We start from the raw sequence: 72,089 nt of genomic DNA on the forward strand, positions 1-72,089 counted from the left end.
TAAGTCCCTTCCTTAAAACAAAAACAAAACAAAACAAAAACAAAAACAAAAACAAACAAAAATAAAAATTGAAAAACCGGGTTCCATCCGGTTTTGTCCAACCGGCCGTTCACCGGGTTTGGCGGGTTTGACCGGCTCAAGATTCGGTCAACATTAATTCTAAAACCCGGATCGGGCTATGTTCTGCCTCGATTTCCGGTCCTGATCGGCCGGTCCTGGGTCCATCAAAAACATGGGTAGATATCAATTTGATATTCACATCATCCCCGAGAAAGTTATTTGGAAAACATATTATATAAATATAAATATAGCATTATTTATATATAAATCCTAGCTCTCTTGAAAAAGACAAACTCTTTCTCTTAGTCCAAAAATTCACAGTGGAATTTTATTGGGTTTATCTATATTGATGGAATATTATTTATACACACCAAATATCAACATTAAAACTTTTTTGTACACTTGGGTTGTAGCTTCAACAAATTAAATTGACTCTAAATCAAATTCCACTCCTATAATGACATAAATAAAAATCATCTATTTTTTAATTAATCTAAAATTTAGACTAAAATAGACGGTGATATGACATGGCATAAACTGATAATATTTTCCTATATCAGTATTTCATTTTTAAAATAACTTATGAAATATTAATATGATGCAATTAAATTGTCAAATAAAAATAAAATAAAAATATTAGAATGATAATTAGCATTTTAGAATATAAAGACTAAAATAAACAACGCAATATAAAGATTGGATCCAAAATACACTTAAATTTCACTTACCATATATAGAAGAAGGAAAATAATTATTTAACCATGATCCATCTCAAAACTAATCTAAATATATGCTTATGAAATTATACATGCATGTTCAAATTACATAGAAGCACACTACCACATTACCTCCTTAGAGAAACAACACTATTCCTCTTGATATCTCTCTCCTTCTCCTTCTCCTTCTCCTTCTCATTGTTACTGATCTTCAAGCATGAAGACAAGGAACCCTTGATATTATCATCTTTAATCATCTTGGTATCATCTTTTTCATCATAATGCTTGTTTTGTTCTGGTCCAGTGGATGCATCAGAAGCCATAGAATCATCATCATCATCATCATCATCATCATCCCCACCACCACCACTATAACTACCATTTTTATCACCTTCATCTTCACTCTCATTGGAATCATCTTCATCATCATCACTCATATGGGGAAGAATGTATTTGGTCCAACCAGACTCACTACTGCTACATTCTTCACCATCTTCAATCACTTGTGAAAGATCCATATTTAAATATACATGGAACAAAAGGAAGGAAATAACTTCAGTTCAATGGCAAGACTTAAAAAGCTAGCAGCAGTGGAAAGGAATGTAAGGAACTCGTTTGGTGTAAAGGAGCTTTTATATTAATTCTATATTGTTATATTATACTCATTTTTAGTACTTGTTGCATGTTGCAAAACACTAGGTTCATACAATAATTGAAGGCATGGAATCTATTTATGTTTTCTTAGGTTTCACACATAAAGATGATAAGTTACACTGCAGCACATGGAAATTAGGGTTTGGGGGATGAGCCGCTTCCCACTACTAGTGGACTGAAGTGATTGCCTTAAATCTCGGTTATTCTGTCATTGAATTCTCATATTAAAATTTTTTCTCTTTTGAGTTTTGATTGATGGTTTTCATGCTGAATAGATTTTCTAGGTCATTTAATTATGAGGGTCTTTCCTGTCATGGGTTATATAATTTTTATGATTTTAAACAAGGCATTTATGTTTAAATAAAACTAGGTATTATGAGTTTTATGGCAAAGAGTACAACACCACCTTCAAATAGAAGAGCTGGTATTTCATTATTTTTCTAATTAAAAAGTCTAGAGTTTAAATTTACCACGCACATTTAATTTTTTTTTTTTTATTTATGCAAAGTTTATGGTCACCAATAGTGCAATAGTTGGATTGGAGTGAGTTAATGTTTCATACCAAAGGTCAAAATTTTGTTTTTTCTAAAAATAAATGGTGATACATTATCCATATTGTCAGAGTTTATGGCAGAGTTACAATACATGTTTAAATATATATGTAAAAATCAAATAAAACCAAATTGCACTATTTTTTTAATAAAAGAAAGACACCTTTTCTCATAATAATTTTTTATAATAGATACTCTTGCACTTTGGCATAAATCTATGGATGCCCCCTTTATTGAAGCACAAGGGAAACATAATCAATGAACCTAAGACCCATCCTCCAACTCTAGCATAATCATCCACCAAGTTTATCCTAGATAAAAATATATAACTTGTTTCATATGATGCAAAAGTCAAGAATGGCAAATAAGTGGAGATTAAAGTGGCTCAATACTCACCATTCATAATCATATTTAAATGCGAAAGTAAAAATATATAAATAAACATCCCTAGAAAAGGAGGACAATATCTTAAAGGAAATCTACATTCTTTTTAGTTGGAAGGAAATCATAGGATATTTAGAAGAAATCTACATCTTTTTCTTTTTGAGTATTAATGATTGTCTATTAAAAGCCATTTTTTTGATGGATTATTATCTCAAAACATCAAAAAAACAAATAAATTTAGTTGATCTTTATAAGGAAAAACATATCATTATTATTTAGCATCATATTCATTTACACTAAGATAGGTCATTATTAAGCTTGTTTAGGAGAACTTAAACTTGAATTCGGAGCCCGTAATAAGTGGACAAATAATTAATAGTATCAAAGCTAGCATTATTATGAAATGAGCCTTTTGTTACAATGATTCGCATCTTAAAAAGTTAGAAATTTTATCATGAATATTGTTCATGATGAAAAGAGTGCCTATTGGTGGCTATTGGCAATTCCATGTGGCCGGGAATTTTTTTGTCAATAATAAACCATCTTTAATCACTCTATTGAAATGACTGAAATGGTTTGTTATTACTAATTTATTGTCATGAATATTGTTAAAAAAATCTGTTATTGCAAAATTAAATAACTATTCATGATGAAAGTCTAACAAGGAAAGATATCATTGAGTATGGAAGTGTTGGGTTTCAGCCTATTTGTGGGTTGAGAATAAGTTGCGCTTTGGCCCAATATCCTAATGAAAAAATGAAAAAAAAAACTACATTAATAGTAGAAGTCACTTTAAGGAAAAGTGGGCATTTTGCTAAGCTAAGGAAAATCAAGTGAGAAAGAGGGTTGTGGTAGAAGGTTTAGGACATTGAGAGAGTGACAGAGACAAGAAACCAAGTAGAAGATGAAAAAGAAAGGGAGTTAGGGCTTAAGCAAGTAAGATAATTGGATTGTAAATTGGTGCCGGATCTTGCCCAAATTTTGGGTAGTGAATCCTTGTGGGTGGCTCTCCAAACCTACTGATTTGATCTTTCCTTAATCTTTTCTTGATATTTATATTATCTATCATAGAGTTGATAAGGTCTATGTGTTGTTTGTGAGCATCTTGTTGATGTGCATCTTGCCTCTTTGTTGTAATCCTCTAGTTGTATCCAGAGAGAAAACCCTATTGTATTCCATTGTTAATGTAGTGAAGTATTTCTAAGTGGCTCTAAGGAATCTCATGATTTTTCTCTCAATTCGAAGGGTTTCCACTCTAAATTAGGTGTCTTGCATGGTTGTATGCGCATTTGTCGTCTTTAGAATTCATTATCTTATTGTAGAGCACAAAGAGAGATTATTTTCACATTTGTAAGTGCTGCATTGTTACTAGGAAGTCATCCCCCCGCATAGGAGGCTGAGGCTGCACAAACTTGATAGAAGGATGTGCGGTTGCACAGATTCGGTAGAGAGTTGTGCAGGCAGTTCGAACTCGCATAAAGGCCGCACATGAACAATAAATTACTATAGTTGGTGAGATGATGCTTTTGCTATAGTAATCTTTGTTGGCGAAAAGTCATGCGAGCTAGTGTCATGCTCACAAAAGAGACCGCATGCGCTAGAGCGAGAAGGGTGTCTTGGGTTAATGTGTGCCCCGGAGAGGGTCGCATATGTGAATAATAACATTGCTACTGATACGATGAAATGGAATCTTTGCTATAGTGTTTCTGCTGAAAATTTCTACTATTGCATTGATGGGAACCTCGACAAGAAGGATCATTGAAAATTAATAACTTTCTTTTGGATAAAATTTCATCATTTATAAAGGCATGAAATTTTGATAAGGAAAAGTTTATTTTTATGGCCAAAATAACACATTATTAAATTCACAATTCGATCATAAAGTATTGTTTTCCCATTGTTCAAGACCAAAGTACTATTTATAGTACTGTTTAAATAGACCCCCGGTGGATCCCTGTGAGAGGAGTCGTATCCTCATTTCCATGATTGTACGATAGAGGGATTTATTAACTCGGATTAGTTTTTGTAAAATCCTCTGGGCATGCAAGCATGTGGAGGACTTTCGTTGCCCCATATGATGCTTGACCAAATTCATAAGTTCTTTTTTGTTGATAAGCCATTGTAACTGGTGTATTTTTATACATGTCTGTTCTTTGACAAACTCTTAAATATAGAGCGCTTGTTGCCTATTGATAAGTGCTTGAGTAGACATATTTCTCTATATGTTTTACACTAATTGAGAATCATTTTTATCATGGTTTATGTCTCATAAAGTGTATTTGGTGTTCTTTTGTGCAAATAGGTTGTGGAAGTCTTGAAAGATGAAAAGAAAGCAAAGATAGGTTATGGAGGCACCTTTTGGGAGTTTTTGTGCAACATAAGGATCAAGACACAAGAGGAGCTCATGTACACCATTGTGTGTGTGCCAACTTTCAAGAGAATTAAAGCCAAATTGTGAGTTGGAAGGGCACAAAGACAGTCACACTCCTATGTCGCTACTTGTGCAAAGAGTTTAAGAATCTTCCCAACGATAATTAGACGACGAGAAGCCTCATAACCTATCACATGGGCGTGTGCCCATCCATGTGGCCTCAAGAGAAGAGTGTTGGAACATTGATTATGAAGAATACTGTAGAAAAATACCGTAACATATCACTGTAAAAAAATATTGTTAACGCGATTGTGTGAAATTTCCATGCGATCATGTTGCCGATTTTCCAGGCCACACGGTCATGTGGGAGGCTCACATAGTCGCGTGGAAGCACGTAATAGACGAGGTTTTTGACTATAAATAGCCCTTTTGCACTATTTTTTGGAGACTTTTTGCTAGCATTTGAAAGGCAAAGCGGTTAGGGAGGGAAAGAACATCAATAATGGACAATCAATCACCAATATGATCAATTGATAAAAATACAAGTTCAATTTTCTCATGATCAAATAATTGCCAAAGAATCACATTCATATGTACCGACCCACAATGAACATGAAAATATACTTCTACCACCACGTGCCTTGTGTGTCAAGATATGGTCCAATTATTACATTCAGGGTTTTGATATGATCTATATTTCCCAACATAATGTCTCTACTCTCAAATATCAACATTAACTTTTTCAATTATAACTTCATTACACAGGTTTTCAAAAATTGATTTCTTTCTCATGGACTATATCATTATTCATGAACATGACCCTTTTTCATACACCATTCCTCCAACATTTTTATTCATCCCAAAAAGAGCCAATCATCCCAACTAATACAAGAGGTCTACTTAGTCCTTTTTACAAAGATCACAATAAATCTAACTCCCAAAGATCTTGAATTGCTAAAATCAAATTAACATCACTTATGAAGTTCACTATACTACACATAATAATTCTTCAAAGGAATTTCCATTGCATTAAAATAGGCACATCACAACTAGGCATTTCCATTCAATAATAATTTTAGTCATCAACACACATCCTCTCACAATTGTAGAATCTAACTATATTCAAACTTTGCATACTCCATTTGCAATATCATACCTCAAAACTTTAGAAAAATTAATATATCAAATTCATTGAATTGCTCTTAATCCACACATTACTAAATAAGTTGAAACTTCAACCTCATAAGGATCACCCGAAGTATGCTTCAATTAAACCAATGATCCATCATCATTAACTTCACGATTCATAGCCTTGTTTTCAAATTATTATTATGACAATACAACCCAATTGAAACATACATTATGGAATGTATCATAATTGATTCAATTTAACACAATCATTAAAATTTTTGATAATTTCTCAATCATCCATAGAGAGTATACACTTTATTATTTTACATCTACTCATTCAGACCCAATCACACCAAGTTGCACGTACAATGACTTAAAACAACATATCCCAGGCTAAGAGATGAGAGGAGGATGATAACTACAGTACCGCAGAAAATATAGAAACTTTCAATAGAAAGCACAACAAGAATACAACAATAAGAAAATCTTCTGCTTAGACAAGAAAAGAGCAGACTTACAGATTGGAGTAACAGCTTTGCGATGTGTGTGCAAGTGCTGTGCTGGCATAACTGACTAAAAAGAACACCAAGGTAACCTTAAAAAAAAAAAAATTCTATATGCATTAATGCTATATATAGAACTCTATTGGGATTCACTAATTACAAGGATGAAAAATCAAATTTCTGACCCAATCAAGAAACAAACTCTAGGTCTAGGTTATGTTGTCTAAACCTAAACCTCAGGCTCTGATACCCCTAACGTATGTCACGCCCTGACACACAGGTCTCATACGCAACATACCGCCACGATAATTCAAGGGAGGTTAAACACTATCTCAACCCTTGATCATCGTAAGGCTAACCTGCTCTCTGAACAAACTTAACAATAAAGTGAATGTAACAATTCTCTGCACAAGACTAACTTGACAAACTAAGGATAGGGGACATAGTGCTCACACTTCAAAATACAAGATTTTAATACAAACCAAACATTGAGTATGGTTTCTCATGCAACACTTAGACCACAACTAATGCAAGGGTTCTTAAGATACAGAAATGAATACATAAGTTAACAAGTTACTTATATTAAAGGATTCCACACTGTACATGGCAATAACTAAGAACATGCACAATTAACTCAAGTAACTACTCTAAAACCAACTCTTGCCATGCACTCCACGTCCGCATCACTTCACTGAACTGACACCTGGGAAGAGGAAAGAGATGGTGAACAACCACAGTTACTTAGTGAGGGGAAGTTAGCACAACCCCAGCAGAAGACACCAATAACAAAAATAATAACAAATCACCAACATAAATACTTTACCAAAAGGAAAATAATAGTTTAGAACCGAATCACATATGCAAGCAAACATTAACACAGTATAACAAAAAGATAGAGTGAAGAAAACATTGGGTTCAAAATATAAATAATGAGTTGACATCAAATCAATTACCAAACATAAAATATAATAGTCAAAATAGTTTGAAACATAAGTATAACAAGCTAAGTAATGTGAGTTTCAAAATAAATAAATATAATACTTGTGCCATATCAAATTTATGGGAGACTGCCCTCCTAAGAGCGGCAGCTGGGCTTTATCCCTTCACCACAAATTTGAGATGACACAAAATAAGGAACACAACGGAAATAAATCTCAAACCCAGCATAAATCAACACCCAACACTCACCCAGCATAAGGTGGTCTAGAAGCATCCCTAAACCTTCACCGTGGCCGCGGCTAGGTTCGGGGCCGTTAAGGTACTCAGGCCCTTGACGTTGACCCATCGGTTCACCGGTTGGTAACTCTGGCTAACCGATGAATATCCAGCTAGAGTTCTACACTCCCACCTGAACTAGCCCTCGCAGTAATTAGCCAGTTAGCACACCACCTCAATAAGCTAGTCGTGGAGACCTCCTACTACAGTAGGATATCACTATGCAATCACCATAATGAACACAACTCTACTCGGAGTATAATAGCCAGCCATAATAATCAATCAACAACACCTCGACCATTTACAAGAGGAAATGATAAAAGCATAAGCAAAGCTCAAACTTTTTAACACAAATCGATTTACAAATTCCAATACAAGAAACAACATGGAAATCTTTTCCTTTCAACACTTCAAAATGAGTTTCAAGTCTTAGATTTCATGAAATCAATGATTTTCACAACAAATCCCAAGTTTCACACAAACAAGGATTTCGCAAACTCGTTGAAAGATGTCAATCACAAATCCAACATTAACAATTCAAATACCAAATAAGACATTAAAAAACATTAACAATAATAACTATCATTCACCAAAATGCCAAACAAGTAAAAACTAGTAAAGATTTACTTAAACCATGATAGAAACATATATAAATGTATATATAGTTATCGGTATTCTTCTAATAAAGCTATGCTTTACAATCCCATTCACAAAAATGACGATTATCTTCCTTGCAAGCAAATCCTCGGCTAATTCTTTACCTCTAGCCAACGCTTCTTGTTTTTGCCAAGGCATATCAAACAACAATTGTTAATACAAAGACCAAGCAAGAAACCTTAGGTTTCTTCTACCAAACAACCCTAATAAACTCTAGGGCTTGCTCAAACTAACACCTTAGGCTACAAAAGAAGATCTAAGAGTTTTAAGCTTCTCACTAAACCAAGGAAACCAAGAAAACAAGAACTCACCGGAGCTACAATAACCCTAATTTCTATGATGAAGGATCTCCCCCAATCTTTAACAAATCAAGGGAAAAATACAATCATCAACACGTTCTAAACTCAAAAGCAACTAAACACCAAGATTTTCCACCAAGGAAACTTAAAGAAACACCACAAAAAGGGAGGGAAAGAAGAAGAAGAAGAAGAAGAAGAAGAAGAAGAAGAACCCTACCTCCAAGTTTCTTAAAACTCCAAGGAGATCTTCACAAGAGGGGAGAAAGGAGATCCTCAAGCTTCACTAACAAAGAACAAGGAGGAGAACAAGGCTCAAGCTCAAAATTGAGCAAACAAACTAACCCTAGCCTCAACTAACAAACCAAAGAAGAAAGAAGGAGAGAAGAAGAGCTTACCTTGAAGAGGCAATTGATTAATCTTTAAGATCCACAAACAAGCCCAAGAAAACCTCCAAAATCAGCCTTTAGGCTGCCAACAATGGCCAAGGATGAAAGGAGAAGAGAAGGGGAGGGTTAGGGAGAAGAAAGCACAAGAAAAGGCTTCAAAACTGGTTTAAAAAGGGCAAAACCGTGCGTGTGCGGGCTGGTGTGTGGCCCGCATAGTGCTCACACACCCTTTTTCCTGTGATGTGAGCCATAGTGCATGTGCGGCCCACACACCAGGCCGCACACCCTTCTGCTTGGGTGTGCGGCCCCCTATGTGGCCGCACACACCCTTGGAAGGGCTGTGCGGCCTGTGCACAGCCCACACACACTTTAAACCCTCGGAAACACCCTGAAACCCTAGCAAGAAGCCCTATACTAAAAACAAAAAGAATTAAATCGAGATATCAAATGAACTAACAAGGAATGGCCGAAAGAAAAATACCACTCTACTCAAGAAAGTAAAAACCTGAAATACCACATCTGTCTTGGTATTAACATGTCTTTTTGCTTCATCCATTCTCTTTTACTTCTTTACTAAATGTAATTCTATCAACTTGAGGCTAATGGTGTCAAATGAGCCGGCACGGCCTGGGCCCACTACGGCCCACGCACTACTATACGTGCTCGGTTCGGCACGGCCCGCCAACCACCAAGGTCGGCCCAGCACGTGGTCCGATCCGGTTATATTATATTTATATTTTTTATTTTAAACCCCAAAAATATAAAAAAATACCCTAAAATCGCTAAAAAATATAAAAAATATCCTAAAATTCAAAAAGATAGAACTAAAAGCTTTATTGACTAAAAAAACAAAAAGTATACCAAAAAACAAAAAAAAAGAAAGAAAAACTTTGCATTTAGGCATGTCATTTGGCGTATGCAGCGGGCCGAGCCATGCGGCCCAGCGTAAATTCCCAGCCCAAAGACGCGGCCGGGCACACATCTGTAGCACCATGCTTGGGCCAATCGCTGCCTAACTCGCGTCGGGCCGTGCTGGGCCCAGACCGGCATGGCCCATTTGACACCACTACTTGAGGCAAGGACAAAATGGATTGTTAAGCTTCATGAAATAGATTATTCTATCATTTTGTTGGTTCAAAAACTTCATCATATATTTCTCTAAGTTCAATCACTTAGGCGTCATTGATCAAGGCATTATTGTTGTTTAACTTCTTTAACTTTATTACACAAGAGGATTTAATTAATGTTAATATCAATTTGAAACCTTTAATTAATTGTCATGTTAAAAAGATAATTAAACACAATATATTCTTAGCTAGATTATTTGTTCAAACTCATTTTGGCAAAACCATTCACAAAAGTTCCATCCACACACTTTCTTGTCTCTATAAATGTCTGAAACGGATAAGTTCCTTGCATGCTCACTTGTCTAAAGCCAATAAAGATGTTATGGTTGCACATGTGTGCATGTGGATGTATAAAGAGCACATACAATCGAGGAAATTAAGTTGTGAATTGCACTATATATGGTCAAGTTGGCAAAAAGAGGTCATACTTGTGTAAGCCACCAGGTTTAGCTTTCCCTATTATGAGTATTTATATTACCTTATTTCCTCCCTATTAATATAAAATAATTAATAGTACTATTATATGGAATAGTTATATAATAAGTAGGCAATCAACTTCGTATACAACATAACTGAAATTTGTCATTATTCAGATGAGTGATCAAGTACTCCCAATCCTTTTTAATGCCTTGTCCGATACTTTGTCTTCTTTGGATTTGTATCTCTTTTTTAAACACTACAATTTTCTTATGCATTTTTCCTCAAGAAATTTGATTTTTAAAAGATTGCAACAGAGTAAAATGACATTGTTGCCTATTGTTTTTATATAATTTGAATTATGGGAAAGTGAAATGCATTAAATATTAAGGCTAGCTGCGGGCCTGCGGCATACACTATTTGTCTTCCTTTATCATTAGCAACACTTTCTTCTCCTTCTTATATATATATATATATATTTTTTTTTTCTTCTGTATAAATATATATATTTTTAATATTTTGTTTTGTTTCCCTCCTTAGTGATCACATCTCTATCATGCCGGAGAAAAAAAAATAAGAAGAAGATTATGATGATGATAAAAGATGAGAGAAAATGATAGAAGAGGTTGAAGTTAAATTTTTACATACTTGAAATAAGATCTTTCATTACTAGTTAGAGAGCCATTATCTAGTAAGTTAGAAAGCCATTTTAGCAAGTTAGTGCAATTGTCTTATATTCTTTTCTCACAAGCTAGAGCCATTGTCTAGCACAGAACTGCCGCTATCTAGTAGGTTGACACCATTACCTAACAAGTTGGCACCATAACTTAGGAATTCGGTGAGGATAAAACGATTAGCGGGAAAAGAAAATAACTTTTATAATTATATCTTACTCTCTTCTTTCGTCCACTCTAAAGCCTTTCTTCCTTCTCTTTTCCTTCCCTGCCATGGAAAAATTAGTGTGTGTGTGGGGGGGGAGCCTTTCTTCCTTCTCTTTTCCTTCCCTTGCCATGGAAAATTAGTGTGTGTGTGGGGAGGGTGTAGGATGCTCCATCTCCCCTTCTGAATCCTCCTTCACGATCCCCGGGCGCAAGTTGCCTCTCAGCACGCCCGTAATTCTGATTCTTCTCCCCTCCACAACCCACAAATCTTGGCTAAGCTTAAGTAATCCACCTCTGATTTCATCAAGCTAGATGTTGTCGATGTCATCTTTCATGCACGTATGAAATTTTAGAACTCTTTATATGGGAAGTTCTTTGGTAAACCTCCCCCATTCATTTAGGTAAAGTCTTCTCTAGTGTCTAAATGGGAGGAGTATGGTGAAATTCTGATTTTTGACCTCCCGAACGGGTTTCTTTTGATTCAATATCCTTTCTCATCTGTGATGCAATGTTTCCTTACTGATGGCCCATGGTCGATTAATGGCATAATCCTTTAGTTCTCTCCATGGCAGTCGTTATTTGAACTTTCTTTTACCAAACTCACCACAACCGCCATTTGGGCTCAGCTCCATAGCCTTCCAGTTGATTTGTGGGATGGTGAGTCCCTGGAATCAGTAATAACCCATCTCAGTCATCTGCTAAAAATTGATGATCTCATCCTCTCATTAACACGATCCAAATTTGCCCGAGTGTGCATTGAGATTGATCTTTCTAAGCCTCTATGCAAAGGTTTCTGGCTTGGAGATGATTCTCATCATATTTTTGTGGTTGTTCTCTATGAGCATTTGCCTACATTTTGTTATGCTTGTGGTGTCATAAAACATAGTTCTAACTCCTACTCTCGTGTGGTGATGGCCGGGGCAGATTGGACATCTTCATCCCTCCAGGTTTCTCGGGGGTTAGCGGTAGATCCGTGTCATCCTGTGGATGTTGCTACCGGAGACACGAAAATGAACAATCCTCAGAAGCCGGATTTCATAGGTGACCATAATTCTCCGTTAGACTTTGATTTCGGCCCTGGGTGCTAGTTTCTGGCCGGTGCGGCTGTGCCCGTGGTCGTGGGACTATACTTGGTGCTAGTCGCGTGATTGACGACGTGGCAGTCACTAAGAATACTGACCTTAATGGTTCTTGGGATGCGTCTTTTCGTGAGACACGTGGAGCTTTCAGGGGTCGCAATCGTGGTGGTGCCCTTTCTTCTTGTGCTGTACACGCCGAATACATTAACACTGATATGACCCCAATGGACGATTCTCGTGTCATTCAAAATCCTCCTGTTGATTTTCCCTTGTAGAGAATCATTTGGGAAAATGGACTCGTCTAATCTTTCTAATAAAGCTAATAATCCTCTGGAAACGGTCCAAGTTCCAACCTTCTCCACTGTGCTTCTCCCTACTGTTCGCAAGGGAAAAACCCCTCTCCATCCTCACTCTAGGTCACCACCTCCTATCCTTCGCTCTTCCATCTCTATTTTAGCTGCTCAAGCCTCACCTATCCCCTCTAGCTCCGATGAGATGGTGGTGGACGAAGTTTCTGCGACTTTAGGGCAACATATTCCTGAAGATTTCAACAATTAATATGATGATGATTCAGATGACTCGAATGAGGATATAGCTGGCGATGAAGGACCGGATGATTTGATGACCCTTGATCAACTTCAGGATGGGGTCTACCAGGATGCTCTTATTTGAAAGGGTTCTCACGTGATGTTTACTTCTCAGAAGAAGGGAAGAGTTAAGGTTGGTGAGCATAGCTCCTAATCTCCTATTTCTCTTCTATGGTGTTTAGTTATCCTTCTTACCTCCTTTATGGAAGTGTTCTTACTTTTTGTTATTGCTATTATCATTCTCATTTTTATGAATAAAGCTAACATAATCTGTTGGAATTATAGGCGCATCTCGTCTAAGGATACTTCTACTCGTGTTTTGTATCTCATTCAGAAGCATAGACCCATGATCATCTGTTTGGTTGAAACCAGAGCTAATTCTAAGCGTGTTGACAGGTTCAGCGTTAAGACGCCTCGCAACTGGGACTGGGTTGCCCTATTGGCTAATGGGTTCTCTTGGGGATCATCATCATCTGGAATAAAGCTATTGGTTAGGTCTCCCCCATCGGTGTGTCCTGTAGAACTTTGCACTTGGTTATTTCTCCTAACTCTTCTCTTAACTGGCTTATTTCTGTTGTTTATAATTCTAACCACATTCGTGTCTAGTGCTCTCTCTGGCATGAGCTTTCTAAAATGTCTTCTCTTGATCTACCTTGGCTTATGCTCCAGACATTCTTTCCTTAATTAATTCAGCCGATCCAGTTTGCTTTTGGTGTATCTCTCCTTGGATCAACTCTCTCAGATTGTCTCTTGAAGCTGCCCATCATCCCCACATTCATATCATTCCTTGCGATTGGATGATCCCTACTTCCAAGCTTTCCATTATCGGTTGAAACCTGCACACTATAACTTTGTATCACGACGGGTGTGAACTCCCTAATTGGCTCCTAAAAGCTTTTACTGAGTCGAGCTTTGTTTTTTTATTTTTGTCTTTGTTTCTTAGTTCTGGTCTTTCTTTTCGAATTTTTTGTTTTTTCTTGTTTTTTCTTTTAATAAAAGCCTTTGGGCTCCTTAACCCCCCCCCAACAAAAAAAAAACTTAGGAGTCCGGTGAACTCCAGTGGTATCTTGTTAAAAATTATAAATGTAGGGATTTGAACCATAACCAATCGATTACAACTCTAACATCTTAACCATCAAGCTATTCTATTTAGTTTTTCTTTTTCTTTTTTTTAGTTTTAATTTATATATATTTGAACTATAGTTTTGGTTACCACTAAAGCTAGAGCAACAATCAAGTGGGCCACTGCATAGCTAGCTTAGTGAGTAATAGTTCAGCAAATTAACTCTAGTGGTTTCTCGACATAAATAAATAAATAAATAAATAATAAATAATAATTATATAAATAAAAAAGGAAAGAAACTGATCAATTACAACCCCAACACGATAACACTTTAACCATTAAGCTACACTATATAGTTTGTTTAGGCGTGAATTTATATATATTTGAACCTATAATAACTTTAATTACCACTTTTGCTAGGGCAACCATTAGGTTGGCTAGCACAGTGTGTATGACTAGTTTAGTGACTACCAGTTCCGTATAGCACCTAGTAATTTGGTGAATTCTAGTTGTTTCTTAACAAAGAATAATAAGTACGGGGTTTTCTTCCTCAATGCATCTTAATTAATGAAAGAAGAACGAGGATTGTTAAAAACAAAGAGAAATAGGAAAATGTTAAAAATAAAGAGAAATAGGAAAATGAACCATAGAAAGAACATGACTAACAAGAAAAAAAAAGGAGAATGAGAACAATAATAATAAAAAGGATCATTTACGCAGAAAAGAAAAACAAGAAGAAGAAATATAATGAAAGTAAAAAAGAATAGAAGAAGTTGATATGTGAATATTTTTGATATTATAAAAAATTAAAAAATTAATTTAATGTCTAAACCCCCGGTTCCCTCATTGACGTCTTCTCCATCGTCTAGTATGCATTGAATTTATCTAGTTCCACTCACATCCTTGTGTTGCCTCTCATGAATTAATTCTTTACATTAGTGAAACCAAGGGCACATTAAAATAAAATAAATTAGAGATATCAAGAAATAAATCTTTCAAAATCATATTTTAATTTTGCTAATCATACTCCAAATCTATTTAACTATCATTTTTTGCCCGTATTAATCTGAAGAGGTGCCAAATTATGGTTTTAAATAAGTTTACCACCAGAGAAATTAATTGGACTAACATCAATTACAAATTATGTACAAAATTGTTATGTAATTTTAAGGAAAAAATTATTTTTTAAATATACTTATTTAATAATTAATTTTAAACCATTAATATTAATACATATTTATTATTATTTTAAAAGTAAAATATTTGGTATCTTATTATTTATAATTAAGTCAAAATTTTTAGTTAGTCCATAAAATTTTTTTTTCTTTAACTTTAATATTAAAAAAAAAACTTTTAATTGCATATCTTTATCCATACTTTATGTAAATTAGTCATTAAACTGTATATGGTTTAGGTTAAAATGTAATGAGGATATGAGTAGTGGCCTTCTTGAAGCAAAACTTAATTTTATAAGGAGTAATATAAATTAGTGATGAATTGTTATAATGTAGTTGTTTTGTTAGAATGTTCTGTGTCTGAGTGGAGGGAGAATGGAGAGAGTCCGGGGTTGTTTAGTTTATAGATCGGGATGGAAGTAAGAAAGTAAGGAACTCCCACTTCGGTAGAAGTCCCACTTCTACATGGAAGTGTCACTTCCTACTGTTTGGTTGCACACCAAAATCATGCACTTCTGTTCCACTTTCTATGTTTGGTTTATAGGAGTGAAAGCTTGGAACTCTCACTTCAAGACTTTCATGTGTTTGGTTGGCGTGGAAGTAGGTATAAAATCACCACTTTCTCATAGTGGTGTGGTTACCAACCCATACCTGAAATTTTATTAAAAATAAATTTTTTATGTAAATTTCTAAATTGTATAAATAATTTGTTTTCCATTGAAAATTTTACCAAAAACTACATTTGAATATGGTATTCAAATGCAAACAAATATCTGAGTGAACATCAGCACATTGGAATCACTCAAAATTTCATAATTTTTATGAGACATCCAAGTTTTAAAAAGCAACAACCCAAGCACTAATAACTAAACAACAAGAAACTTTGTGTTGAATTTGTAAACATACGCCAGTTTTCAGCACATAAACATAAAATAAAATAAATATATGAAAGACAATTTATAACAAGAATTCTACTCCCATTTGAAACATCAATGAGCCTAGAACATCTAGTGATTCCAATGTGCTGATGTTCACTCGAGCATCCTTTCATTGACCATCAATGAGCCTAGAACATGTTTTATATCCATGTCATAGACAATAAGAAATAATACCAAATGGAGACATATGGCAACATGGCTCAACATTTCTGGCATAACAACAATTATTCCAAAACATGAATAAATTCATCCATTGATTGATTCATCTAGGAACAATTCAAAAATAGGATGCATATAGATTACCGTTGAGTCATTCTAACACAAAATAAGATAAACAACACAAAGGAGTTGATAGTTAAAGTTCATATAGGCATTGTCTATGACAACATCATGCCTAATAGTTCAACATAAATAAAAGCATCCCATATTACACAGCATATCAGGCCATGGGAGAACTAAGGAATCTCTCGATCCAAGCTTTTCTCATATCAAGCTTTTTCTGGGCAAACCTCCAACCTTCCCCCTCATATGCATCAAGGTAGTCAAACACCTCCTCCAATTGATTATCCTCAAATCCCTTAATTTCGAACACCTTGTTGTAGATCATGGATGTCATAAGTGCAGGATTTTCCATAGCTGCTCCCATTCTATCAACTGCATGTATTAAGTCTGCTATAGAAGCACCATCGACTTGAGCATTACCTCTTCTTGCCCCTCGCTGGGTTCTAATGGGAGTTGAAGTTGATAAGATACTATGAATTGGTGGGCTTATGTTTTGGTCACCATTATCTTCATTGTTGACATGTATTTCATTTGGCTCACCTTCTAACTCCATGTCTTCATCTTCCAATCTCTCTTTAATATTTGCAAACATAGAGGTCGCATAGGATCTAGTAGCATTATCATCTCCACAAATAATGCATAACCCATCAAAGTTGTTTAATGGCATGTTAATAAATAGTATTGTTGCTGGATGAGCTTGCAATACTCAAAGTTAACATATATAGTACACTTATTATCAATGTGTGGAAGCATTGAAATTTATTTGTTTTTAAATTACATCTGTGTATGTTTTGTACACTTCTGGGGGGAAGTGTGATTATCTTCTTTGCATTATTCCAACCAGCACCACTTAATCCTTTTGCTTTCTTTATCTCACAGAATCGTGTCTTCAATGTTCTATAGTGATTCTCAACATTGTCAGCTGTATAATCTATCTTAAACATAGCATTGACAACACTTGCAGCATATACAAATGCTGGTTTCTTGAAAGTCTTATCACATGTCATGCCTTTCTTTACCTGTTCAATAAGTACAAGAATTTGAAAATCATCATACTCAGTTTTCCAGAGTTTGTTAGGTGTGCCACATCTGGCATGTGCCCCAGATGAACTACCAATCTCCGTTGTGGCCCATCCATCTTGTTATGAGCTAATAAAATACTACATTATCAATGATGATCATGCATGATATAAAGAACCATAATCACACATGATTATTAAACTGATTAAATAACGATTATTCTCCAAAGTTGACATGAAGAAAATAAACATGAATATCAAACACATCAAATATTGTTTACTCTCCAATACAATAAGCATAGCTATAATCACAAAACAATAGATTGCAATAAACATAGTAATGGCCCAATCTAAGAAGTTGTATAACGCAACCACATCTCATTGGCAATCTTGTCTCTAAATTCAACCCACAATCTATTTTCTTCTTTTAGTTCACTTTGGGAGTGGTTCTGAGATATGATTGGGTCATCTTCAATTTCTAGATCTGGAAGTTGAACGATCTGTTCATTTGGGTCAACACGTAAAATATAATTATGTAGGATGCAAGTAGCTAGTACTAGATTCACTTGAATCTCAAATGGATAGAATGGTTGTGAAGTCAGAATTTTGAAACGGTCCTTAAGTATACCAAAGGCATGCTTGACTCTTGTACGTAAAGATGCGTGTCTTAGATTAAACAATTCTTTAAAATTTGTCGGTGCACGGCCGTTGTGTTCCTTCAAATGATACCCAACTCCATGATAAAGTGCAATAAAACTGGACATTGTGGTGTAGCCAGCATCAACCAAATAATATTTTCCTCCACCAAGCACCTAAATTTTAGAACATTTCTTTATATAATTGTTTCCTTCAAATATTTCATGCATACCTTCCTTAACCCCTCAGGTTGAGTACGTGATATAGTATCTTTCAAAATTGTAAAATCATTTGCTGACCTTCCCACCCTGCTAAGACATAATTAAATTTTAGGTCTGGGTCCACTACAACAAGCACATTTTGGGTTAGTCCTTTACGCCCATGAAAACGTGGTAACTCTTCCTGTGGGACAGATGCCACTATATATGTTCCATCTAATAATCCAATGAAGTCCTGCAATTAGTTGTTTCAGTATAAGTTGAGATAACTACTTTAGTTTTATAAGATTGAAATTTTTAAGAGATGTTCACTTACTTTAAAAAATGGATACCAACTAGGATTGTTCTCTATGTCAAGATGGCAACTATGTCGTGGAGGTTGTACAAAATCATCTATAATGCAACAAACTGCTCATAGAACATCGTTAAAGTATCTACTAATAGTCTCCCCGATCGTAGAAATTCAATTGGCATAATTCTATTTTTTGTGTTGTGCCCAATTATATGCAAAAACATAGCCAATTGTTCTTCTATGGACACATGCCTTGTATCACGTAAGAGGTATTTATCACGCATGATTGATGCAAGATGCATAAAGGGCCCCACATCCATTCTGAGGTAGCTCACACAATAATCTGTCCCGTTCCTTAAAATGCGGTGCATGTGTGGCTTCCTAGTCAAGTCTATAAACACTGAAGGCTCCTTTGACCTGGATGATTTACACATCCCTATCTATTCATTTATAATCCAAACAATAACTACCATCACTATAAATGTGGCAGCATAATATTTTGCCTGTTTGTTTGAGATCCAATTATCCATCTACATAATAGGTAATTTTCTCGTTAAAGTTATGTATAATTGGAAATTGAAGTGCAAACAAGATGATGTAAATGTTCGATAAATCAGTGCTATGCATATTTACCATTTTGTCATTAAAGATATCAAAAGATGGACAAGTGTTTATTATTATTATTATTATTATTATTATTATTATTATTATTATTATTTAAATAATGTTTTAGTTTTACATATTCAATCATTATTCTTTTAGTTTTACATATTTAATCATTATTCAACCATTATTCTTTTAGACAATAGTGTTTTACATATTCAATCATTATTCATTTAGTCAATAATATTTGCATATAATCAATTTTGAATCACATTGTTGTAAGCTTTTATTTTATAATGTTTTCAAATGAGGGACTGAGATATATATATATATATATATATATATATATATATATATATATGAGAACCCATCATCTAGGGGCGCTCCCTAGATTTCAAATCTAGGGATGTCCATAGTAGCTCATCCGATGAAAATCACGGTAGCTCTTATCATTATGAAAACAGTGGAAACCGCGTTCTACGAGTGTTGTATGCAGTGATCATGAAAGCAGGTAAGAAGGTGTACATTGTTTTATATAATCAATCAACCATCGGATGATGATCCAGCGAGCTTAGATTTAAAAAAACATCCCTAGATTTGAAATCTAGGGACGTCCCTAGATGATGTTTTCCCTATATATATATATATATATATATTTGTGCACAATACATATGTTTTTCAGTCATAGCATCATGCCTAATAAAATGACTGAAACATACAACTTAATATCTAATAAAATCAATTGAGAGGAATCAAAAATAAAATTATCTAAAGCATCCTAACAACCATTATCATAACAACTTTAGATCCAATAACATTATTGTTTTTTTTTTTATTTTAAAAAGAACCATCAACAACATCAATATTAATATACGAAATCATCACAACAACTTTAAGTCTAATGAGTTCTGTTGAAACAAATGAAACATATAAAATCTAATGAAATCTATTGAGAGGAATCAAAAATATTGAAAGTATCCAAAGCATCCTGACAACCATTATCATAACAACTTTAATCATTATTGTTTAAAAATATATAGAAACATCAACAACATTAATTTTAATTTACGAAATCATCACAACACCATCTAAAGAGATCTATTGAAACAAATGAAATATATAACTTAAGATTTAATGAGTTCTATTGATAGAATCACAAATGAAATTTCTATGCATCCTAACAACCATTATCATATCCATTTACATTATTTAAAAAAACATCAACAACTTCAACACGAAATCATCACAAACTTTTAGATCTAATGAGATCTAATGAGATCTGATGAGATATATTGAAACAAATGAAATATCCATATAATTAAACAATAATCATAAAAACCCTCACAAAACATGAAATATGTACATGATCTAAAACTTTTGGACATAATTTACCGATTTGAGGTAAAATCGGTAAAACAAAAACCATATCAAAATCTCAACAATATACAAATCAAGTGCCTTCTGATCAGAGAAAGAGAAATCTAGAAGAAAAAAAAATCTAAAGTAATTAAAGGGGGGAAAAATGAAAAGATAACACTTTTGGCTGTGGGTTTTTAGATTTGGGAAAAAAACTCAAGAGAAGGTCAAGCTAACAACACTCCAAATCTATCCACCACCGGATGAAAAGTTCAGTCAAAACCTGATGAACAAGAAAGAAAAACTTTTAACTCTTGCAAGATCTCAAATACAGAAAAAAGAAAACTTTAATGGTGGTTTGAAGGTAGATCTAACCCTTGAGAAACCATGAGAAGATGAGGAGAAAAAGGCAGCAAGAAGGAGACGAAAGAGTATAACGGCAAGATTAGGGTTTTCAGATGGGGAGGGTCATCACAATAACGTATATTATGGAAGTGGGAGTTTGGTGTCACTTTAATAAATATTTAAAAAAATTTAAAAAAATCACGGAAGTTGGACTTCGAAAATTCTTTCTCGGAAGTCAAAACCCATAAGTGACGTTTTTTTAGAAGTAAGACTTCCCACTTCTAATCTCACTACCACCAACCAAACTCATGGAAGTGTCAGGAAGTGAGCCACTTCCATCACTTTTGGGCTCACTTCCATGAACCAAACACACCCTTAGATGTTTGAATAACTGAAGCTGCAGAAGTTAGGTGTTTGAATAACTGAAGTTGAAGAAGTTTTTTGCTATAAAGCCAAATTCCATTAATTATCCTTGGTAGTTAAAACAATTACAAACATAGAGCAAGAGTGTAATGGGAATTACAAAAGGGTGAGGTGTATAGTTCTTAGAGGGGAAATTACATTAATTACCCATACCTTTTGGAAGTTGTTACAATGTTTATTGTGGGATAAACTTGAAATTATGCCCTGATGTGGCTGGGAATTCACAAGAAGCTTATAGAGACGTTGAGCTAGCAAATGAGTCAACAAGAGGTCATAAAAGCAGCTTTGTTTTGAAGAAGAATCCATTTGTTCTTCTTTCTTTATTTCCTTTCCCTATTGTTAAGGTTTGTTGAAGATCTCAACGGTGTTCTTGCCCTTAGATTTCTTGATTTTGTTGTAAAATATTGAACCGAATAAAGCAGTATCATAGCAAAAGAAATAAAAAATAATGCAGAAAAGTAAAGGACACAGATATTATGCGAAAAGCTTCTAAATAATTATGGTAAAAACCATGAACAATGATAGAAGAATTTAATAAGTGTGACAATTTAGGAGTAACAATCTCTCTTATAATAAGAAAAAAACCAGTACTCTCATATACTAGGAGAATATATTAACTCTTAAAATATTCTTCTCACTCTTCTCATTCTTCTTTTCTCTCTCTAATTTCCTCACTCTCACTCTTTCATTCACTTGGTTATGTAAGAATGAGAGCTTCATCCTTCTCTATTTATAATCATGAGAGAGAGAGAGAGAGAGAGAGAGAGAGAGAGAGAGTTCATCCACTGTTTTTGACTTTTAACAAATGGGTACAAACTAATTTGTAATCCATTATTTAAGAAAATAAATTAAGCTAATGGTTTAGAAGAGTGGAGTTGGTAGCCAATGTTTTTGGTGCCTTTGTTTCTGACTAACAGATTTTTGTTGTGATCCTTTGGTGAATCAATAAATTTTACATTCTAAAGTGTGATTTTTAGTAGCTGAATTTCTATGTTGCATCAATTTGGTATCAAAGTCTCACATTCCCCAATTTCATAGAGTTTGTGAGCTATCACAGAGCTTATTCATGGAGACTAGAAATTAGGAGTTGAAGAGAATTGAAGAGAATATGTGGAGCTTCCTTACCCCTTGTTTAGTTCAAAGTGGAGTTAGGGGGAGGAAGTAAAGGGGAGTTAGGAGGGGAGGAGGATGGAGGGTTTGTAAAAATATAATGTTTGGTTCATTGGAGGGGTAAGGAGAGGTAATCAAAATTTTTTGTTTGGTTAGATGGAGGAGTGAGAGAGTGTATAATGTATATTGACCCATTTGCCCTTTTTATATAAAATGAATTATCTACATTTTTTAATGTTAGCTTGTTTTTATGCCAAATATCTATCTTGATCTTGGCCAACATTTTAAGATTTTTCTTTCATAGAAATAACAACCAGCCAAACAAAAAAAATAGAATGTAAATTTTTCCTTAAATAAAAAATGAGAAATTTTATTAATATAAAAATAGTTTGCAGGCCTTTTTGGATATAAATTTTTTTTATAATTAAATTTAAATAAGAAATATCTTATATTTCACAAAATTAAATTACACGTTACCGTAATTAGGATAACATTATTTTGAGATAAGACATATAATTACCTACATAAAAAAGATTAAAATTAATAAAAATAGTAAAAAAATTTAAAGGGGGGGTTTAATAACTCTGAGGCCGGGGTTACACAAGGGTAGCCATTATGATTTAAAATTAATTAATATAATAGGATCATGATAGTCACATTAATCTATTCTATCAGTTAATATTAATATATCAAATATATTTTCTTGAAATAATATATTTTTTTAATATAATAAGTTTTCAATTTAAGAAGAAGGAAAATATTATTCAGGTCGAATAGTTGGGTAGAAATTGGGATTAAATGCTAACCCCGGGGTTGGGGTTGCTAACCCTGGAGCCGGGGTTGTTCATGAATGTAACCGTGGGGGTGGGGTTGCTAACCATGGAACCGGGGTAAGCATCACTCTAAAAAAAAAAATAAACTACTTATTTTTAAATCAACTATCCATGTATTATATTACGTTTTCACTTAATATAACATATTTCTACTTATTTTCTTATAGTAAACCACTTATTATAGGGTTTTTTTTTTCACTTGCTAAACCAATTATCCACATATTATATTAAGTTTTCACTTAATTTAACATGTTTCTACTTATTTATTTTTATAGTAAACTACTTATTGTAGAGTTTTTTCACTTACTAAACCAACTATCCATGTATTATATTAATTTTTCACTTAATATACCATATTTCTATATATATATATATATATATATATATATATATTTTTTTTTTATAGTAAACCACTTATTATAGAGTTTTTTTCACTTACTAAACCACCTATCCGTGTATTATATCAAGTTTTCACTTAATATAACATGTTTCTACTTATAATAAAGCTTTTAGGAAAAATATCCTCATCCATCCACATAACAATAAATTCAAAATGCAACAAGAAAACATAGATATCCAAGCAACACGAATACCTACACATTGTGAGAACCTCCACATTTAGGAAAATATTAACATAATGTTCAAAATATTATACATCAAAAACACCATCTCATATAAAAACAACAAATATAAATATTATCAATATCCAGAAAAACCAACTCATCTTAAGCATCATCTCATACAATCCTAACTCAGCAAACATCAACATATTGTTCAAAACACTACATCATCATGTGTTCAAAATACCAAACATTAACATTAACTTAATGTTTAAAATGCTTAACTGATACATGACTATGCATGTTCAAAATGCCACATATATAACAAATCCTTACATAGAACCATTCCATATTAAATTTATTAAGATCACCAAGAGCTCCACTTAAAATAAAATTCTTGCGGTATGGATAACCAAATACCAAATTTAACAAGTCCACGTTCATTATGAGTTTAGTATAAATATTGTGGAGAAATGGTGTTTGGAATGCTAAGTCTAATAAGATTTGATAAGTTTCAATTGGAGATATTGAAGCTTTGTTTGCAATAATAATCTCACTAGAAGTCCTAATATTCTCAGCAATGAGCTGTCCAAATGACTTAATTGCATCAACCACTTTATCTATTACATCTTTCATCCCTTGCTCCACAATTTCCTTCTCTTTGTTAATAGATTTTTTAGACTCTTATTTCCACCACTAATGCCATGTGAAGATGGAGAAACATTCTCACTTGGTGAAGGTTGTATCATTTCCACATCATCATCTATATCATGAGGTGTATTTTGAAATGAGAATTGAGACATGATGGGATCACTATCATATGCGGAGTTAGTGAAGTCCTCTAGAGCAATGGAACGTGAACATTTTCTCAACTCAGAAGCTGTTTTAGAATACTTTCCTATAGCCCTATCTTTTACATACAAAATAACCATTTTGTCAAAGTGTGGCACAGGAGTTTGCACATACATCTTTCCTTGTGGCTTCACCTACATAAATATACTACAATTGCATTATCGATTTCAAAACATAAAAGGACAAAGAGCTAAGGAGTATTTAAAACTTAACTAAAAAGAGGTATTCCATTTGAAAATAATTAAAATATTGTGTAATAACCCAAAGAGATTTATATTTTACCTTGATGAGATTGATGAGTGTACAATGTTCATATATTTTATATCAATTTGTACACTTAATTGGCATGTATTAGAACCATAATATAAAATTCGGTGTTAAATATTGTGTGTTTTATATTAACAATCTTAGGGCAGTGCTTAAAGATGAGGGAGAGCCAAAGGAAACATTCTAGACCCAAAAACATTAGTTTGGAGCTCTTTCAGCATCATTAGAACAAGGATAAGACTAAATGGGTGGCTACGGGCAGCTTACGGTCATCCTTACGACCATAAGTCTATTGAAGAAGACCTTGCGGGCATGCTTATGCTTGTAAGGGAAGTCAGAGCCAATCCAGAAGACCTTACAGGTAAGGCTTACACCCGTAATGACCATCGAGCGAGATCATACGTCGCACATATGCCGTGAGTGCAGTCATAGAAGCGAGGCAGTGGAAGTTTTATGGTTCGAGCTCTTACTGCCCATAAGCTGACGTAATACAAGCAGAGACCTTACAAACAATGCATATGAGCCCGTAAGTCATCCCGTAAAGGGTGGCGACAATCTTCTCGCATACTTCTGGCCCTAGTCCTTATGCCCAGTATGTAGCCCCATAAGCAATCGGGTATAAATTGAACTTGTGAGGATTTCTAGGGCATTCTCTATTCTATTTTTTATTCTTTTCTGGGTGACTCATTGAGGTGAGGTTGAGGAAGAAAAAGGTCGAATCTCCAATACTCTAAGGGTAAGTTGGAGAGGGATTTGGTCCTACATTGAAGGGGATTGAAGATCGTAACCGTTAAGCTCATCTTGATGGCGTACATGGAAGCTTCTTAGGTGACTTTTCATCCTAGGGATTGAAAAGGGGGTTTTCATGGATCCATGTCTTCCTCTATTCTTTGTATCTTCAATGCTTGCCCTCCATTAATGGAGGGCTAATTTATAGATGTTTGGGAATAGTTGAACTCTTGGGTTTATTTCTTTGACTTTGGTTATTGGATCTTTGATGCTTTTATTGATTTCTGATTTGTAATCATATCTATTTGAATCTAATTGCGTGTTTGAATGCTTGGTTGCTAATGAGGCAAAAACCTTGGCTATAATGTTTGATGTGCTATGTGACAAGTAAAAGTACTTACCTAGCATAGACATGCCGTGATTAGAGAGAATTATGAGTAAACCTGGGTATAGGGTACTTTGGAGACTCTGTCTCCCATAATTCTCCCGAGTGAGTAATTGGTAATCTCCGCGCTCTTTGCATTCATGTGGAGTAGATTTTAGGAGAAATCGCATTCTGCTCTGTATTCAGATTAGGGGTAATATCTATTTTTGGGGGAGATTATCTACTTAAGAGATTGCCATTAGCTTACAGTGAGATTTCATAGAGTCTTAATGCGATTGTGTGGATGTTTGTATCAGCTCTGCACCTATTCAGTTACTCTTCACCTGAGAAATCGGGGTTTAGTATAATTCTGAAAATCTTTGGGTTCAAATAGGATTGCATGTTTGGACTACCATTGTCCTATACTCAATAACCATAGAGTGATGCTATGCCTGGACATTGCTTTCTTCCTTGATTTTCCTCCTACTATTTCCCGTATTTTCTTGTTTTCTTTTACTCTCATTTACACACAAACACTTCACTATTCAGGCTATTTTTCAGATCTAGAGTTATTAGTAGTACTCACTTTCTTCCCCGTGGACCGATACTCTACATTTATGCACACTTTATTACGCGATCGACACGTATACTTATGTCCCTATTAGAGATCATTCCATACTTTTGGTTCGGCCATCCACACTTGTGATATTGGATCTATGGTGAATCCATTCATGCCATTCTTAAAGATATCATAAGCATATGAGAAGTGTTTCTTCAAGATCTTCCATTGACTTTTAACTTGGGGGTTTTTTTAATCTTTATTTTTAAATTCTTCACAAGCTCTTCAATAATATTATCATAAGACTTTGAAACAAAAGTGCCATTCACCTTAAGTTCAATGTTATATTGATTCAGGAATGTATCAACTAACACTGTATCCATTCTAGGAGTCCATGTTAGTGTTTTTGATGTGCTTCCTTCCCCCAAGTTCTTCTTTTTGGTGGCATCATGTCTACTCACAAAAGTATCACATTTTTATAAATTAAAATAAATATACACATCACATTCATAATAATCAGAATAATAACATAGAAATAAATTAATTAAGTATAACCAATTTATTAAAAAAATAAATAAAATGCGATCTCGTGTAACTTGAAATATGAAATTTTTTGAAGATAAAGAAATAGATAAAATTCAGTCTCATACAACTTCAAAAGATGATGAAATATATAAAATTAGTCAGTGTTTGGACCATTTTTCTACAAAAGCGAAAGTTTAATGATTAAGTTATTGTTGTGTGTAATCCCTCCACATTCGTGGGACAATTCATCTAAAGTAAATGCTTTCCTTGAGTAGCATCTTCATTATTGATTCTATGAGTATGATACTTATCATAAGTTACTTCTTGTCTTGCTAATTACGCATCAACCCTCTTCTATAAGGTCCTAAAGTGGGACTCTCTGACACTTGAAATAATTATGCAAAATGCAACAAGCTAAAATTATTGAGTTTTTAGCTTTTAATCCATAAGGAGCATCAGAAGCATTTGAAATGATAATGAACTGCTTCTTCAAAACTCCAAAAGCTCATTCAATGGAATTATGCAATGATATATGGTGGAGATTAAATAACTCATGATGATCTTGTGGAGGATTTCTTGTTGAATATTCCTTCAAATGATATCTCATCCCGTATAAAGCGTGATCAATCTTTTGGATAACATGAATCCAACATCTACAAGGTAATACTTTCCTAAATGGATAACAAAGCTTTAATTTAGAATAGGTACATTGTAGTTAAGGTAGAACAATAAAGAAAATCATGAGTAAATAACAATTTATTTACCAGTAGGAATTTTCAAATTGTCATCTCTCGTCAATGCATTTTTAATAATTCTAGAGTATGATGTATTACCTTCCCATCCAGTAAGTACGTATGTAAATTTTAAATCAAATGTGCATGCCACTAAGACATTTTGTGTTGAATAATCTTTTCTAATACTTAGGAGCATCTTCACGAGCCACTTTTACACGTATATGAGTCTCATCAATTGCGGCAACACAATCCTTACACATGAACATGATATAAAATATTAATGGAAAAATGCTTATTGTCATCAATTGTGTGGAATAGATGTACATGTGCTAAAATATTTAAAAATTTACCTTAAAGTAGGGAAAAAGTCTTACAATACAAAGTATCTCAGGAGGGACCATCGCACCATTAGGCTGGATAAGAAATTTATCTTCTATGTATAACATTATGCAAATGGCGACTAATAGTCTCTCCTGAATGTCGAAGCCAAAAGTTCACTTCATGATTCTTGGCACTATGTGTTAGTATATATAAGATATTCGCAACTTGTTCTTTCACAGTTGCTCATCGTGTAGGTCTTAGGCCACCTTTTTTCTCTAACATTTTAGTTAACTTCAAAAATGTAGAAGGCCCCATTCTCACTATTCGTAATATGTGTCATTATCTCATCTCTAATTTGTTCTCTTTCAGAGCTCATGGTGTATGTTATTTTTTTTATGAGAATGCCTTTGGAAGAAATACCATTGAGTAATAAGACAAACAACGTGAGCTACTATATTTTGCACTATAATCCACCAACCTATAATTTCATCGTTATCCATCTACATTTGAGAAGAAAATAAATTATGAGAATTATTATATGAATCATATATAGAAATTGATTTTCATGAAAAAGCTATGATGAAGTCATAATGTTGATTAAAAAGTTTAGAAATAAAACCACTAAATAAAATTGAAAGAGTTTATAATCTTGCCAACAATGATGACAATATATAATACATTTGAAATCTTGCCAACAATATAAGCAATTATGACTACCTGAGCAAAATAAAACCATTGCATGAACCTCTAACCAAATTAATTTCTCTCACATTTACAAACACTTGATCTATCCCATAATGTTAAGTGAATACTTGGGAAATTATAAATTAGCCTCTAACTGAATGCATTTCTGATGCTTGTTTAGCAAATTTTACAAGTTCAGTTATATGGAAAGCTTATGCAAAACAAAATGTTAATAACTATGAGATCCTGTTTCAAGCACTTACCTGATGGAGTAGAACAATAGAAAATAAAGCAATGGAGTTGATCTGGTGCTTAATGAGTTCTTGTTCGCACGCAGGAATGACCGGTGAACTGATTGTCCGGAAAAATGAGAGAAACAGGGAACAACTGCAAGTAGGGTTAGAGAAGTGCTTTTAAATGGGATACAATAGTAATATATTTAGATAAATGAGGTTATTATGGTTAGAAAAACATAAACAAACCCCCACTTCTCCAAAATAAAACGATTTGGAGGAGTGCGGTTAGGAGGTTTTTGGGGTGGGGGGAGGGGTGATGCACCCCTCCAAACTCCCCAACCAAATGACCTATACTCCTCTAAACTCCCCTTTATCACACCAAACCCCTCCAACTAAACAAGGAATTAAGGAACAAACTGAAAAGCATGCTAAGAAACACGAAAGAGCAATTCAAGATTTAAGGGATTAGTAAAGCATAGACATTAAAGAGGTTCGTTCTATGTTACTTAATCTTCAGTCTATAATCAATGTGAATTCTTTAAATAATATTATTACAATTGCTACTAGATCAGTGAAAGAAATTGCTCATAATAAGCCAATTCAACATAAGCAAACTTGGTTAGAATTTCCAAAGTTTAATGGTTATGGCTTGCATGAAAGGTTGCTCAAGTGTAATCAATATTTTGAATTCAATGAAACATTTGAGGAAACAAAAGTTAGAATTCCTTCTTTACATTTGAAGGGGAGAGGATTAGGGTTCAAAATGTTATGAGGAGTAGATTGAATGGAGAAATGCCGACATGGAGTGAGTATGTTTCAGCTATGAGGATTAGATTTGGTAGTGATTTACACTATGACCCAATGGTTGAACTTAAGAATCTTAAACAATTGGGTCCAATCCAAACTTATTTGGATAAATTTGATGAACTCTTGAATAAAATATTTCTCTTGGAAGAGTATACAATGAGTTATTTTTTAAGTGGATTGAAGGATTAGATCTAGTATACAATTAGGATGTTTGCTCCAAAGAATTATAACAAGCTATTAGTTTAGCTAAATTGCAAGAGATGGCTATAGATAATGCCCAACAAAAAAGGAAGCTAATCCAGAGAAGTAATAATCCAATTCCCCTTCTACATACTCCTGAATTATCTTAGGACAATGGGGGAGAATATGGGAAGAACAAATACTTAAACTCCTAGAACTAGTTCAGTGATACCATTTAAGTAATTATCTAGTAGAGAAATAGAGGAAAAAAAGGAGTAAGGTGCTGTGTTTTTGATGTGATGAAAAAATACATACTAGGTCACCAATGTAAAATGTAGTCATTCAAGTTTGAAGTAGACTTGAACATGGGTCGGGTTGGGTTCGAGCCGTGCTGGTTCCATAATTACTAAAATTTAAGCTTGTTTAAGCCCGGCCTGGCCCGGCTAAAAAATACAGGCCTTAACTTTTGCCAGAACCTGCCCAAATTTGATGACCTTTAACCAAGGCCAGCCCAAGCCCGCCCATATAGATTTTTCATTAAATAATAAATAAGTTATAAAAAAATAACAATAATATTAATATGTGAACATGAACAAATATTATTCTGCAAAACACTTTGAAATTAAAATACCAAATACACATCTTAATTCATTCACAACAACTAAAATTCAAACCATTATAATCAATGACAATCGACAATAGATATACATTATATAAGTATATACAAAACTAATTAATGCATAATTAATGCCAACTCAAAAGCATTGTATATATATACAAAAATAATTATTAGATGTATTTTATAATTTCGGCCGGGTGACACACCCCTTTGCGTGTGTGTATCGCAAGTACACAGGTTGCCGAAGTAATAAAATACCATGGTGAGTGGGTAGTTGTATCCACAGGGAATAGTACTCAGAAACATAAGTATTGCTATTTAACTATAGTGAAGATGATTCAAGAGTGGTGTGAACAATATCAATGCAAACAGAAATAAAAGAAAATAAGTAAGAGACGCAAGAGAATAATAGGAGAGACAATCGATAGAAAATGGGGCACCCGGATATTGCTCTTCCTAGGACTATTGTTTCAAATGTAAGACCAATCATTATGTTTCCTAACTGATGTTTAATGAGTTGTGGAAATCCTATAACAAACAATCCCAAACCTAAGGTCAACTGTGACTAACCATACACTATACTCTGGCAGAAAGGAGTACTCTCGACGCTTCACACTGTGTGGGGTTGCAAGAAGCTCTAGAGACTCCAAGTGATAAACCCTATTCTCTAATATAGATCTAACTCTTTGGTCCAGGCGAAAGACCCCTAGTCACAAATAATCCCCAACATTAAGGATTATTTCAACGTTTCACTCTGTTGCTTGCATAACTAAGCCCCAACGGAGTTCATCTCTTAGCACTTCACTCTATCATGATCGCAAAGAACTCTTGGAACGTGGAGGTAGGATAAATCACATCAGAAGAGAAATGGGATGTTCCGCTACCTCTCAATTCACCCTCTCGACCCTTTCCATCCTAGCTTTGTCTAACCCTCATGGTGCGTCACTTATCTACAAGGATTACCAAGATAGATTCTCAACCCTAGTGTCAGTCTAAGGGAAAATCAATTCAACAAGAATTCAAGGTTGGAACTCAATTAAAAACATCAATTAAAGAAACATAATGAAAAGTTAATGAAACGAAATCATCATGGGGTTTACAAGTCCAAGCACCCACTAGGGGTTTAGCTCTCCATAGAGCAAGATACAATAAATAGTGAATCAAATGTGAAAGCATGCAATCCATAAGTAAAACCCCTTTATACTTTGTATCGATGGTCTTGTAGAGTAGCCTAGTCTTCTCCAAAGGTTCCCTTGTCAAGCCTACCGCACACCTCGCCGAATCGATGCCGACGAAAGTTCCCCCAATAACAATCTTCCAAAGGAACACGGTGTCGAAGGCCGTAGAACCACTCCCAAGACCTAGCCAAAGCCTCTCCAAACACTAGCCGCGAGCACTTCCAAAGGTGGGAAAAAGATGGGAAACAGATCTCTCAAAACATTTTAAGTCGCGGCTTAAATAGGGCTGGAATCAGGCATCCACACGGGCGTGTGAAATTTCCACACGCCCATGTGAATTTCCAAGAATTGAATTTCTGTGATCTGCGAACAGTAACTGCTACAGTATTTTTCTACATTGATTTGCTACAATAAACTTCTAAAGTGTTTCGCCAAATACTCCCGAATCCACACTTTCATCGAGGACATATGAATGGCCACACATCCATGCGGTAGATCGCATTGTGTCTTCAATAAAATCACATTTGACGAAGATCTTGCTAGTATCGCACAAGTCAGAACACATGATTGTGACTGCCTTTGTGCCCCTCCAATTTGTATGTTCGCTTGAGCACAATGGAGGTTGGCACACACTCACATGTCTTTGAGCACAACTTGTGTCTTCACATATGTTCAATCCAAGACTTCATCAAAAATTGCATCCACGATCTACTTTTGGTTCCTTTCTTCCACTATTGTCTCCACTACCCTACATACAAAAAAGAACACAAATACACATGCATAAAAGATAAAATCTGAGAAAAGTAATACTCAATGTAAGAAAAGAATACTTTATATTACTAATACACAAGCACTTATCACCGGCCCAGGCCAGTGCTTTTAACAATGAAAACTAAACCCGACCCCTTTTTTAAAATGACCTCCTTTTTTTGTCCAAGGCCTGGTCATCAGCCTTATATATTTGTCTAAGCCCTCCTAAATTTCAGGCGGGCCTTCGGGCTTGGGCGGCTAGCTCGGTCCTTAGACAGGTCTAGTTGAAAGTGTATGCTAATGAAAATTCAGAAATAGTGATGAGTGTACAATGTTCTATTATTTCAAATCACTTTGTACACTTATTTGGCTAGTATTAGGAACATATTATAAAATTTGATGCTAAACTTATGAGGTGCTTGGTTAGTTGTATTTGAAAATGCAGTGGATTTTTAAATATAGAGGGCGTTTGGTTGGATGTAGTTGAAAATGTAGTGGATTTGTATTTGGAAATCCTTGGATTTGTAAATTCAGGAGAGTCAAATCAAGTGTTTGGTTGGATATATTTGTGATGCTGGATCACGGAATTTTGTGTTTGGTTGGAGGGATTTGTAAATTTGGATTTGAAAAACATGTGTTTGGCTTGATGTATTTTTGCTTGGATTACATGTTATGGTCACCCATGGTGAGGTTACCCCCACCCTAATATTATAAATAATTAATATATATTATATAATTAATATAATTAATATATACTTAATTTATTATAATAAAATATAATATATTAATTATTTATTAAAATAATGGATATAATATAATATATCAATTTTATATTATATTAATAGATAAAAGATGTTAAAAATTTAAAAGATAAAATCTCACTATATAAATTTTTTTCAAATATGTTTTTTAAATTTTTAAATAATTTTTAGTTATTTATTTTTGAATTTTAATTATTTAAATATATTAATTATGATAAAGTTAAAAAAATATTTAATTGTGATAAAGTTAATGTTGGAGATAGTGGATTAGTTATTTTTAAACAAATTTTTAATCAAAATATTATAAAAGATTTTTAAATTATGAAGGATTTTTTAAACAAATATTTTTAGTGGTGGGCATCGTAATCCTCCAAACTTGATAAGCTAACCACACACACGTGGTAGCCTAACCCCACAAGCATGGTAAAAATATTTGATTTTAAAAAAATCTTTGTTTAAAAAAATTGATTTAAAATCTTTTAAAAATTTGAAGTTGGTTAACATTTGAATCTTTGATGTTTTATTATTTTTTTTTTTATCATGTTTGTTAATATACAATTAAAGTTAGTGAGTTATTGAAATTAAATATCCATTTGTAATAATAAAGTAAATTTAATATAGTTATTACATACAAATCATGAAAAACTAATAGAGATGTCTGATTGGGAAAAGATTATATATGAAAAATAACGAAAACTATAAGACTAGGAACTTGAACAAGTTACAGCACCCAGATTTACAAAAATAGACAGGTTGATGATGATCATGACTGGAAAAATTCAGATAATAAATTACAATTGAATCAATCAGATCTACATTATAATATAAGATAAGACAAAACTTATGATAATTTAAATCATGCATAATATGATAAACATACAAATGGAAGAAAATAAATACGGCATGGATTCTATTTAAGTATACAGTCAAGATATTCAATCATACATAATTTGATAATAGAAAATAAAAAGATACATCAAAAAGTGGCCATTCAACAATGATACAAAATTTGACATAAGAACATGTCAATATAACTACTTGTTCGCCCATATCTCAGTTGCAATTTGATCACGACGAGCATCCCACTCTTGTGCTTCTTCTCTTTGGTCCTGAGCAGTGGTTTGTGAAACACATTGTGGTACCCAATCTTCCTCCAAAGGAATAAATTCATCCTGACTGCCGGTGAGGATGAAGTTGTGTAAGGTACAACATGCCAATACGAGATCCACCCATGTCTTGAATGGGATAAAAAGGCCTAGAAGCGAGGACCTTGAAGCGGTTCTTTAAACAAAAGAGGAAGAAAATAACACACTGAGGTAGATAATCCATGGAGAATCACTGAATTAAGAAAATATAAATAATGAAAGTCGTAGTCGTGTAACTTGAAAAGAATTGCGCAATAAGTATGTATGATACAATTGGAAGGGAACCATAATTTATAAGTCCAATATGTTTAATAACACATGTAACTAATCAACAACGCCATGGCATGCATGCAACATGCATCTATTCAATGTTACACATGTTTTACCAACTTTTAAAGACAAATCGAAAGCCTCAAAATTCAGCAGTTTCTCCTCATTCTTAAAGACAAATTGAGAGCCTCAAAATTCAGTAGTTCCTTCTCATTCTTTCTCAATATAAGTCATGACCTTTGAATAAGACTATTGAATTTGTCATGTTTCACAAGTCTAAAGTCTTGTGTGCAAGTCAAGCATTCCCCATTACAACAAAGTAATATATTGCTTTGCTAATGCTAGTCTTATGTTTGAAAAGAAGTGAATTTCCTTAAGATCCGCCATATAAATATATATATATATATATATATATTCATCAAAGTTATCAAACTAAGTGCTCATCCTTAGGGAATCTATAAATACATCTTCTCAAGGATAGAAAGTTTCATTTTTCTTGAGAGTTTTGCTAGAGTTGTGAAATAATGAAAGGAGATGAATTTATGCAGGAGAGGAAAACTTGTAGGATTAATGCTAGTTCTCATGGTGATAGTTGGGAACTCAACACAAATTGTTTATGCAATGAAGCCTTTACAAAGAGAGAAGTGGTATGAAATGGTTAGATTGAGAAAAATCCATCCTAAAGGTTAGTTTTCTTTATAATTATTAATCCAAAAAGCCTCATGCCCTGCTACACTTGCTTCAGTTATTGATCACAAGGACTGATGTAGAACAGGAAAAAATTGAGCAAATTTGAAGATGGAAAAGGACTTCGACATTAAAAAGTTCAATCATAGTTAAATAGGTTGGAATCAAAGGATGACAATGGATTGATAGAGGAAGAATAACTACCTTATAGGATTAGATAAAAATCAACAACAACATGCCTTGGGCATGAGATCAATAAATCTAAACAGAACAAAACTGGCTATGATGTAGATGGGCTTTTCAAAGTTTAAAATCTACCACATCACCAGTAACACAAATCTGCATGATTTTGATGGCAAGAACATAAAAAATAAATCTAGGAGAAGAAAGTTTCACTTACAAAGAGAGATACAGAAACTCAGGCCTCCTGTATTGTGAGTCCAAAGAAGAAAGATTCAATATCAATGACTGATAGATTTAGCTTTTTTTTAGAAATAAAAAAAATAAAAATAATAATTTGGATGAGTTGGAAGTGAACCGTTTATTCCTCATTCCTTTCTTAGATTTTGTATTTATTTTTTAAATATCTTTCACAAATCAAGCACGAATCAATAACCATCAAAATATCTTTCACAATCTGATGACAAATAGTACCAAATGATAAATGAAACCAGAGGGTTTATAATAAATAAATAAGCTTACATTAGAGAGCATCCAAGACATGAAAATATCCAAAAAAAAATTGAAAAATAAAAAGTAGCCAAAAAATAAAAGCAAAAGAAGATGAAGTAGAAGAGCAAGAAGAATGTGAGATTTCTCACTTTTGCTCCTTGGCAAGTGTCGGCACTGCACTCTTTGTTAACTTCCCGAAAATTAAAATATCACCCAAAACCTAAAATTAAGATCACCAAAAACGCAAATAAATAATTTAAAAAAATTAAACACCAACCCACAAAAAATGGAGAAGAAGATGGAGGAAAAGAAGACGAACAATCAAAAGAAGGTGTCACCGTTGTTGCTCGGTCAACGATGCCAGCAATTTGAGAAAAGGTTTCGGAGATGAGGATGGCCAACGATGAGAAGAAAGGGATGGAGGAGGAGCGTGGATGGAGGAAACCTTACAAATCCAGTGAATCCCTCACGTGAGTCTCATGTGAGGGATTCAAACTCATGGATTTTGGAATTCGGCCATTTTGGCTGAATTCCAAAATCCCTGATTTTTGGGATTTGGAAATACAAGGATTTCTAAAATCCTTTGAAACAAACAGAGGATTTCTAAAATCCAAGTATTTGCAAATCTCGCAAAACAAACATGTGCATTTGTAAATTCTTGGATTTGAAAATACAGGAGAGTCAAATTCAGTGTTTGGTTGGCTGTATTTGAAAATGATGAATTTCATAATTTTTGTGTTTTTTAGAAGGATTTGTTAATCTGAATTTTGAAAACATGTGTTTGGTTGGATGTATTTCAAGAGATTACCCCATTTTGGATAATCATTAAGTTTAATTAATTATAATATACACTAAATAGAATTTACTAACAGTAACAAGAACGATTATGTATATAATCACTTAATTTAATAATTAATTATATATTCATTACAATTTATTGTTATTTTAATAATGAAATTAAATATATCACATTTTTTTTATTAATTACACAGTAAAACACAAATTGTATTTTATTAAATCAAAAAAATTGTAAAAGAATCCTTATTACATTATATTAAACCAACATATGAACAACATAATTTTATGATAACTTGAAGAATTATTTTAAAATTGAAACATTTTTCATTCTACAATATAAGCAATCCAAAACAATCAAAATTAAGCAATCCAAAACATTAGGATATCTCATGTGGCACACTCATCACATGATTCAAAAATTAGGCAATCCAAAAGTCTTTTCATTCCACATGATACAAAAGTAATGAACATTAGGGAGTCTCACATAACATACTCAAACGCATGATTCAAATGTACCAAACACACAAGATATGTAAATACATATGTATGATAGATTCACTCCCATTTAACATATTCAATCCACATGATTAAATATTGCTAGCCATAGGTAAAAACACAAATTAAACACATGCATGACATGATCTTCATCACAACTTTCAAAAGCACTAGGAACTTTGACATCAACCTGGAAAACCCAAATTAATTAAAAAAAATATATAAAAGTCAGGTCATATGAAAAATTAATTTAAATGAGATTAAAAAATGATTAGTAGCCATTAAAAGGAAGAATTTCTACCATTTCGTATACTAAAGGTCCTGACCACTTGAAGTGAAAAAAATTTTCAACCAAACATTGCGAAAGTCCTCACACATGCCAAAAAAAGTTTGAGCTCTTGTATCATTGCCCATCAAATGCTCATACACATAACAACTTGCTCGATGGAATACCCACAATGTGTCAACTTGATACACTCATCTTGAAGCTCTCTTGCGAAGCTTACTGATCAACTGGACCTAACTAATTCAAATGTATTCTTAATAGTAGTGGTCAATTCACAAATTGCATCATCACTGACATTTGCCTTACACTTGCCTTTCACTTTTTTCCTTTGTATTGGGCTTGTTGCCGATGCAGGCTCAGAGGTATTAGCCTGACTATAAATTTGTGGGGAGTCATTACCATATGCACCTACGTCTCTAAAAGACATATCATGAACATGCTCAGCAGGAAAGAATCCTTCAGGCACTGTGTCATCATCTATTTGTGTACCAATTCGGTTTCCAAACTGAACAGTATGCTGACCAGTATCTTAATCATTACCACATATAGTCTCGATCAAGTCATAGTTCTTAATGGGCTTGTTTAAATATGGCTCATCTTCGGCATGGATCTGTAATTCAACAATTAAATGTTAGTAATATTAATTACACTAATCAACTAAAACCACAATATAAAAAATAACATGTACCTTAATGTAGTCCCTATACTCAACATCATCCATGATGATATTTTTGATGTTGTCATCCCATCCCATGCCACTCATTTCTTTTAATTTTTTTAATTCTTGGCCATCTCCTTATTATTGTCCTGAGATGATTACTTACATTGGCCTCTGTGACTACCACGTCAAATGCATCTTTCATGGCTCGAATAGCATTATGAATTGCTTATGGTTTAAAGCCCTTATCTACTTTCAAACCTTCTTCAACTTGGTTGGCCATGAATCTTATAAAATACCAGCTTTCAGTTGATGCCCATCTTTTATTTCCAGATGCCTTTGATGTAGTCTTTTGAGTTGATGATGTTTGAATTCTTTGGGATGCATTATATCCCTCCATTCTACAATAATGATCACCTACCACAACATAAGAAAGTTAATCAATAATAGGAATAAAACATCATATATAATTTGTATAGATGCATAAGTTATCAGACATGTGATCATCAAGCTACAAAACATGGTGCATAATAGACTAAGCTTGCTTTGCCAAATTCATCAAGGTACAAATAAAAATGCAACATATAATATAGGGACATGGCTTTAGTTCATCGGAATTTAACTTCAAATATAGCTATTTATTTGCCCACATGTCAGATGCTATTTTATCACGGCGAGCAACCCACTCTTGTGCTTCTTCTCGTTGTTCCGTAGTAGTGCTTTACGAAGACTGTTGTGGTACCCAATCTTCCTCAGAGGGTTTAAAATCATCTTCACCTATACTAATGATATAATCATGCAAAATACAACATGCTAACACAAGCTATGCCTGTGTTTAAAATGGGAAAAAAGGCCTAGATGCAAGGATTTTAAAGCGACCCTTCAAAGAACAAAACGCGCTCTCGATGGAGGTATGTGCAGATGAATGTCGTAGGTTAAAAAGTTCTTTAGGGTTTGCAGGTGTTCGTGAGCCAAACTCTTTCAAATGATACCTAACACCCCTATAAGGGGGTATAAAGCCAGGTCTTGTGGCATATCTGGCATCGACTAAATAATACTTTCCTAATTACAAAAAAAAAATTTAGTCTTTGAAATCTTCACACTCAACATAGTTTTCATTTCGTGTTTAAATAATGAAGTTAGATACCTTTAGGGACTTTTAGACCATTAGGTCTTTCTAGTGCATCATGAAGAACCAAAGAATCATGAGCCGATCCTTCCCAACTAGCAAGAACATAAGCGAAGAGTAGGCTAAAATCTATAGCTGCAAAGATGTTTTGTGTTGGGTAAGGTTTTCTTCCTCGAAATGCTGTTATATCAAATAATGTGACAGAGGCATGAATATGTGTTCAATCTAGTGCCCTAATACAATCCTAATGTCAAATATTATATGTTAGAATTAATCTTTAAAGAAAATCAAACATTTCAAATGTAACACACAGACACCTTGAAGTAAGGATACGACGTGCTCCTTGATGCTATATATGAATGTGTTTACGTAGCTGGTGGCCTCACATAATCATGTTGCAATTCACCGATTGTGAACAAGACGTGATTGAAGTATCTACTAACGGTCTCGCCTGATCTTAAGAAATTATGTGCAATGACAAGATTACCTTGGTTATGTCCTATCGTGTCTAAGAACATCAATAATTGCACAATTGCTCTTCCACGCTTATATGTAATTATCACGTAGTAGTCTTTTTCCATGTAATATTGAGCATAGGTTAAAAAACGTGGACTTGTTCATGCGAACCATGCCGATACTAGTAGTATCATTTTCATCTATTATGAGAGATAAATATTTTCTCTTATGTCTAGCCTTTCAGTGATGGTTCTCTATGAATTCCTACATCTTTTGTTTTGCACCAACAATATGCAATGATAAGCTCACGGCCAAAATTGTTACTTGTAATAGATATAATTCCTCATCCTCTTCAAAGTGATCCATCTAATACAATAACGATGGAAAATAAATAAAGTTTAGAGTGCAAGACAAATAGAAAATATATTTTATACAATGAAATCATCAACTTCTTGATATATAGGAACATTAATCCTTTACATGGACTATTAACTAGTGAATAACATATAATAAGATAAGATGTTGCCATTTCTAAAGCCATGCAATAAGAACAACATGGAGATGTTAAAAGTAAAAAAAAAAAAAAATTTAATTGAATATATAATATATTAAAACAATTTGAGGGATTCTAGTTCATCAATTGAAAAGTTTTTAAAATGTGATGAGTTTTTAGGTAATTATAAACATATTTAACGCATTTATTTTATTTTAAGTTTTGTATTTTTAAAATACTAATTCTCATTTGTATATCTTGTACTTTTACATGTTTTTATTCAGGAAAAATGAAATAGATTTAATTTTAATAAGGTTTAAAATATATTTTAAACATGATGGTACATAACAATGAATTAAGGCTGTGTTTGATTGGCAACATGGAAAATAGCTGGAAAAGAAAATTTTCCATGGAATATTTTTTCAGGGAAAACTTTTCCATGGAAAATAAAAAATTGGCGCTTGATTGGCATTATTTTATAGTTAGAAAATCAAAAAAAATTTACGGAAAATTCAGATTTTGTTGTTTAATTGCTCTTATTTTCCATGGAAAACCCACATTTGTTGTTTGATTGCATCATTTTTCCCTAGAAAAAAGTCACATTTTCCATGGAATTTTTTTTAAAAATTATTAAAATTGTTCGAGTAGAACTTGAAGTTCAATTAATTATAAACAACGCTATGTGGAATTGAATCTTACTATTAAAACGCCTCAGGATTTGTTAACTAATCTGGATAAATTTAGTTAAAATATTATCAAATTATATAATTTATCTTTTTTTTTTTCAAATTTAAAAGAAAAGGAACAACATTGAAGTTGATCCTCACACGTTATTTTTTCACATAGCCCCTTACGTTTTTCTTGGAAAACTTTTCCCAGGGTGGAGGTAGGAAAAAATTTTCACTAATTTGAGAGAAAATAGGGTCACGTGATAGAGTTTGTGAAAAAATTTTCTACAGAAAATTTTGGCAAATAAACAGCCTACTTAGCTGAAAAATGACCCGTGGAAAATTTTTTCAGGGAAAAAAAAGGCAATCAAATATAGCCTAAGTGGGGAAAAATAATTTTTTTTGTATTTTTTAAATTTGTTTAAAATTATGATGCTACTTGGTGTATAGTTTTGCTTTGCATTTAGGTGTATATTTTTTTATTTTACAATTAAATTTTATCAAAAATTTAAAAATTTAAAGATCAAGACCAACCACGTCCAATCAATTATGAAGCCTTGAAAATTCTCAAATTAATTAACAAACTCATTTTTTACCCCATTTTTTTAATATATTATATATTGATGAACTATCAACAATTTACATAGAATTTTTTTTTAAATAATTCCAATCGGATTATCAATTGGAGTTTTTAAAAAATTATTATTTTTTAACCCTTTTTTAATATATTATATATTGATGAACTATCAACAATTTACATAGATTTTTTTTATACAATTCCAATCGGATTATCAATTGGAGTTTTGGTAGGATTAAAATTATTATTTAAAATTAAATTTTAATTATATTCATATTTCAAATTAACCTTAATACTTCCATAAGATTTATACAAGTAAGTGGTTAGAAGAACAGAATGAAAGTTTAAATAATAATTTTAAATATAAAGCTAATAAATATTACCTAATTGTTAAACAAACCATGCTATTAAATAAAAATTTATAAAACATAGCATTAAATAAGAGAATAGATGGCAATAGCTGAGATTAAAAAAATATAAAAAAAAAAAATCTAACCTGATGGTTCAGTTATGGTGAAGGAGAATAACCAGAATGGCGGTTAAGGAAAACGACTTTGTTATGCAGAAGGAGAACAACCAAAATGGCTCAGTTATGGTAAATGATAATGACAAAACGGTTCAGTTATGGAGATCAAGGAAACGGTTGGATCTGGAGGCACACATCATAGAAACATATTATTATAACTCAAAAACAAGAAAAAATTTATAATCTCATTACCGATGAAGGAGGACGATGACTAGATTGATTCTGGATCTGGAGAAGCAAGAAGGAAATGACCAAGACACAAGCCAAATCAGTGCCAAAATGATGGAGAAAAGGAAAGAGATCAGCCTCTATTCTGGATCTGGAGATGCAAGAAGGAAATGACCATATCACTGGTAAAATGATGGAGAAAAGGGAAGAAATTGGCTTACTGTGATCTGTCCTCATTGTGCTCACATGTTTTGTCCCCATCGTTCTCAAACATAAATCCCTCATGTGATTATCACGTGAGGGATGTTAGAATTCGGGATTTTGTTTTACGGCCAAGTTGGCTGTAAAACAAAATCCCATAAATTCACTGTTTGGATGGATTGGGATTTGCTACAAGAAAATAAAGTTCTTCAAAACAAACAATGGATTTTGTGATGCATGGGATTTGGTCTTACATGGATAAGAAAATCATGCCAAATAATCACACTCTTTGTGTATTTTGTATCCTCAAGCTTTGGGCAGTCTGTAAAGATCAGAGAGAACCCAAAATAAACATTCTAGACCCTAAATGAAGAACTTGGAGCCTTCTTAGTATCAATAGAACAAGGATAAGGCGGACTGGATGGCTTACGGATAGCTTACGGCCTTACTTACGGCCGTAAGCACTTTCTAGAGAACCTTGTGGCCACGTTTATACCCATAAGGAAGAGTTCAGAGTTAAATTAGAAGACCTTACAAGCAAGACTTATGCTTGTAAGGATGCCTAAAAGGACCATCCAGAGGAGCTTATGACCAGAGCTTATACCCGTAAGGGCGGTAACAAGGTGCAGCACAGTGAAGCTTACTGTTCAGCGCTTATGGCCGTAAGCTGGACCGTAACACAGACAGAAAACCTTACAGATGATACTTACGGCTGTAAGTGTTGCCATAAGGCTCGTGATCTATCTTCTCTAGTTCCTTACGGTCACGTACTTATGCCCATAAGCAACCGAATATAAATAGATCCGATGAGGATTTTTCGGGAATTCTTTGGATTTCTTTTACTATCATGTGTATCTCTAATTTCTTATGCATTATTTTGAAGGTACACATGATGGGTATGAGGAGTATTCCTATTTGGAACCTACTTGACATGCGCATTTCAGGTACATTAAGTTTGTGATAGAAAACAAGCGTTTTTTGGAAGGCAACCCAAGCGTCTTTTCGTATTTTTGCAATAGTTTGCTTGTTAGTTGTAGTAGTTGCTTTTGGTCGAGTTAGTAATGAAATGCTTGGCGTGACTTGTCTTTTTCATAGTTTGGTTGATTGGTTGTTAATTTTGTGCTTTCCAGGTCATATTTGTATTTAAGCTTAACTGTTAGAATAGGGGAAACTCTGCTTAAATTTTTAAGACTGCTTATTGGCTCCTTACGCCCGTAAGCCCAACCGTAATGCCTCAATATAAAGATTTATAGGATTCTTTATGGCCATAATCCACCTCGCAAGGGGTTTTTAGAGAGTTTTATGAGTGCACTTACGGCCCATAAATCCTGAAGAGCATAGTTGAGAGGTTCCTTATAGGCCGCTTACGCCCGTAATGTGACCGTAAGGGTTTTCTAGAGCACTTTACGGGTAAACTTAAAACCCTTATGGTCGTAACCGGGGAAGTAATCATTTTCTACTACCCTCCTATTCTTGTTTGCGTCATTTTCATCTTTTACATACATTGAGGACATTGTATGATTTAAGTGTGGGCAAGGAGTTTAGGATTCATTATCAACTCTTTTACTTGCCACGTTTTGGCTTATGACGGTGCATTTGAAATGTAGTGGGAGTTTCTTACTATTAGGGTGGACACATGCAAGTTTGTTCCTTTTTGAGTTCTATTTTTTTAGTGTGCACTCTATTTTTGGTTATTCACCCAATTAAAGCACACAACTTCTCTATTATAACAACTTAGACTGTGTATAACTTTGTATAGTTTAATTTATTTTACTTCAAGTGGTTTAAATTGAGTAATTTTTTTTACAAATTTGAAAGAATTTGTTTAAAAAACAGAGAAATTTTGGGAAATGAAAAGAGCTACCTCTAGCAGAAGTGTGAAGCTACTCTCGACAAGTCAGATACTCTGTATTCCCTAATGAGAGAAACAACTACCTCTTTACGAGAGTGAAAGCTACCGTATTGTAGTAAAATATATGGAAAGAGCTACCTCTCATAAGCTTGAAAGCCACTTGATGAGGCCTTGCGAGAAATGACTAGCTTAGGAGTTGTGTGAAACTACCACTGTACAAAGAAGTTGTTTGTGAAATTTTTACTATTAAAGTCTTGTAGGTCAAAAGTAGTGAAGTAGAGAGTTGTAACTCACACATTGATAACCTTGAATAGAGTGTTCACTATTGTTGGAACTTGAAATTTTTAGCGTTCTTGTATTGTTAAAACCTGATTACTTTTGAATCTCCCCAATTCTTGAGTACCAGAGCTCTTGCACTTTATCCATTTTATTTGTAATGTTTTATTTTTGCTTGAGTACAAGCAAAAGCTTAAGTATGGGGGAATTTGATGAGTGTACAATGTTTTATTATTTCATATAACTTTGTACATCTTATTGGCTGTTATTAGGATTATATTGTGGAATTTGATGCTAAACTTAGTGTATTTTGTATTCTCAGGCTTTGAGCAGTGTGTAAAGATAAGAAAGAACCCAAAAGAAGCATTCCAGACACTAAATAAAGAAGCTAGAGCTTTCTTAGCATCAATAGAACAAGGACAAGGCAGACTGGATAGCTTACAGGCAGTTTACAGCATGACTTACGGCCGTAAGAACTTTGTAGAGAACCTTGTAGGCATGCTTATACACATAAGGAGTTTAGAGCCAAATTAGAGGATCTTATGGGTAGGACTTATGCTCATAAGGATTCCTATAAGGATCGTAAGCTTTACGGTCCTTATGGGAATCCTTACGAGCATAAGTCCTGCCCATAAGGATTCCCATAGACTGTAACACATACAGAAGACCTTATGAATGGGGCTTATGGTAGTAAGTGTTCCCATAAGGGTCATAATCTATCTTCTCTGGTTCCTTATGACCATGTCCTTATGCCTGCAAGCAGCTCGTAAGCAACCGAGCATATATAGATTTGATGAGGATTTTTAGAGAATTTTTTGGATTTCTTTTACTCTATTCTTAGAGACGAAGCTAGGGTAAAAAGGAGACGAATCTTTAGGGCTCAAGGGGCTAATTTAGGAGGAGATTTGGATCCACATTCAAGGGGAGAGTTGATCGTAGCTATCAAGCTCATCTTAGCGGTGTTCGTGGAAGCTTACCTAGGGTTTCTTTGGTGATTCATCTTCGGCACGATTGAGAGAGGGTTTTTATTGCTTTCAATGTCTCTCATCATGTCTTGTTGTTTGAATGATTTCCCTCCATTGATGGAGGGCTAATTTGTTTGATATTTAGGTATAATGAACTCTAGTGTTTATTTACTTATTTTCCTTATTCCAATACATTATATTTGAATCTATTTGCTTGTTTGAATGCTTGATTTCTATTGTGGTGAAAAACCTAGTTATCATACTTGATGTGCTTTGTGACGAAAATAAATTCTCACCTAGCATAGATATATCGTGATTAGAGAGAATTGTGAGTAAGCCTAGACATAGGGTACTTAATTTGGAGACCTCATCTCCCTCAATTCTCCCGAGTGAGTCAATGAGTATCTCCGTGCTCTTTGCAGTCATGTAGAGTAGATTTTAGGCGAAATCGCATCTCTACTCTATAGATTTTGTATTAGGGGTAATCTCTCCTCAAAAGAGAGATTATCTAGTTAAGAGATTCTTATTAGTCCATAGTAAGGTTTCATAGATTGTTAATGCGATTGTGTATATGACTGTATTAGCTCTACATCGTTTCAGTTACTCTTCACCCTCTACCGATTGGTTTGGTATAATTTAGAAAACCTATCGGTTCAAATAGGATTGCATACTTAGACAACCTTTGTCCTGCACTTTATCAAACCCTAGAGAGATGCTATGCCCGAACATTGCCTCCTCTTTTGATTTTCCTCCTGCTTAATTTTGTATTTCTTGCTTTTACTTTCTTTTACTCACACACATTAGTCGATTATTTAGGCAAATTTTCAAAAATAGGGTTACCACTAGTAATCTTATTCTTCCTTGTGGACCAACATCCTACTTTCACTTACACTTTATTACACGATTGGTGAGTACACTTGCGTCACTATTAAATAGAAAAGATGTGCAGAAGAAAAAAATTCCATTGAAATGGAATTAGTAGATAAAGAGATAGTATCTCCTATAATATCGTTGAATATATTGGTTGGAATACCATCATTAGAAGATTACAGTACAATGAGAGCCAATGGAAACTACTATACTATTGAGAAATTGTACCATGAAATTGCTAATAGTCCTCTAGCGATTGTGGTTGTAGGTGATAGAAATACAGTTCAGTGTGATAGAATTTGGACAGGTTTGAAATGGAGGATGCAGGTAGTTGACTTTCAAGCCGATTTGTTGGTATTAGCTTTAGAAGAATGCCAAATGGTTCTAGGAATTCAGTGGTTGGTGCTCATAGGACTCATTTGGTGGGATTTTAGAAGGTTGAGAATAGTGGAATTCACTACTGGAAATAAAAAAGTAAAACTGTGAGGATTACCACTGCCAAGGCTTCAATTGATGCAAGAAAAGTCCTTAGTGAAAGCATTGCAGCATCTAGCAGAAATATGCGATGTACACCTTTATTCTTTAATAGCGAATGCTAGAGAAATCAACATAAATACGAGTAGTGGCAAGAGGAGGAACAATTGGATTTGGACCAATATAATCAATTAAATGAGTTGTTGCTAAAATATGAGGGAATTTTTAAGGAGGTTAACTTTCTTTGTCTAAACTTTTAATTAGATTTAAAACTTTTTTTAATGATAAAATTGTCACGTCAATGGGGATGGACGGAAAATGAGACAAACGTTGGAGTGAGGGACAAAATTTAGCCAATCTGAATAATAGAGAGATCTTTTGAGGATAAATTGTATTAGAGGGACCAAAGGGGGAGATTGAGTAAATTGCAAGGACTATATAAGGTAAAAGATTAATGGGTTTTTATAATGAGACAATTGTTGCAATTATCTCATAATCAATACTTTTATCATAATTTAGATTTTTTTTCTAAATACATTGTTAAATGAGATATATAAAAAAATTATAACTAAGTCTGTGTTTGATTGACAACATGGAAAATAGCTGGAAAAGAAAATTTTGCCATGGGATATTTTTCCATGGTAAAATTTTACATGGAAAATGAAAAAAAATAGTTGTTTGACATTATTTTCTAGTTAGAGAATCAAAAAATTTTTATAAAAAATTCAGATTTTCCGGGTAGCAAGAAAATTACATGAAGACGGAAGCCCACATTTTCATGTATTAATACAATTAGAAGGAAGGGCACAGGTAACAAATCAAAGAATATTTGATATTGTTTCTCCCAATTCTTCTAATGTTTTTCATCCCAATATACAATCTGCAAAGTCTAGTAAAGATGTCAATGCGTACATAGAGAAAGGTGGTGATTTTGTGGACTGGGGAACATTCCAAGAAGATTCCAGAAAATTAAGAAATAGAAGACAATCGTTAGATCATGTTTATGATGATGCTTTAAATTCAACATCGGCAGAGGAGGCATTACAGATAATAAAAAGGAATTATCCCAGAATATTCTCACTTCAATATCACAATTTGAGGGCAAATTATGAAAGATTATTTTACAAGCCCCTCGATCCTTACATTTCTTTCTGGGCATATTCATCTTTTAATATAACTAGGGTTATGAATGAATGGCTTGAGCATAATTTTCAGATTAATAATGCTGCGCAGCCGGATGGAAATATAATAATACACAAGGAAGAGTGTATCAGGCCCATCAGTCTGATTGTTGAAGGCCCAAGTCAAATTGGTAAAACTGCTTGGGCCTATTCGCTTGGTAAACACAATTATATCTATGGGCATCTAGATTTCAATCCAGCAACTTATCAGCAAGATGTTCTTTATAATGTAATTGATGATGTATCTCCATCGTATCTACGCCTGAAGCACTGGAAAGAGCTTATTGGTTGTCAAAGAGACTGGCAGACTAATTGCAAATATGATAAACCGATCCGTATAAAAGGTTGTATACCATCTATTATATTATGCAACCCGGGTAATGATTCAAGCTACAAAGAATACCTGGACAAAAATGAAAATACAGGCCTGCGTGATTGGACCTTGAAGAATGCCAAGTTTGAGTTCATATACAATCCTCTGTTCCACTCGGCCCAAGCCCAAGATAACAATACTAGTCATTCATCTGGTTGTTCTGCTTGAGAATGGACAGTAGAACTGGAGAACTACTCACAGAGGAACAAGCAAATACGGGTGTATTCTACTGACAACTATGTAATCCTCTGTATTTCAGGGTCAAAGATCACATGGACAGACCATGCAACAACAACTGGGACAGAATCACAATGGAGATTAGATTCAACTACAATCTTCATAGAGCTCTTCGTATAAATAAATGTTGGTTATGTTTTCGTATATGGACAATATTACGTCCACGTACAGAGAATTTCCTACATGTATTTAGATGTAATGTAATGAATTTTTTTAATAGTTTCGGAGTTATATCTATTAATTCTGTAATCAGAGCTGTTACACATTTCGTGGGCCGGTTCGAAAGGCATATTATTTCTGTAGAAAACTCGGCCTAAGTGTAGTTCTACTTGCATTAATAAAAGCATTACTTGTTTGGTTACTATTATCCACATGTAATTTATTTATCATAATGGAATGGATACATATAATAAGACATAAAACATAGTAATTATTTTTAGGGAATTAGATGCACTCTGCAAATACATTAAAATTCGTAAAATACAACCATACTAATAATCATAATCCGTTCTAACCGGATGGATCAGAGGTACCTAAACCGTCTAAATCATCTGCTTTCATTTTTTTTATTAATGGCATCACCTTCAATAAACGGATTTGCATATGATACATCTTCACCATCCCTGTCTGCACTCGAAGCTACTCGTAACATACGGAAAACAGATTCTTCATGTTTTTGGAGTGCGTTTACAAAGTTAATGAGTGGTTGGGGATGCTTCCTGATTGCTTGGGCTATACATATGTCGTGGATGCATTTAATGATCTCAGCAGAACCGTATTCCAGAAACAAATAATATACGGCCATGATATCTTGTTTCTCCATCTTCTATAACAAGCTATAAGTGGAAGGTCGTATATATAGTGTTAACATGTAATGCATTAACCTGATGTTCTTGTAACGAAAATATCTTTTTGGTCAAAATGTAAACAACAAAAGTCATGTAGTGTCCAGGTAATTATATACCCTACTCGTGACATCCAAATTGTCGAATGCTATCTCCGCTATACATATAATGTATAATTTATTATTATTATATTAGGTGGTGGAGCCCACTAGTTTGAATTCTCCGGCGAGGTAATTTTTTAAAAAATTAAATTTGAATATTTCTGAGAAAGATTCTTAGCGGTAACTTTAATTCAAACTGACCAATCTAGCTACGCCACGTGGCAGTATGGCATTCGAATGATCGATCCTTTCATTAAAATTTTTCTTTATTCACTAAGTTTTCCCTTCTAATTTAGGGATAAAATAGAATAAACAAAGGCACTCAAGCAAAACCGGAGATATTAGATCTTTGGATATCAACCTCAAGTGTGCAAAGTGACATTTGAAAAGGAAGCCATTGATGCAGAGTATCATCTTTTTGTTCTCCCGGGCACCACACCCAATCTAACCATTGTGTAATTGTTGGATGCAAAAGTTTCAAGAAAACAAGAAAAAATTATACCTTTTTTTTTTAATAAAAAAAAACCAAGAATCAAAAACAAATTAGGGAATGATGAAAAGAAAACTACCCAATGAAGTGACAAGATAGTGTAATGATTGCAAATGAACTAACCCCTTTAGTCCCACATCGACTATGAGATGGACTCTCTGTGCATATAGTGGTGAGCATCCTTCACCACTAGACCCGGTCTCTTTGGTGACACGCCTCCTCACCATTTGTGTGCATTACATTGGTGCTTTCATTGAGAGCCGATATGGGGCACGACTCGTCAGTTCTGGTCGGGATGCGCCGGCCACGAGGGTTCTCGACTGTGGAGGGTTCCGACCAGTCGGCCCCCACATCGACTTCAACGAAAAGCACCATTGTTATGCACACAAATGGTGAGGAGAGCGTGTCACCAAAAGACCGGTCTAGTGGTGAAGGATGCTCACCACTTATATGCACACAAGGAGTCCATCTCATAGTCGATGGGACTAAAGAGGTTAGTTCATTTGCAATCATTACATTACCCCACCGATCAAGACACCGACGCCTCGCTCGGGCCCCGGGGTAACTGGGCGCTCGACCAACGATGCTCACTCGTGGCACTTCACTCGACCCCAGCACGACTACCACTGGTCGAACCCTCCTCGGGTCACATAAATGGTGAGGAGAGCGTGTCACTAAAAGACCGGTCTAGTGGTGAAGGATGCTCACCACTTATATGCACACAAGGAGTCCATCTCATAGTCGATGTGGGACTAAAGGGGTTAGTTCATTTGCAATCATTACAGATAGTCCTTGGCTTTTGGATTGGGTGGGATCTTAGGAAGCCATAGCTGTGAAATTGTTGTTAAATTTTTGTTCGGAAGCTCTGTTCGAAAGCTGGGGACTTCTTGGTGGTGGTCATAGAGGAGTGGATATGGGAGAGAACAATGTGGAAGAAGGCAGGTGAGATTTTGGTCGAGATCGTAGAGGACTCATTTGGTATTTGGAAGATAGCTATAACTATTTTTAGTTATTTTTAATTATCATTATCATTTTTATATAATACGAGAAATAAAAGAAATTATCTTCATCTTTCTAAATCATTCCCATGTTCTCTTTTCTCGTTATATCCCGGAAGGAGGGTGGGGATCTCTTTGGTGGGAGATAGGGGGTGTTGGCATGAGGAGGAGAGGAGGTGGAGCAAGAGACGGTGCCGGCGAGATGCAAGGATGGATCAAGGAGAGAGAAAGCGGAGAGAAGAAATATATCGAGGTGGGGATAAGATGGGAAAGGGTAAACTGGGACTGTAAAAAAATAGGTATTTAATGATTACTGTAAAATTTCTAGGTTTTTTAAGTCACTTTGAAACTATAGAGAATCTAAGTAATTTCTCTCTCTCTCTCTCTCTCTCTCTCTCTCTCTCTATATATATATATATATATATATATCAACCCTTGAATTACAATAAAAATAAAAATAAAAATAAAAATAAAAATAAAAATAAAAATAAAAATAAAAATAATTGGGAGATAAAATACTCAGTATTTGTTTTATGAAAACAAAATTTAAGTAGGTTGTTTTAACAGATATTTTAATTCAAATTTTTTAATTTTAAATAATAATTAGGTTACATCAGTAATTAATATTTTATTCTTTCTCTACCAAAAATCGAGGCTTATATGCTCCTCATCCCATTTTAACATATACAAAAATTAAATTAATTTAACCAAAAAATCCCAGAACAAAGTTAGAGAAAATAGATCTATTTCTTAAAAAAATAAAAATAAATAAATCCTAACATATAATTGGGAATTTCTCATCACAATCAATGACCCCTTTGACTGGCAACTAAGTCAAGGATAAAAAAAAAAAAATCATAATATATGAATTATATTGTAAAATGATATAATAAAAGATGTTATGTTGCAAAGATTGTGAAATCAGGATACATGCCATCAAATAACTAATCTCTGTTCCTATCATAGGATGATAATACTAGAATTCTTGCCATCAAAGGTATCCTGCTACAAAACAAGAAAGGTGCCGCTAGAGTAGGAATGCAAGTGGGGTGGGGCGGGGCAGGGAATGGGATTCCCCCCACTCCCCCGCAGGACGAGGAATTCTTATTCCACCAAATTGTTTTTCCTAATTACACATGTAACACATCGTATATGAAATTAAAAAAAAAATAAACAAAATATTCCTCAAAATAAGTATTATTTAATGTATAAGAAAACAAAAGATGGGGAACTACGGAAGTTGGGATTTCATAAGAGATGTTCTACTTACAAGTTGAGATTTCATAAGAGATGTTCTACTTACAAATTAAGATTTCAATAAAATTGATAAATTAATCAATTTAAGATTTTATTAAATAAATATATTTTAATGAAATATATAAATATAAATAGTTAATAAGTTGTATGAACAAAAGTTTAAATATTTAATGGATTGAAAAAATAATATTTAAAGTATATAACGTTATTTCAAATTTATTGTTACAATTATATTTGAACTCAGTTATTTTAAATTAAGTTTCTATTAAATATGGAAGTTATATTTACTAAAACTTATTAATAACTAAAAAATATTAACAAATAAATATTTATTGATTATATATAATATTATATTAATGTTGAAATAATATTTAATAAATATACTAAAAATATATAATATTTTTTTTTGTTGGGGAATCCTCGCAGGCACGGAATTCCTCGTGCCTTGCGGGGAGCGGGGCTGGGAGAGCATTCCCCGCCCTCGCCCAGCTAGGCGGGGAGGAATTTTTCCCCCTCCCCGCCCCGCGGGGGATGTTTCGGGAAATCCTCGCCCCAGAGAACGGGGATTCCCCGCCCCACTTGCATCCCTACGCTAGAGTTTGTTGAATCCTTTATCTCAACTTTTCACGTACCACCACAAACATAGCATAAGCGTATATATTAATATGCCACATTTTGGGTGTACGCAAGCCCAATGGGATAATTTGAGTAAGTTTGGAAAGTGGATCTAAGAGCCCATAACATGGTTAAATAGAAAAGTATCCATCTTATAAATGGCTCAAAATATCACATGTATACGACAAAGATCTTAATTGTCCTTTAGATTATGTTGGTCTATAATCCAACATATATTTCATGCAAATCTCTTTATCAAAACATCAAAATAAAAATACAAAAAACAATTTCCATAAAATTTCAAATATCATGCCCAGTTTTTTTTTTTTTTTTCGTTTTACAAATATTTCTTGGGCATTTTTTTATTCTTTTCAAATCCATTGTTGCTTTCCACATTTACCATAAACACATAAATAAATAAATAAATAAATAAAAGACATATGAATAGCTTATGATTTTCCACAAAAGAATGAGTCATATTTATCATTCTTTTACCCATCTTCAACAACTTAGAAGCGACAGGGCCAACCATTATTTACGAAAACGACCATAATAACCACAAAACATAATATTAACTTTATTTAATATTTTGTTGAAAATAAAAATTTATGCCATTTAAGTTTTCTTTTGATGGCTGAAATAAAAAAAAAATCTAATTAGAAAGAATAAAATAACAAAATTCTTAGGAAGCCAGAAGCCTGACCAAAACTATTTTGAGAAATATTTGTTCACCTTTGTCAAAAAATAAAAAAAACATTTTATGCATATATGAACTCAACATATTCTAATATATTTAAACTTATGAAAAAACAAAGATTTTACAATACTGTCTTTAATTAATATCTTCATTTTAGTGAAAAAAACATCTCAATGCAACCATCAAACAAACACCCAAAAAAGCATTAAATTTTAATTTTTAAAAATTAAAATATTAAAAATAAACAAGTAAAAGTTTGTTGGATGGTTGAACCTGAGCATTGTAGAGGTTTTCTCGAGGGCTAATATATTAGAAGAAACTAGGAAGAAAAACAAAAAACAGAACAAGAATTAAAAGACAAATGAACTGAAACAACTAAACAAGGACACTAGAAATGAAATCCGGTCTCATTGAACGCGGTCATAATCAACCGAGGAAGGTCCCATCCAAATAGGAAGAGATTTAAGGAGAAGAGGTTGAGGCCGAATGATGCTAATTGGACGACAGGCTTCATCCAATGGCAAAGAATGCAGTGAATGTCAGGGGACTCATGGTCATTCAAGAGTTGTCTAATATTGGCAATCTGAGGATTAAATCTCCAAGTGATGACTGGGTCAGGATTCTTGATTATAATTGCCGTTGTGGAAGTGTGAACGAAGATATGCTTGATGCGCAAGCGATAGTTCTGGGCTGATTGAAGAGCAGTAATGAGCGCAGAGAGTTCCTCCATAGACGAATCCTCCAGCTCAAACGAGTGGCAACCTGTAAATTGAATGACATAGTTAGTATTGGAGATGAAAAATCCCACAGAACATACCTTGGATGCTTGATGGACATTGGTGTATGAGAACAAGATGAAGTCATCAGTCTTGGACAGGTTGTTCAAAATAAGCTTTTGTCCGAATAGGCTCCCTCTGCTGTCGATGTGTTCCTGCACATGGGCAATTGCTCTGCATACAACAGTAGGAACATTGAATCGAGCATTACGAAAAATGATATCACAGCGAGTTTTTCAGATCATCCAAGCGGTAGCAGAGATGGCAGAAATAATAAAAGTTGAGTAACTTCCCTCTGTGAGCCAGAGCCTTGAACCGAAACCGTTTGGAAAATGAATACACGTATTAGTTTTCAAACTAAGATAGGACCAAACCTACTTGGCTTTGACACAATGGCAGAAAAGATGATCAATGGATTCAGGGAAGGAACCACACAGCACACAAGGATTGTCAGGACCAAGATTCAAATTATATAAAAAATTAGAAGTGGACAAACAACCATGGAATAGGGTCCACATAAAGTGTTTGGCTCTGGGAGCAATGCGAAGTTCCCAGATCAATCTCTAGCCCTGCCAAACAACCTCCAGAGGAGTACTTTGGTTTAAGTGTGTGTATACAGAGGATGAGATTTTGTGTTTCTTGGTAGGAGGATTCCACATCCAATGATTACAAGAAATAAAGTCAATAGAAGAATGCCTCAGATCATGTAGATTCAAGTTAGGGCCAAACACATGGAGCAGACCAGCCTCACACCAGTGATCACCAACGATAACATCAGAAATGGAAAGGGAAAACTCATCGATACTCATGTTTAAAAATGTAGGTTTAACGGCAATCGGGATGTCAAAAATCCACGGGTCCCAAAAGAAGAAAGTACGAGCAAGGTTGATCGAAATAATACGACAAAAAGGTTTAATGTGCACAACAGCTTTAAAAAGACTACGGAAAAATCACGAGCAGTTCACAGGTGCAGAGTTGTTCCAAAAGTTCAGATAACTGTATTTATTCCACACAGTATCGACCCAAATCTTGTCTGCCTTGTTTAAATAGCCAAAAACATGCTTAGCCAAAAGAGAAAATTTAGCAAAAGATAGATTTCTGATTCCAATTCCCCCCCTCAGACTTACCTTCGCTAATAATTTTCCAACTCACATTATGGATACTCTTTCCATTGCCATTCCTACTGCAGTAAAACTTCCTAACAGCTTTGGTGATCTCAGAAATAACACCCTCAGGAATAGAATAAATAGAGAGGTAATAAGTGGGAATGGAGAGCAGAGAGAAATTAATTAGAATGGCTTTCGCAGCGTGGAAAGATTGAAGTTACTCCAACGGTTACACTTGTGTCTGATTTTTTCAACCATGGGGTTAAAGGTAGAGGCGGCAAGACGCTTGGGCGAGATGAAAATTCCAAGATACTTGAAAGGGAAGGAAGCTTGGGAAAGGTTTAAGATAGAATAGATATGAGAAGACACGTGTTTATTACACCAGGAGGGAAAGAAGGCCTGAGACTTGAAAAAATTAGGACGTTGACCGGAGAAAGACCCGTAAACATCTAAACACTGGTTAATGCTCCGGGCGGCACGTCTAGAGGCTTGGGTAACAACAATTAAGTCATCGGCGAACATAAGATGATTAAAATTAGAATTAAGAGTTTGGTCAAAACAAGGGATCGAACTGCTAACAAGGCCGTAATCGAACAAAGAGGTAAGAACTTGAGTCACCATAATGAATAAGTAAGACGAAAATGGGATCCCTTTGGCACTCCTACGGGACGAGAGAACCAAGGGAAGTGGTACCATTCACAAGAAGAGAAAAGAGCACGATTGTAAACAAGTAGAAATCCAGGAGATCCAAAGCGCTGGGAAGTTCATACGAGTCAGAACAGCAAGAATTGCACTCCAATTAACGGTGTCGTATGCTTTTTCAATATTGAGCTTAATAATCATCCTAGGGGGGTTTTTAAGATCAGTTTCTAAAGAATGAACAATCTCTTGCGCTGCAATAATATTGTCGAATGCGCACCGGCCAGACACAAAACCAGCCTGCTCTCTACCTATTAGATTAGGGAGAACAAGCTTCAAGCGATTGGCCAGAAGTTTGGAAATAATTTTAAAATTCACGTTGCAAAGAGAGATGGGGCGAAAATCCGACACCGTCTTGGGTCTATCCTTCTTGGGGATAAGAGCAATGAATGTTTTACCCCATGAGGAAGGAAGAACCACATTATCGAAGAAAAAACAGATGGCCAAAAACAAATGATCGCCCGATAATAGAGCTAAAAGTTTTTTTATAAAATTCGCGCTAAAACCATCGAGGCTGGGAGACTTACCAGTGGGAGGTCTAAGATGGCTTGAAAGACTTCCTCCTTAGTGACTTCCCGAATGAGAGATTCAGTGTCGAGATATGAGATGCAAGGGAGGGTACCAGGGAAGGTATAAAAATGTTGACCGAGTCGACAGTCGGTGCGCTCCAGAGATTTTTATAAAAGTCAAGAAAAGCATTCTCAATACTGGATTGATCCTGACACCGATTGCCTAAAAAATCGTCGACCTGAGAGATGAAATTATTATGAGACGAAATCTAGTCATAGCATGGAAGAAGCCGGTATTCTTGTTGCCATCTTTGATCCACGACAAATGAGCACGCTGGGCCCAAATATTACTGTTTTGACGCTACAAGACCGAGAGGTTAGAATAAGACTCCATTAAAAGAGTTTGCGAAATGAGATTAAAATCAGACTGCATTGTAGAGGTTGTTGAAGAAGGAAGAGGATTGATGAGGACGAACAAACAAAGAAAGAGAAGGGATCATATAAATAAGAAAACCGACTAAGAAATATAAGAGTTTCGTCAACTATTTCTTTCATGCAAAATGATGAAATTTTGTCGCCATTTGTATACATAACGCTAGAATTTTGTCAGTTGAAATTTTATCGTCATTGGTTGAGATAAATATCAATTTATATATTTACTAAAATTAATATGTTATTTATCAATTCTTGAATATATCTGTGTAATTTCAAAAAAAAAAAAATCATATGATATACGTATACACACATATATTGTATATTTTGGTAAAGTTTTCTTATAATTATTTAGTTTTATTTATTTGATAAACCAAGATATTCCCACGATTATCAATATCCTGTAATAAATTTAATTTATTAGGAAATAAATTACAAAGCCACTGAATTATTTTTGGTTGGGATGCAAAATATTTAATTCAAAGTATTATCTTTAATTTTTTTAATATGAAATAATCATTAAATTACAATAGTAATTAATGTTTCATCCCTTCTCTACCAAAAATCAAGGTTGAAATCCTAGTCCATATATAAAAAAAAAATATAATAATAAAACTAATAAAAAAGCGTGGAATAGGTTATTTTTATACCGTAAAATACATTTTTTAAAATATAAAAAAATAATAATAAAATGAAAATATTTCAGGCAAATCTCTGTAGGGCTTGTTTGGTTAGGGGGGTTTTTTGGAGGGGTGAGGAGTTTGGAGGGTCATGAGGAATCTTGTATTAAAAGCATAATTATTAATAACAATTTATTTCTTTTTAATTTTTAAGAACGACAATATCTTCTTAAATGAATTGTAGTTGTGTATGGATTCCTATCTTTAATCTTTATCAATGTTGTATTTCATAAGTCAAAAGTATAAGAAGTTTTATTATTTTGTGCTCAAGAAAAGAGGTTATTTCCTATGAATAATAGTGAAATTTATATTAAAGTTAGCTATTCCAATTTAGTTGATCAATTACTTAGTCTTAGATGTTTTTTTATTTTTAAGATATAAAGGGTAAAGGAGAATATTTTTCAATTTTTTTTTGGTTGTTTGACTTTTAATATGAGAATATGGGTTTTTTTTTTTTAGAGAGTCAAGCACTCTGTTTTTCATACAATGATATTCAATTTGTTCAAAGGAAAAAAGTGCCAAATGCATCTCCTTCATCCTTCTCGACTTTCATCTTTTAACCAAATATACTTATCCAATTTTATTGTATAGCTTGGCCCTATATTACCCAAGTCATATCAAATCATATAGAAGTATGTTTGAACTCCGGCCATTTTGATCAAGTTCAAGTTTAGACCCAATCCAATTCAAACTTTATGTTGAAAAAGAAAACATCCAAAACTTAAGATTCTTGTTCTATTTAGTCATGGCCTAGCTTTTCATCGAAGGGGTGTTGGGTTTGTGTTCTTTTGAAATCTAAATTTGTTTAACAAGGAATTTTAACCTCGAAATAATCAATATCAATTAAAATGAATAGTTTGTGACAAAAACTTTATTTTTTTTTCGAGTTGATGATTGATATTTACTTGTAATTAATAATTGATAATGTTATTTAATATAATTTCACAATTATTGTAAATATGTAATTGTGCAAAACAGAGTTATCTATATTTCAAGTTTTTGAAGGCTGGTATTAAGTAGGAAAGGTTAGAATAAAAAATGGGCATTTGAGTCAGGCGACCTATTATTTAGTCTTCAAAAGTTGTGAACTTGTAGTTCATTAGGCATATGGGTTAAGCATGTTGCTAGTAGGCCTTGTATCTCTTGAGGGTAAATTTTATATTTGTACAGGGTTGTCTAACTAGCTGAGCTGTTCGTGACCACTAGAATGCGGTTTAGTTTTGGCTTCTGAGCTTGAGCTAAGATTTTAGACTAAGGTAGTCAGAACACAAATGAACTGAGACTTAAACTTGATAAAACTCAAAAGAGTTTAGATGTATTGAGCTATGTGACAGACTTTAGTAGTTGTAATGTCTGATAAGGCTTAATTGAATATTGCTATATCTCTTAGGTAGTTGTAATAGCTTATTAATAGTTTATAAGAAAATGATTTAATTGTAAATTTGATTTGAAATAGGCGTTTGATGGAAGTTTGTTAGTTTATTACGGAAGGGCTCAAGTGCAAAATCTATCTAATAAGGGGCTTGATAAAAATTTTCTAGTTATGGTCTGTGAGCTCTCTGCAAATTCCCAAATATGAAACTCTAAAACAGCCTACTCCTCTGACAGAGCTTAACTCTCCCTCTTGTATCAATTCCACTCCATACAAAGTGTAATCTAAAAATCCTGTTAATAAGTAATTTCTTTGATCCATTGATATTTATTTGATTTTTAATTCATTGCAGTTGAATTTGTAGTCAATATGAATTCTAGAAATCCTAGTATGGAAGCAACTTCTGGGCCTAGGAAAAAGAAAAAAGTGAAGAAGCAGAAAGCACTAGATTTAGATGATACAAGTGGAGGGAATTTACACTCCGGTAAGGATACCAAACTTGTGCAATGGCCTACAAACTCCCCTTTTTCTTTTCTTCTTCTTCTACTTCTTCTTTTTCTTTTGTTGTGTGTGCTCCTCCCACTTGTGCAGCCCACCAGTTGTGCATGTTGTTAGAGAGTGAGAGGAAGAGAGAAATGATTGAACCATTGATCTCAATGGACAAGCTCATGTATAAATAGATGATGAAGTGTACAGGTACATATAGTGTACATGGTCTATACCCAGGATATACATACACATATATACATGTATCTAACACATGTATACCTACTTCAATTGTTTCTGTGTGCATTTGCTTCATTTTGTTTACATAATCAAGTTAAAAAGTTTGTTCTTTCTGCATGATGAGATTGTCAAGTTGCTTTTATTCCAAAAACTGTTTTTGATCATTGACTTGGACACACAAAGAAAGGTTGAATTATGCAGCGATAAATCATTGGATTGAATAATATAGTAATAGTCCTCTTATATATATAAGAGGACTATTACTTTTATCTTATGGTATCTAATCATGTGATTAGGACATATGTGAAATCGCAAAGTTCCTTACAAGTTATATTCTGATTTGTAGAGCCCCTAGAAGAATTCACAAAAGCAATATGCATCATTAGAAGTGAGATGCTCTACTGTAATTAACTTCGTTACCCACGAACTGTGCAACTAATTAACTGGTCTTATCCTTGTTGCTGGGAGCATATTTTTGACCTTTATTATAATCTTCTTTTAGCATATTAAATTTTGAATAGGATAATGAAGGATTTGTGCATCTAAAAATGATATTGTTGTTGGAGAGCTTGCTTGACCTTTGCTATGTGTAAAGGTACACTTTTACCAAGTGTAATTCTTTTTTGAATGCATATGGCTTCTTAAATTTGTTCTTTTGGAGTTGGGTGAATAGATATCTATTCACCTTCTTGATGCTTGGTTCCAAGTTAACTTATAGTGTGTATTTCAGAGCTAATGCTTGAAGAGGCTGAACAATTTGATATTAATGAGCCAACAGTGGAAGAGAAGCTTGCAAGTCTTGATTTAGCTAACAGTGAAATGGTGAAGAGCATAAGTGAAGATATCTCTCCCATGATGAAACTCCCAAGTGCAAATTCGGTGCATGTATTGCTTAAGCAGGCATTGAATGCTGACGATCATGTGTTGCTATTAGATTGTTTATACACAAGAGATAAAAAAAGTGCTATTAGATTCTTTATACACAAGAGATAAGAAAGTGAGTTTTCCTTTATTTGCAGTTAATATCATTGGCCATTGAAGCACAAGCCATGGTTACTTATATTGGTTAAGCCTAGTTCCAGTTGATATGTTATCGCTATGGCTTGTCATGAATTGATACAATTCTTTCTTTGTCAGTGTTATGAAAATGCGTTAACTATAGAATGAGTAATGCATTTCATTTCAATGTTTGTGATAGTTCTCAGCTAAACTTTGAACATTAAGTTTATGAGTTTATTATTTGCCTTTAATGCTGTATTCGTAAATATGCCAACTTTAGTTTTTGATGTTTTCCTATGGTGATGCGGGTTTGCAGGTTATAGCAAAGTTGATCTCACTTTTAAACCCAGCTGATAATCTGAAGCTTTTGAATTCCCTTACCTCTATGGTCTAGTCAAGGTAATCCAATTATTTGATTAATCCACAAAAATCTTTGTTACAATTCGGTATAAGAAAATACCAAATGTGTGCAAGGGATTGTACTAATTTGGACGCGTTGTGTTCCCCATCTCAGAGGTGCAGTATTGGTTTGTGCATTACCTTGGCTAAGCAGTTTAATCGGTTAACATGCAAGCAGTATAGGGTCTCAAGGATCATCTTTACAAATGCTCAACACACTCTACCAGGTTGTTTTTCATCAACTGTCTCATTATTACTAACGCAAGTTATAGTTTTGATCATTTTTGAACATTCCTTGCCTTTTTTTGGTTTTCACTTATCTTTCAGCTTATTTGTTTTTATCTTTTGGTGTTTAACAACCTAAACAAAAAATTACCTCTCTTTCTTTTATTTGTTTGACCTCTTTCCTCAATGCTAAAGTATTCTTGTACATCCATCCATGCATTATCATTCGGTAAACAAGGCTCTTCTTGCTCTGTAATCCACTCATTATCAGAATCCGTATCCGATAAGCATATTGGATCATAGGTTTCACCCTTTTCTTGCCTCTTGATTTGCCTCATTTGAAGTTGGATGTTGTACTGTACATAGACTAGGGAATTTAACCTTTGTTGCTCATTCATGGTTCGTTGTTGTGTCTTCCGATTTTTAAAGAGAAAAGGCTCCATCTTGATCTTCTTTGATTTGTCACTTGAGCTTCCCATCTCCATAATTCAATCATTTCAATCATTCTCTTTTCTTTTCTTTTCATCCAAAATCTTTGGAACAACTCTCTAATTGCGATAGGCTAGTGAATTTAATCTTTGTTGCTCATTCATGGTTCGTTGTTGTGTCTTCCGATTTTGAAAGAGAAAAGGCTTCATATTGATCTTCTTTGATTTGTCACTTGAACTTCCTATCTCCATAATACAATCATTTCTAACATTCTTTTTTCTTTTCTTTTCATTCAAAATCTTTTGGACCAACTCTCTAATTGCGATAGGAACATCATTACAAGCAGCAACTTCACCTTGTATTCCGGCAAGATGATGTTTCATTCTAATCACACCACCCCAATACTTATTTCAGCAATACTTGCATTCCAATCTCATTCTTCTTTCATTAATCTTGTAACAATGTTCCCATGTAACATCAACCTTTTTAGTTTTTATCTTTAGCTTTAGGAGCCATGCCAAAGTGGGGGCGAGGAGGATAACTTACTAGCAAGTGCACTTGTTGCCTCTGGCAGAGAAAAGAATCAGGTTGACCATCACTAGAGAAGAAGGAATTAGGATAGAAGGAGCCGGTGTTGCCTTTCTATCTTGACGGTTGATTGAGGGAAGGAGAAACATTGACAATTTTAGGGTTTTTTTTTAAATATAACTTGAGTTATGGGCTTGGGCTTTTAACTTATAAATTAGATAAGATTTTAAATTTTTTAAAAAAATTGATAAGCACAACACAAAAATAACCCAAATTTAATGTATTTTTGGAATCGTGAATTGTGAATCGGTCGATTCAAATTGAATCGTCCATGAATCGGATGATTCACACTTTCAAAGTATGACCGATTCAGCAACCTGGTGGACCTGTGTAGTTGCTCTTAGATAGCTTGTTGATGGTCTTTTTGTACAATTCTTATGTAGTGCTATTGATGGCAGATGCCATGTGAGGAATGGAGATTGGAGCTGGATGGAGTGGTGAACAGCATGTGTGATGCCTTGTTGTTTTCTTACTGGGTGCTTTATTTACATATCACTTTTTATGACAACCAATGAGTGGACATACACATTTTACCAAATCAAACACAATTCAAACATTCAATAGTTTTTAAGAGTGAATATATTATGTGCAATGAGAGCACATGGCCACAGCCAGCACCTAAATATTCCAGATTTTAATGTTGCTGTTATGACCATTTGTCTTTTATTGCTCATTACAGTGGATAAAGTCGAGGCTTTGAAGCGCTACAAGTTCAGCTTGGCATTTGAAAATTCCAATGAGGAAGATTATGCTACTGAAAAATTCTTTCAGTCCCTTGTTGCAGGTGTGTGTTAGTTGACCGTTTTAAGATGTTTCATTATGTTTGTGACTTGCAGCTTTGAAGATTTACGATAATTTCAATGATACTGTTTTATCTTATTTGCATTTATTTCAACTCCCAAAAACATGCTAGGATGAAAAAGTGGATAAAACCACTTCAATTAAAGAAAACATGCTAGGATTTTTATCTTGGATTTTTGAAAAAGAAACTGTTTTTATTGTTATTTTGATTTTCTTGTGGTTTCTTTATTCATAATTCCTTTTAAGTAGAGGATTTTTAACTTGCTGAATTTTACACTGTTATATTTTATATGAATCATGCATGAAGAGAAATCTGTTTCTTGAATAGGATTGTTGGTGATTGTGCTGACATTTTACAATGTTCTTGTGACTTAAGAATGTGTTGTGGAGATTAAGTTTTTCATCCTTTCATCTGGTAATGTTGCAGGAACTGTTCCAGTTGTAGTTGGTGCTCCAAACATTCTTGATTTTGCTCCTCCCAAATCAGTTTTACATATCAAACAGCTCAGTGATGTTGCTTTAGTTGCAAAGACTATTAAACATTTGGCAGCTAATCCTGATGCACATAATCAATCATTGTGGTAATTTTCCCTTCTTAAATGCAGCTTATAATTAATGGCTCTTCACTAATCTCAATTTTTTAATCTATCCTAAACACCAGAAAAATATTAACAAATTTGTTTGTGTTCCCTGTTGTGGTGCTGTCCATAAAAATGATTTGCACGACAATTTATTATTGCTGTAGTTTTTCAATACCAAAAATGTCTGTCACTGTCAGTTATCATGCCAATTTAAATGATTACATTGCAATATAATTTTTTAATCCCATTTGTGCACTATTTTTTAAACAAATTCTTATGTTGTTAGGCTTTTAAATCTTTTCATAAGATGGATTTCCTAATTGGTTTTGTGTTCTAGTATACAAATGAGATTCTGCCAGTTATATTGGGGACCCTGCATCATAGTTTTGTCTTAATTTTCTATCAATATTTCAATCTTCATTGTTTTGGATTACCTTGAAGCTGGTATAAACAACACTGGACTATCCTGGCTTCCAAACATTGTAATTTAAAGTAATTGACCATCCATACACAAATAGTTATAATCTAACAATCACATTACTATCATTTTAAGATCTTGACCTTGATCAATAATATATAAACATATCCTTTCTCAAGAAATGAGATTCCTAGAGAGAAGGTTTTGAAGGGCTGACTAATTGTTTCAGGGCATTGCTTGGCCAACCTTGGGCCCAAGCCTTTTTGTACAGCTTCCTCTTCAGCCAAGTACTGTTTCCAATTTTGATCATCTTATGCATATAATGTCAAATGTTTTAGTCACTTCAGCTAGTCTTCTATATGAAAGCAAGATAGCAAGATAGCTAGTCACAGTGAATAGGAATAGGAGAATGGATCGGTACACCAAAATCCTGTAGAATCGAGCGAATCCAAAGAACCTCCTGTACTGTAGAAGCCAAAGCACGAACCTCACCTCAAGATCTGATTTGGCAACAGCAGGTCCGTTTAGTCTTCAAATAACAAGTGAAGACCCAAGAAAGATACAAGAGTCAGACGATGTAGACTCGATCATCGTGAAAGTCGGCCCAAGTAGCATCGAATAGGCCTCGTAGTCAAGAGTGGATCGGTGTGAGTAGAACAAACCTCGCGAGGCAATGCCACGAAGATATCGCAGTACTCGAAGAAGATGTCCATAATGAACAGAGGTGGGAGCCACAACAAACTGACTGAGAATGTGCACAGCATGAGAAATGTCAGGACGTGTAACGGCAAGATATACCAAACTACCCACAAGATGTCGATAGCGAGTAGGATCTGGTAAGGGAGTCCCATCGTAAGCACGGTCGCAAATGCAACTCCATCGATGTAGCGGCAAATGACGAGTATCGCTCAAGCTCGAGCGAGCAAGAAGATCAAGAGTGTAACCGCCGAGATAGACGATAGCCATCAGGATGAGATGTGATCTCGATACCCAGAAAATAACGAAGCGGACCGAGATCAGTCATCAAGAACGTCTCACACAGTTTTTGCTTCACAAAAGTAATATGAGCAGAATCATCACCAGTAAGAATCATATCATTCACGTACAAAAGAAGAATGGTCCGTCCCACGAGGGCTGAAGATCGAATAAAGATCGCCGGATCATGGATGCTCGGAGTAAATCCAGCAGCCCTCAACCATCAGAGATTAAACCTCTCAAACCGTGCACGAGGAGCCTGTTTGAGACCATAGAGAGCGCGGCGAAGGCGACAAACAGATCTTGGAGGCACCTGAAGGCCAAGAGGAGGAGTCATGTAGACCTCCTCCTTCAGGTCCCCATGAAGAAAGGCGTTCTTCACGTCAAGTTGATGAAGAACCCACCGACTAACAGCAGCAACAGCAACTAATGTACGAACAGTGTGCATGTGAGCCACGAGGGCAAAAGTCTCCTCATAGTGACGACCATACTCCTGCTGAAAACCGCGAGCAACAAGACGCGCTTTATAGCGCTCGAGGGATCCATCAGAATGGGTCTTCACCCGATAGATCCAGCGACAAGTAATGGGAATGGCATGGGGAGGGAGAGGGACAATATCGCAGGTATGAGTCCAAGACAAGGCATCAAGCTCCTCAGCCATGGCAGTCCGCCACTCAGGCGATCGAACCGCTTCTTTGTAGGTACCTGGCTCAATGACATCTGAGATACTAGTGCTAGAAGAAGCATAATGAACAGGGGGATGTAAAGTGGAGCGATCACGTAAAGAATAAGGAGGAGAGGATACCTCATGAGCTGGATCGATAGTGGGAGAGGCGTCAGAGAGGACCGGCACTGGTGGAGTCACAGTGGGATCTCGACGATGGTAAAATAAACGAACTGGCAGGTGAGTAGGAGGGAGAGAAGGGGAAGAGGTAGATACGGCAGGAGACTCAACAGATAGTGGAGAAGGAGGATCTAGAGAAGAGTGACTAAGAAGCTCTGGGGAAGCGAGGAGAGGAGGAGCGGAAGGCATATGGGACGTATCTGCAGGAGAAAAGTGAGGGAAAAGAAAAAGAGAGGAACCGGAAAGAGAAGGGAGACTCAAAGAGAAGAAGGAGAGGTATAAAAGGGGTCGACTTTCATCAAATGTGACATCTCGAGAGATACTGACATCTGACGGGTAATAGGATCATAAACTAACGATAACCTTTATGCTCAAGACTATATCCCGTAAAAACACAAGAGACGGATCGGGCGGTGAGTTTGGTCCGCCTCCCGAGGTGAGAGCAAAACAAAACAACGACAACCAAAATACTAAGATGATCAGTAGCGAGGAGGTGTTCCATGAAGACACTCCCCGGGCACTGCGATCATGAAGATGAGAGGAAGGTTGAAGGTTAATCAGATAAACAGCCGTACTAACAGCATCAGCCCAAAAATGAGGAGGGAGAAAAGCACCAAGAAGAAGAGCATGAGCCGTCTCTAAGATATGACGATGCTTATGCTCGACCTACCCCATTCCGAGGATGTGCCCCGAGACAAGATAATTGAGGTAAGGTGCCCTCGAAGATAAAAAGAGCACGAAAAGCTCGAGAAATATATTCATCACCCGAGTCGATCGAAAGATCTCGATCGAGGCGAAAGTGCAGGGTGTGAACCATGGCTATAAAAGATCGACAAATAGACAATAACCGATCACGATTATGCATAAAGTACATCCAAGTAAAGCGAGTGTGAGTCATCAATAAAAATAACATAATAGCGGTTACCTCCTTTAGAAACAAAAGGAGCAGGACCCCAAACATCAGAATGAATAAGTTCAAAAGGTGCAGTAGTCTGAGATACACTCATAGGATAAGGACGTTGGAGATGTTTACCAAGCTTACAGCCAACACAGAGAACATCAGAGGAAGGAGAGACAGCTCCTAAGACGCCAAGACGAACAAGAGATGACAGATGAGAGGGACACAAGTGATCAAGACGATGATGCCACATATGATGAGATAAAACAGTAGCATGACAGTGATGAATAGACTTAGCTGAAGATGACAGATGAAGAGTATCCAACACATAGACTCCATCGTGGCGGCGACCAGCTCCAATCACCGTCCCCACCGCGATCCCGCATACCCGACATGTGGTACGGTCAAAAATAACCTGACAACCATAATCGAAGTCGACTAATGCATACTGAGGTTCATGGATAAACGAGGAACATGAGAGACAGAGGGAATAGAAAAGAAAGTAGATGAAATAAGGAGGAGGGTGCCATCAGCAGTACGAACACGTGTAACATGTAATGGCGGATGAGAATGATGAAGATGAGTGGCATCAGGAGTCATGTGAAGAGAAGCACCAGAATCAAAAAGCCAAAGAGGACAGGAACTACCTGGAGCGAGGGAGGAACCTCGAGCCGACCGTGCATGGCTGCTGGAGTCTGCGCTAGATGAGACTCCGAAATTGTCGAAACATCGCCACTAATCGCTGATCGGCGAGAGACGGCGAAGGAGAAGATGATGTAGCTGGAGATGGTGGAGCAGGAGAGACCGGGATGTAATGTGCTCGGCAGAGTGAGGCAAAGGGTGGTAAGAGGTGGTGAAGGGAGCAAGACGCTGGAAGTCCACGCATTTCTTTTCGACACTCGAGCTCATGATGACCAAACATGCCACAGTAGTGACAAATCATGGTGCGTTTCGGCCTAGTAGAAGAAGAAGGCCGAAATGAGACAGAAGGTGCCGGGGGTCTACTAGATGAGGACGAAGAGGCAGAAGGAATGTGAGGAACAACAAGAGCACTACCTCCCCCTGTGAAGGTAGCCCGGAGACGAGTTTCCTCAGCACGAACAAAGGTGAAAGCATCATCCAAAGAGTAGACCGATGGAGCATGTAGTAACTGAGCCCGAGTTTATTCAAACTTGGGACGAAGGCGCATAATGAACTCATACATACGGCGTGTTTCATCATGGCTACGACGACGTGAGCAAGACTCGTAACAGTAAGGATCCGGGCGCATGAACAACACACATAGCGAGGAGTCGAGCATCAACTGACGCCATAAGGCACAATACCGACTATAGAACCGGGCTCGACGCTGTCCTCGCCCGCGTCAAGACTAGAGAGTCTCGATATAAAGTGTAAAGTCTACCGATCGGGAACCACGATGAACGACGCTCAAGATAGTCCCCACATCGCCCGAGCGGTGGAAAGATCGACAACTCGAGTACATGAATATCAAGAGTGATCATCGTCGAGCATCATCATCTTGGCCATAGAGTCGTCACAGCCTCATTTCTCAAACCGCCGCTCAAAATGCCGAAGAAGAGTAGAGGCCTCGATTGGAAGGAGTGGTGTCGTGGGATAGAAGGAGCGAGAGGAGCAAAGATTGCATTCATCAACATGGCGAAGAACGCGAATGCCATCAAGAATACGCTGATAGTGAGCCGCTAAGCGATGTAGTTGGTGCCGCTCAAGTCAGATCGTAATGATGGAGATTGCGGTGACGCATCTCAGGTAGCACACTACTAAGCCCATAAGCATCCATATATATATATATATATAGATATTTCCCTAATCGGCTAAGCTCTAAGCACATAAAGTGCGATGAACTTACATCAATGTCTTTTGCTTTTTGAATGGAGTCGAGCTCAATTGTCTTCATGTGCTTGGAGAAGACACAAAAAGGCTATATTCGTGGGGGAAAGGATGGAGGCGGGGCGACAAGGTAGTGATCACGCCTCCGGCGAGTGATGGCGGCCTTGTCGTGGATGTGTCGGGCCGGTCAGGCGTGGATCGGGAGGCGTCGTCGAGTGCTACTGTGGGGTTAGGGGTTGTGCTTGAAGAAGATTTTTGGAAGAAAGTATGAATGAGGAAATGAAAAAGAGAAATGAAACAAGGGGGAAGAAGACAGATCGGTGAAGTGTAGAGATGGCCGATCGGGTGAAGTGTAGAGATGGCGGAGAGGTGGCCGAGAGATGGCGGAGGAAGGTACCTGAGTCGATACCATGTTAGAAAAGGAGAAGAATGAAAGAAGAGAAGAAAAGAGATGGATCAAAGCTCATCTATTGCCCAACAAGTGTGATCATGAGGCTTCATATAGAAGCCAAATATACAGGTATACCCATGTATATACATACATATATCTGATATAACATACACACATCTAACAGAGTTGAACTTAATGATGGCTGGTTCCTAGGATCGTTTTAAGGTGAACAAAATGAAGGAGGAAGTTGATGATAAGAACTTAAACACAGTTTCACACGGCATTAGTTTTTATAAGTTATTAAAAGCTTTTATTCTTTATAAAGCCTTTTATATGATGCCACCATGCTTTGCATTTTTTGCTTTATGGTGCCTAATCCCTTAACTATCTGTTGTGATTTGTGCACCAAATGAGAGTTCCATATTAGGCATCCATTCATTTAGCTATAGCATGCAAAAGAAGAAGTTTGTCTTGCAGGCCTTTTGCATTCACAATTGTTTCTAGCCACCTTAAATTGCATCATTTGCTAGTTATTGCATTCCATTATATGGTGGTTGATGCAGTCCTTGGATCTTGTTTAGGCAAGAATTCCATTTCCCTAGTCACACTTCGTTTTTGGGTGTGTCTTGTTCCCTTTGTTTCTTCATCCCTTCAGTTGTTTCTACAAATATTTCCTGTCAAACTTAGAAAATAGAATCCATTTGGGAAGAGATGGAATGGCCCTGGGTGGTCTTCAGATTTGTTGGGTTTGATTTTTAACAACCAGCTTAACGTTCGTAAGATAATGCACTATGATGACCAGTTACTTTGAGTGACACAAGTGTGGGTTCTTTGATTATTGATGACCATGTATATTGCAAGTGTCCATCAATTTCTGCTATTAAATAATATTATGACCTTAAGAAATTTCTGCAATAAACTACTCATTTAAATTGCATGTGTTCCTAATGTAGATGGAAGTACAAAGGTCCATTAGCTTCTTTTAAGGCCCTAGTGGACATGGCAGCCGTGCACTCCTCTTGTCGGCTCTGCATTCACCTTTGCATCCATGAAGAAGAAGAGAAGACTCACTCGATTTGAAAAATCGCCCCTGTAAATGCACCAACAAAGTAGGGACAACTGCATACCATTTGTATGTCCGGGGAAAGGGGATGTTTCGCTATGGAATCTATATTTCTCAGGTGCATACCCCAGTCTTTTCTACATAATTCCCCTTTCAAGTTATATTCTAAGTAAACTGATGCATTTCATCAATAATGATTGATATGTCAGGTCCGACATGTTGACTTTGGAAGCATTAGAGTCTGCAGTGTTGGTGAAGTTCAAATCCCTGAATCACACCCATTTTGGAAGGGAGAGAGACCAATGAGGATTCGCGGTATTGATGTCAATGTACACAGAATGTACCCGATCGGCCTCACACAAAGACAAGCCTTGTACACATTCAAATTTGATGGCGATGCCGATCTCAGAAAATACATAACTAGTCATCCTTGCGCAAAATTTGAAGTGATTTTTTTATGATCGGTAATAATATTGTTCGCTGCTGCAGCCATTTTCCCAACTTCTTAACTTTGATAAGACGCAGCTGATTCTGTCAATAGGCACTTTTGCTGTAATTTTGTACATCTCTAGGAATGAATGTATTTGGACCTGAATAGATTGACATGTTTATCAAATGCATGCCAAGATTTATTGTAGGTTTTTAATCAATCAATTTAAGTTTCTCCAGGGAAGAAAGCGCTTGACTGGTCAAGGTTGGCATGAGTTTTGATGTTTGGCTTACACTAATAACTATGATTTTTTCTTTTGCAGAAATATATATAAATTATAAATATCTATATATATATGTATAGACGCAGGTAAAAGGCTATAATTGTGCATGTATTATCATGATTATTGTATTAGCTTATACCTTATGAAACTACACTAATATTTGTATGTCTCTGATTGACAGGTTATTAAAGTAATTAATAGTTTTTCAATCTTTATTTTGAATATATAAACTATAACTTTACAACTATTAATTTGAAGAATATAAAGTTAAATATAGAAATTTTTGGTTTTTATCTAATCATTTAAGTTTATGAATTGAATTTTATTCAAATAATATATTTGATTTGCATCCAAGACAAGTAATTTGTTTGCAACAAGCTTAGATAAAATAGACTAACTGATTTTCTCACATTAGATAATCTATATGAACTTGTCTTTATTCTATAGGTTTAAGTTTTTCATGTTGAATTAGGATTACATATTATATTTGGTTTGCATTTGATACATGAATATATTAATAATAGTAAAGGTATATATATATATATATAAAAATTTTTTCTCTTTTCTGTTTCCTAATCTATTTATTTTACGGCCAATTTTTGAATTTTTTTAATAATGGCACCATGTTTGAATTTAAAGCAACCAAACTTCATAAAATCTAGTAATTATATATATGAAAGTTTACACAAGAAGAAGCGTCTTTTTATTACCTAGACATCA

The 72,089-nt window shown here is 34.9% G+C and overlaps 1 protein-coding gene, 1 long non-coding RNA gene and 1 pseudogene across 3 annotated transcripts; 1 reads left to right on the forward strand and 2 right to left on the reverse strand.

Moving 5' to 3' along the window:
* Positions 1-826: 826 nt before the first annotated feature.
* LOC120268261 (protein SOB FIVE-LIKE 3-like) lies at positions 827-1,294 on the reverse strand. The gene has a single exon (XM_039275703.1). The coding sequence runs from the start codon at positions 1,292-1,294 to the stop codon at positions 905-907; it is 390 nt and encodes a 129-aa protein (XP_039131637.1). The 3' UTR covers positions 827-904.
* Positions 1,295-6,184: 4,890 nt separating this feature from the next.
* On the reverse strand, positions 6,185-9,057 carry LOC120269241. 2 transcript variants are annotated; one of them, XR_005539111.1, is made up of 4 exons: positions 8,937-9,057; positions 8,759-8,824; positions 7,559-7,718; positions 6,185-7,073 (listed from the first exon to the last, which is right to left on the reverse strand). It is a non-coding gene; the product is annotated as an uncharacterized LOC120269241 (long non-coding RNA). The 2 variants fall into 2 exon arrangements; XR_005539112.1 differs by lacking the exon at positions 8,759-8,824.
* Positions 9,058-61,659: 52,602 nt separating this feature from the next.
* LOC120268477 lies at positions 61,660-71,316 on the forward strand (annotated as a pseudogene).
* The last annotated feature ends 773 nt before the right edge of the window (positions 71,317-72,089 follow it).

The sequence above is a fragment of the Dioscorea cayenensis genome, chromosome 9 (assembly GCF_009730915.1).
Source record: "Dioscorea cayenensis subsp. rotundata cultivar TDr96_F1 chromosome 9, TDr96_F1_v2_PseudoChromosome.rev07_lg8_w22 25.fasta, whole genome shotgun sequence".
Taxonomy (NCBI): domain Eukaryota; kingdom Viridiplantae; phylum Streptophyta; class Magnoliopsida; order Dioscoreales; family Dioscoreaceae; genus Dioscorea; species Dioscorea cayenensis.

What these genes read in the sequence shown, in the direction of transcription:
- LOC120268261 (XM_039275703.1), bottom strand. Translation starts at nt 1,294, where the DNA reads ATGGATCTTTCACAAGTGATTGAAGATGGTGAAGAATGTAGCAGTAGT.